The 72089-nt window shown below is 34.2% G+C and overlaps 1 protein-coding gene across 1 annotated transcript; it reads right to left on the reverse strand.

The window, feature by feature from the left end:
- Positions 1-13735: 13735 nt before the first annotated feature.
- On the reverse strand, positions 13736-38884 carry Hpgd (15-hydroxyprostaglandin dehydrogenase). Its single transcript, XM_076852370.1, has 7 exons — positions 38735-38884; positions 38323-38446; positions 35219-35325; positions 28444-28540; positions 17764-17840; positions 15420-15583; positions 13736-14284 (listed from the first exon to the last, which is right to left on the reverse strand). Exons 1-7 carry the CDS (start codon positions 38825-38827, stop codon positions 14146-14148), a joined length of 801 nt encoding a protein of 266 aa, XP_076708485.1. The 5' UTR covers positions 38828-38884; the 3' UTR covers positions 13736-14145.
- Positions 38885-72089: the final 33205 nt, after the last annotated feature.

A 72089-nucleotide genomic window follows, 5' to 3' on the forward strand; every position in this document is an offset into this window, starting at 1 on the left:
ATTACATTGTTGTCTTATTTTTAGACATTTCCACAACCACCCCAACCTTCAGCAATCACCACCATGATCTGTCAGTAACTATCAACTTTAAGACCCTCTACCACCAGCAAAAAACATTACACCTACTGAAGGCTCAGATGACTGTTGGCATTTTTTTAGACATTAAATTTTTAAAATTAAGATATGTACACTTTTTAGACATAATGCCATTGCATACTAAATAAGCTACAATATACTATAAACATAATATTTATATGCCCTGGGCAATAAAACAAAATTGAAGCGGCTTGGTTTATTGTGATATTCACTTTATTGCAGTGGTTTGGAACTGGACCCACAATATCTCTGAGGTATGCTAGAACTCTTACCACACTTGCTAACGTCATTATTCACTCTAATAATTCTTGGAAGACTTTGGACTTTCCTACTGGCATATACATGACTACATTGGCAGTCACATTCATTGTAAACAACAATAATTTTATTTTTTTCTTTCCAATTTTTACATTGATATTTCCTTCCATTGCCTGATTATACTGTATAGACCATTTAGAGCAATTTTGAATATGCAGATAAGTGGGGATACTGGACTTTTTTCACAATTACAGAATTAAAAAAAAACATTTTGCCACTAGTTATGATGATTGCCATATATTTTTGGAGGATATTCTACATGAGAACAAGAAATCTCCCTTCTATTATCAGTTCTTGAATATGTTTTTTGCTGTTATTAAGAATGAATGCCAAAACTCCTAGAAGAAACCCTAGGGTCAGCACTCCAGCATACAGCACAAGCAATAACTTTCTCAATACAATCCCTAAAGTGTAGGTTATAATACCAAAGGTTAATAAGTGGGATGGCATCAAATTGTTTCAGCACAGCAAAAGAAACAATTATGAATGAGAAAATAGAACCTATCAACGGGAGAAAAATCTTTCCTAGCCACTCTTCTGACAGAGGATTATTATCTAGAATATATAAAGAGCTCCAAAAACTTTACACCAAAACCAAATTAACCTAGTTAATAAATGGGCAAATAAACTACACAACACTTATCAAAGAAGAAATACAGATGACCAATAAATACATGAAAAAATGTTTAATATCATTAGCAATTAGGGAAATGCAAATCAAAACTACATTACATACCAATCAGAATAGCAGTCATAAATAATACAAAGAATAATAAATGCTGGAGAGGAGGTGGAGAAAAAGGAATACTTTTACACTGTCAGTGAGATTGTAAATTAGTACAAGGACTATGGAAATCAGTATGGAGTTTCCCCAGAAGACCAAGCATGGAACCACCATATCACCCAGATATACCACTCCTCAGTATCTATCCTAAAGAATTAAAGTCATCATACTATAGTGATACATGCATTCCCATGTTTATAGCAGCACAGTTCACAATAGCCAAACTGTGGAACCAGTCTAGATGTCCGTCAGTGGATGAATGGATAAAGAAAATATGATGTAAATACAAAATTGGGTTTTATTCAACCATAAAATAAAATGAAATTATGTCATTTGCAGGAAAATGAATGAAAGTTGAGACCATTATTTTAAGTGAAATAAGACAAATTCAGAAGGTCAAGGGTTGTATATTTTATATTTTATGTGCAAGCTAGAGAGGAAAAAGGAAAAGAAAGGTGAAGGCAGAGAATCTCATGAAAATCAAAGGGAGATCAGTAGAGGAAAGGATCAGGGGATGGGAAAAATTGAGGGAGGAGGTAAGTGCTGGGGAATGACGTTGGTCAAATTATATTGTATGCATGTGTGAATGTGTAACAACACATCATTAAGTACAACTATAAATGCACCAATAAAAATGCATAAAGGAAAAATATAAAAAGAAATACAAATACTGAATTTTATCAAAGATTTTCTACATATATTGAGATAATTATAAAATATTTCTTTTTTATTTTGTTAATGTATTTTTTACTGGTTAAATTTGAATATTAGATAAAATTCCATTACTATAGTAACCCAACTTGTTCATGATTTTTTTTAATTCTTTTTTTGATATGTAAGAACTTGTTTTGTTAATTTATTGAAGATTTTTAATTTCATTTCATTATGATAAAAAGTGAGATTGACTTATACTTTTTTTTCTCATTTTAACAATATCCTTGTCGGGTTTTAAAATACAGATTATAAATTGTCAACTGTCCTCTTTATCTATACTAAAGAAGAGTCAAAGTAAAGATGGAATTGGTTTTTTTTGGTAAAATTTATCTTTCAAGCCATTTGATCAAGAAATTTTCATTATGGGAAAGTATTTATAGATTAAATAATATGGCTAGTTTACAATCCCTTTAGTAGTTTTCTAACAATTCATTTTTGGTTTCTTCTTTCGTCAATTTTGGTTAGTTGCCTAATTCTAGTTATTTACCCACTTTATGTAAGCAATCAAATTGTACTCTTGTAAAATTATTAATAAAATAATTTAACTTTCTTTTCATTGTCTGTAGCATTGTTTTTTATTTCTGAAATTAGTTATTTAGTTAATTGTGATTTTTCTTTTATTTCCAATAGTGTGAGGTGTTTTATTTCAGTTTCATCTAACGTTGACCCCTTAAAGAACAAACCCACAAAAAGTTAAGGAAAAATATCTGACACCACTTGTTCCTGGTCCTCCAATCTCTTCTGAGAGGCTTCTAATGACTGAAACAAATTAAGTGTTGAAAGACAAAGGGCTTGTCAGTCTTTTTTCCTGGAACACAAAGCAATGTTAAGAGTAGATATAGAGGGCAAACTCAAGATACTCAATATATTTTGGAAACCCATTTTATTATACTTTCCAGTAGCTGAGAAACTCATAGATTAAAAGGGTAAAATAACAAATGGTTTGTTGTTACATATTCACACATGCATACAATATAACAATATAATTTGGCCAATGTCACTCCCCAGCATTTCCCTCCTCCATTTTTTTTTTATTTCTTATTTTTCAAGAAATCTGCTTTCCAATTCTTTCCAATTTTTTGCTCTCAAAAATTGGAAATAGTGCCGGGAATATAGCTCAGTTGGGAGAGTGCTTGCCTCACATGCACAAGGCCCTGGGTTCAATCCCCATGCACCACAGAAAACAAAACAAAACAAAAACAGAAATAGCAGACATCACCTCATAAATTTTAAAAACTAATTTGAAGACAGACTACTATACAGTTTTGGCATATAATCTAGAGGAAATACAAAGAAATGAGTAACACTATCACAGCAAAACTCCTTTCACGCTCAGCTACTCACATGAAAAATGCTTCTTAAAATCTATTACTGCAGTGGGAATAAGTGATATTTATCCTTGAACATATGAATAAATTTGAAAAAAGGCCCATTTATCTTAGTAAGAATGCATTTCTTATTGTATTTTAATTTCCTTTCTAAATAATCTTTATAAAAAGTTAACATAGTTATTTTATCAATTGTGTATTAATAATTTTAATTACATCAGATCCAAAAAGTTGTTCACTTGGACTTTATAAGGAAACAAAATATAACATTAAATTTACTTCTGTGTATGTATTTGCTTCATAGAACTATGATCATACAATTATTTCCAGAAAAAATATTTAGGATAAATTTGTGCTAAATTGTACATGAATGTGAATCAAATGATAAAACAATGTAAAATTTATGACCCTTAAAAGGAGCTAGTGAAATTTTACAGTGGATAATATGATCTATAAAATGTTATAGTATTTGTTTCTCATTGGTTATTTTTATATGCTAATAATGAAAATATGCAAAAGAAATATGCAGTAGTTTGGATCTGAAATCTCTCCCCAAGACCCACGTGTTAAAGTCTTGGTCACCAGCTGGGGCCCCTATTTGGAGGTGATGAAAACTTTAGGAAGAGGGTCCTCCTTGGAGGAAGTTAGGTTATTGGGATTGTGACCTTGAAAGGGATAGTGGGATCCTGACCCCTTCCCATCTCTCTTTGCTTCCTGCCCACCACGAGGTGAGCAGCTTACTCTACCACATGCTCCATGCCATAATGTTCTGCTTCATCATAGGCCCAAAGTAACAGGACCAAACAATTCTGGACTAAAAGCTGTAAAATTGTGATGCAAAATAAATGTCCTCCTTTTGTTTATCTCAGGTATTTGTCATGGCAACAATGAACTAACATAAAATACCTACTTTGTAATGATTTAAATGTGTATGTATTACATTTAAGTTTAAAACATGAGAGAAGTATGTCACACATAGATAGCTCTCCAGAAAAAGATTCATTTTCTTATTGAAAAGGGAAGAGTTGCAGCTGGAAAATGGCTTCAAGTAGGGGTTATATTTCAGAACACTACTTTCACCCTGGCAGAATGTCATGGGTTAAGAAACAGGTGTGCCTTGTTCATCTTGTTCATCCTCAAAGTTCACCTTGTTCACCTGAGACGATGTACAATGGTGAAGATATAAAATGGAGGGAACCTGAATCCCTGAATCATTATCTTGGAATGATGCCTACATTATACCCACATTGAATTTTTTTTAATTGAAAGGAAAAAGAATTTCTATTTGTTAAGCCTCTGAGATTTGGATCATGATCTCCAATAGTATAGTAGTCCCTTTTATCTGTGTTTTTGCTTCCCATGGTTTCACTTACTCATGGTCAATTATGATCTAAAGACGTTAAATGGATAATTCCAGAAAGAAACAATTCATAAATTTTAAATTGCCTGCCATTTTGAGTGGTGTGACAAAATCTTGTGAACGTCCCACTTTGTCTCACCTAGAATATAAATCATCCCTTTGTCTAGCATGTGCCAATGTATATTTTACCCACTCATTAATCATCTAGAAGCCATCTTGGCTATCAAGATGAGTTGTAGTATCTTAGGGCTTGTGTTCGAGGAATTCCTATTTTATCTGAAATGATTTTAATATGAGAAAAAATTATTTTTTTGGATATTTTGATGTCATTTTCAAGTATCTTAATCTTCTTTTTTTGAGTGTTCAAATATTTGTAGTTTTGCTGTTCTGAGAATTCTAACTCTATTTACTAAGGAAAATACATTTGAAAAAATACATATTATGTACATTAGGATTTTTCACTAAAAATACAATTGGGGAAACCAAGCTCCCCCTTATACATTCAATTTAGTGATTTTTCTCCACCAGTAAATAGAGATAACATTGTAGATTTATTTCTTTTTAAATTTTTTAGTAGAACATTATAATTATACCTAGTATTTGGGCTCATTTTGATAAAATCATACATACAAGGAATTTGATTTCAATCACCATTCCCTTCCCCTTTTTCTGCCCTCCTCTTTTCCCCATTCTTCTTCCTCTACTCTATTAAACTTCCTTTCTTCTACATACACATAAAGGTGAAATTCTCTTTGGTATCTTTATATAAGAATATAACATGATTTTGTTAAATTCCTTCTATTTATCTTCCCATTTTCCTTCCTTCCTTCCTCATTCCTGTTCTTTTTCTACTCCACTGATCTTTCCCTATATCTCTATGATACCTGATTCCCTCCCTAACCACTCTCTTTTCTTTGGTTGGCTCTAGCTTCCACTTATGAGAAAAAGCATTTGACCTTTAATTTTCTGACTCTGGCTTATTTCTCTTAGCATGATTTTCTCCATTTTTATCCATTTCCAGCAAATGCCATCATTTCATTCTTCTTTATGACTGAGTAAAATTCCATTGTGTGTATATACCACATTTTCTTAAGCCATTCACATATCGACAGACATCTAGGTTGATTCCATAATTCAGCTATTGTGAATTGTACTGCTATAAACCTTGAGGTGACTGTGGTGCTATGATATGCTGATTTTAGATCTTTAGAATAAATACTGAGGAGTGGGATAGCTGGGTCATAAGGTGGTTTTACTTCTAAGTTTTTGAGGAATCTCCATATTGTTTTCCAAATTGGTTGTACCAATTTGCAGTCCTACCAACAATTTAAGAGTATACTTTTACCCCACATTTTATTCATGTTCTTGATAATTGCCATTCTTAGCATAGTTTTGATTTGCATTTCCCTAATTTCTGGAAATCCTTAACATTTTTAAAATGTATTTCTTGGCCATTTGCGTTTCTTCCTTTGAGAAGTTTCTGTTTAGTTCTTTTGCCCATTGCACACATTAATCCCTGATCAGAGGAGTAGCTGGCAAATATTTTCTCCGATTCTATAGGCTCTCTCTTCACTCTCTCAATCATTTCCTTTCCTATGCAGTAGCTTTTTAATTTGAGGGCATACCACTCATGATTCTTGGTTTTGTTTCTTGAGCTTTAGAGGTCTTGTTTAGGAAGTTAGTGACTGCAGCTGTGTGATGGAGTGTTGACCCTATGTTTTCTTCTAGAATCTGCAAGGTTTCTGGTATAATTTCTAAACATTTGATCCATTTTTATTTTATTTTTGTGTAGGGTGAAAGATAAGGATATGAATTCATTCTTCTGTATATGGACATTCAGTTTTCCAAGCACCATTTATTAAAAATGTTGTCTTTTCTTCAACATGTTTTTTTGGCACCTTTGTTATGTATCAGGTGGCTATAAAAATAAGAGTTTGTCTCTATGTCTTCTATTACATTGATCTTCATGCCTATTTTGATGGCAATACCATGCTGCTTTTGCTATTATAGCTCTGTAGTATAATTTGAGATTGGGAATTGTGATGCCTCCTACATCACTTTTCTTGTTCAGAAATTCTTTGGTTGTTATGGGTCCCTTATTCTTCCAAATGAATTTTAGGACTGTTTTGATGGGAATTGCATTGAATGTATATATTGCTTTTGCTAGTATGGCCATTTTAATAATATTAATTCTGCCTATTTAAGAACATGGGAGGTCTTTTCATCTTTTGAGGTACTCTTCAATTTCTTTCTTCAGTGTTCTATGGTTTACATAATAGAGATCTGTTATCTCCTTGTTTAGATTAATTCAAAATATTTTATTTTATTTTGAGGTTATTGTGAAGGGGATGGTTTTTCTGATTTCTTTCTTGGTTGTATCACTGTTGGAGTATAGAAAAGCTATTAATTTATGAGTGTTGATCTTATTTCCTCCCACCCATGTCCCGAGTGGGCAGTGGAAGTGAAGGTGCCTCTTTGATGGAATTCTGGGGTGGGGAGGGGGGTAATAAAAGCTAAGAAAAAGAAGACAGTGAAAAAACTACAGTACACAGGAAATAATTTTAGAAAACAGGGTGGGATGACTCTTCTATCTTAGAAATCAAGCTTCCACACTGGAAAAAGAGTATGAGAGTCCGTGTTTCCTTTATTTATATGGGGGAAACATCAAAGATTTTCCATAGAATGTTCTTCACTAATTAAGGTAGGAGATGGGCTGTCCAGTTTCCAACGGGTTACGCCCAGCTCTAGAGCTACCAGAGTGGTCTCCCTAATGAGCAAAGACAGAGGTCACGTTCATTGTGCAATTCATTGAGTGGGAGAAGCCACAAAAGAGTTTGCAATGCCAAATCTGAATCTCCTTAGCTCAAGGCCAAGTGAAGATGTTCAAATAAGCTCAAATAACTGTGGTATCCCACAGTTTCCTGCTACTTTTCTACGTTGATTCATTTATCAGCTCAAGAATTCTTCTGGTGGAATTTTCTGGTTCTTGTAGATATAGGATCATGTCACCAGCAGTGATAATTTGACTTCTTTTCCGATTTGTAGTCCTTTAGGTTCCTTCTCTTGCCAGATTGCTCTTGGTAGAGTTTTGAGAACTCTATTGAATAGAAGTGGTGAGAGTGGACATCCTTGTCTGGTTTCTGATTTTAGAGGAAAAGCTTTCAGTTTTTCTCCATCCAATACAATGTTGTCCATGGGTTTGTCATATATAACCTTTATAATGTTGACATAAATTCCTTCTATCCCTAGTTTCTCCATGAATGGTTGCAGTATTTTACCAAAGACCTTTTGTCCATCTATTGAGGAATCATATGATTCTTGTTCTTTATTTTAAGTGATGAGTTGCATCAGGTGATTTGCATATGTTGAACCAGCCTTGCATCCCTGAGATACAGTCCACTTGTTTATGTTATCTTCTTAAAATGTTTTTGAATGCAGATTGCTAATATTTTATTAAGAATTTTTGCATCCATGTTCATCAGGGATATTGATCTTTAGCTTTCATTCCCAGATGGGTTTTTGTCTAATTTTGGTATTAGGGCTATTCTGACTTTATAGAATGTGTTCAGGAGTGTTCCTTCCCTTTCAAGTTCATGGAATAATTTGAGAAAAACTTGTGTTAGTTCTTTTTTTTTTTTAGAAAAAAAAAAAAAAGATCTGGTAGAACTCTGCTGAGAATCCATCTGGTCTTGGGCCTTTATTGGTAGACTTTTAATTGCTGTTCTAATTTTATTACTTGATATTGGTCTGTTAAGTTTTTTTTGTTTTTTTTTTTTAAATATATCTTCCTGGTTTAGTTTGGGCAAGTTGTATGTGTCTGGAAATTTTTCAATGTCTTCTAGATTTTAGAATTTATTGGAGTATAAGTTTTCAAAATTATTTTTAATAATCCTCTGGGTTTCAGACGTGTAATCGCTTCTTTTTCACCTTTAATCTTGTTGATTTATGTCTTCTCTCTCTTTTGGTTAGTTTGGGTAAGGACTCATCAATCTTCTTTATTTTTTCAAAGAACCAACTATTTGTTGTATTGATCCTGTGTATTGTTTTTTATTCTCAATATCATTAATTTTGGTTCTGATTCTTATTGTTTCTTGTTTTCTCCTTTCTTTGGTGTTATTTTGTTCTTTTTCTAAGACTTTAAGATGAGGCATAAGCTTATTTATTTGGAATCTCTCTCTCTTTTTAAATATAGGCACTAAATGTAAAGAATTTTCCTCTTACACTACTTTCACACTGTCCCAAATATTTTGATATGCTGCACCTTTGTTTTCACTTGTTTCTAAGAATTTCTTGATTTCTTCTTCCATTTCTTCTTTGAGCCATTATTCATTTAAAAGAGTATTGCATAATATCCATGTATTCATGTGGTTTCTATTATTTTTCTTGCTGTTGATTTCCAGTTTCATTCCATTATGATCTGATAGAATGCATATATTCATGTACTTAAATTTGCATATCCTGTTTTCAAGGCCTGAGATTCTGTCTTCAAGGGCTGAAGCTCTGTTTTATATGCAATCTACTCTGTTGGTGGTACTTTCAAATAGATTTTAATTTAATTCATTGTATGTTTCATTTCTAGGAGTTCCTATTGTTTTCTTTTCAACATTTGTATTTCTTTATTGAAGTGATCTTTCATCTCTGCATTTTCTCTCCCAATTTATTCCTCAGATCTTCTTTTAGTTCATTGAACATTTTAACAATCAATTTTTTATAATCCTTCTCTGGAATTTCATACTTCTTTATCTATGTGACCCTTTGTTAGAGGGCTTTGAGTTTTGGGGGGCGGAATTTGCTCACCAGTTTCCTCATGTTTTCAGAAGTTCCTGGACATGAGTATCAATTGAGGTGGATCCCCATTCTTCTTTTATACACATGTCCTTTTAAAACTAGGATTTCTTTCAGTTTTTGATAAATGTGTAGATGTCAAGGTGGTGGGGGACCTGAAGTTCCATTCTGGTTGTTTCTCCTTCTGGCTTGGTTTTTGTTTGGGGGATTTTGTATCCCCACTTCTATTAATTGAAATCATATTTAGGCTCAGGTGGGATTCTTGTATGGGGTGAGATTCACTGTTGTTTGACTAGGTTTTGATAATTTCTTGGCATCAGGGTTTCTACTCTGTAATCTTGAAGCATTCCAATCATTTTTCCAGCCCCTCTTAGAGGGAGGGGAGAGTTAGGAATAGCACTAATGTCAGTAACTGATGGATAAAAATAAATGTCCAGAGTCTACTTTGACATCTGTAACATTAATTGCCATCTATATAGGAATGATGGGGTGTAGGGATTCTGACCGTGGAAATGTACAGAGAAGTGTTCCCCTGGTAAGAAACCCGCCCCCCTGGAGAGGGGTAACAGGCTTTCCCATCCTTAGAATATCCTGTAATCTCTCTTAGGATCTAATAATATAGCTAATATATGTGCTAGTCTAGCTGGTATGACAATGCCCTGAGATGCCTCTGTGTTAGAGCCTCATCAAACTTCCACCTTGATTGCAGGCACATAGCTCCTGTGGATAGAAGAAATTGTTTGCTAGATAACTACGATGTTTCATCAAGCTCTGATGCTTCTGAAACTGCCCAACTAACAGTAACTTCAAACAATAGACTTTCTTAAGGACTGCACAATGCTCCTAACATTGCATATTGTAACTGTGAAATGTAACTACAGAATAAGCAACCTTACTGATACTCTAAGCAATAATGCGGTTATGGTACTAATGACCTAATGTAACCTGTTGGTATAAATAAATGTGGTTGCTTGGACAAAGAGCCACTCTGCCACCTTCCCTGCCTCTGCACACTGTGTCTCTCCTTGTTATTGTTCCTTTCAGTGGGGTCAATGATTAACATCAGTACCACTAACATAAAACTGTGAATAAGATCCAGCATTTGACATCAAGTGTCTACTATGTTGTACACTGTATTAAGAATCACTTCAACATGAATGGGGAATGAATTGAACAAACTATATAATCCTATTATTTAGTATGATTACAGTTTTTTTAAGTAAAGAGAAAATAGAGTGGGAAGGTGTTGGAAAGCTTGAAATATTTTAAAAGAGATCAGAGGACAAACAAGACATAGGTAGCAGATGTCAGCTAGATTAACTGAAAGTGATAAAATAAAGAAAGTAAGGAAGTGGGGGCAGGAAAATTTGGTTGTTAGTAGGGGAAGAGAGCAAAGACAGGGAGATAAGAGAGGCCAGAACCATGGTATGGGCAAACTGGCAACTGTAAGAGCTAATCACTTGAACTTGAATGTATTTGAACCCTACCTAAGACAAATCAAGGCTAAATAATAAACAAGTGCAGAATGAAGCAATTAATATGAATATAAAATTATAACAACATATATATATATATTTTCAAATTTATCTGCACAATTAAGTCACACATACATGTACAAATAATCATGCATAATAGAAAAAAGCAAAAAAGTAGTACAATATGATAAAAATGATGTTTGGAATTTTAAGAAAATAGTTAGAAAATTTTAAAAAAGAAGAAATATGGAATAAAAATGGGAGTATGATAGAAGAGAAAACAAGTGAGAAAAAAAGAAAAAAAAAGAAGTGAGATAAAAGAGAAAACTACCTTGCTGATAAATATGGAGATTGTTTCCGCTGAGGTGGTCAAAACTGTTGTCAGGGATGGAATTTCTATCTTCTTAGTTGATTTTGGTTTTGTACTTTTTGGGTTGAGGGTTGCTGCCTGTCTTTGTGGTTAGGAGGCACAACTGGTTGTAACAGGTCTCAGCTTCCAGTCTCCTACTATAAGGTGGAGTATCACAATTTGGGTGCTGACAAATTGTGTCCTTCCATGACAGGGGCAGGGAGTATTCTAAATTGGGGATTCTAGTAATTTGAGTTTTCATTTCAATTTTACTTTGGAACTCTGGGGGTGGCAGTTTGAGAATCGGTCCCTATTCTCTATTACTGGGGAGATACCAGTAGCTGCAGGATGCCATAACTTCTGGAGTCTCTATCAAACTCCACTTTTAGGGTGTAGGGATAAAACCTCCTCAGTTTTCAGCTTACTTACTATTTACCTGAAATACCAGCTGCCTGCTCCTGTGTGTCCACTACAGCACCAGCAATGAAAGTGGCTTTCTCCCTTGGAACCCAGGACCTGAACTGTCTAAATACAGTTTTCTTTGTGCCTGTTTTGATCTTTCTGTTTCAGGTGTCTTCTGGGATTTTTTTTAAGTTGGCTGCAGGTTTTCCTTATTTTCTGTCACTGCTATCAATTGTATCTGGTGGCGCTGGAGGTGTTCTTTCCTGTCTGGGACCATAGTGGCCACGGTGGTGTTGGCGGGGGTGGAGTGGAGGTGGTGGGGGTGGAGGCTGCTTTTCCCTCCAAGTGAAGGTCAGCATTGTAGGGGCTCTTTTTGTCAGGTGCATGCGCAGATTGAGGCAGCTGTGGCAGCCTGATTTCTCTGTGTGGGGTGCCCGGCTGCAGTGGGTGCCCTGTACCGGGGTAGTCTGACTACAGACTTGGTAGTCTTTGGTACTGAGTGCTCTGAATACTGCATCCTTTTCCCCTGACCAGCTGTGCATTCAGAGTGTTTCCCATTCCAGGGAAACTAATTGTGGATTTGCTTAAAGTAAGCCACTTCCCATACTGACTCTGTGTCCATTAAAATCAGCCTTCCTCTCTGTGTTAGGTTTCCTCAAGCCAATATTTCATTTCTTTTTTTAAAAAAGTATTATTTCTAATCTGCCATTCATACCTTCTCCTTTGTTTGGGATGTTCAAGTTTCTGATTTTGTGTCTTTATAATTTAAACTTTTTAACAGTTCACCATTAAATTTCATTGTTTTTTTTTTTTTTTAACTCAATTGCTGAGAAACTCTTCTTGATTTGAGTCCTATGCTGAGGTACTGATGTGAGGTGCTTCTTTCCCCTAATCCACAGTCTTCCTTCCTTAGATTTATTTAAAGCTATTCACAGAAGTTAAAGTTTAAAAAAAAAAAAATTTTTAAGTTTTTACCACATGCAACACACTCTTTTTTTAGCTTCACTCAGTATTGATTTTAAATGTCTATACAGTTTATTAATTTGAAAAAAGTTAACAAAGCATAAAGTACATTGATAACTGCTCATACAAAAGTTATTCATAAATAAGAAATGTAAGCTGTAGTTTTACATTGCAGTAGGAAATATGTCAGGTAAACAATACTGCACACACCTCTATCATTCACTGGTTGGTTTCTGCCAGAATGTGCAAGGACATTTGGGTCTAATTACAATTTATCAGATATTAATTGATGTTCATTTCTTGGTGTATGTAAATTACATCATCTGAAACTCTAGTTATTCATATTAAATAACTTCTTAAAAGTGAAGGCAAAATTTCTCTAGGGCAAAATTAAAACAGCTGGGTATGATATCATTCCCATGTCTCCTGGAAATTTTCATCAATCTCACAAAGATGGATTTTGTTCCAAGCTGGCAAATTTGGATTTAGCAGGAAGAGTGGGTCACTTGTACAATATTTCTTTGAGGAAATGACTGATTTGGAAATCTTGTACTCTCATAGTTATTAGTATTAATCACTGCTTGTAAAGAGTATTGCCCAAAGCAGGTGTATTTAATAATCTTCAAACATACCTGTGTGGTGGTGTGAATTTCATCATATATACACAAATATTTTTGGTGCAACAAAATTGGTTTCATCTCCTCATAGCTATACATAAAAGAGTGATAATTTATGGAGATAAGAGTAAAGGAGTATTATTGAAAGATAGACACTTTTAAAATTAGCACAAATCAACAAAGAACTAATCTGAAAAAAATTACATTTGCATTTTTCTTAAAGAGCATATATTACATAAAAGTTTAATTTTTTTTTTACTATAAGTGCTAAATGTTTCATTTCCTGAGATTTGTTGGAATTAATCAAAGGTCTTAAAGTATGCAAAGAGGAAAGAAATGTTTTCCCTCAATTTCAGGCTGAACTGTGAATCAACAATCTCCATCAATTTCTGTCATTTTTCCATGAATCAGATTTTTCATTTGTGATATAGTCACATTGAAATTTATTTCTTAACTACTCATCCTAAATTATGTTCAGCTTAAAGATGGCATGTAAGTAAAAATTACTAGTACTAAACCTTTGTCATTATTAAGTAGCTTTCTGCTTTTGAAGTACAAACATAGAAAATGAGTTTTTTTAACATCTGTTTTGATTTATATAACAATTCAAGTATCTCCTTTAAAAGGATTTTCTAAAAACTTTAATATTTATGAACCACAGATTTAAATAATATTTTCTGGAAGGCAGAATATTCCTTGAATATCCTTTGTTTTAATCCTGACTTACACTATACAGTTTTAAAACCTAGCTTTGGTTTGAATTGTACTTTTTAATAGTTTATCATAAATTTTTGTCCACAGACTCAGTTAATCATTTAGAAAAAACAACATCTGTTGTGTGAAGGAAAGCTTCAGACTATAACATTTCATTTAAAAAGCTATATTCAAATAAAGATGTGGTCTGAATGTAAGTCATTTGTACTTATTTTCAATTATGGCTGATAGCTAAAATGTTCATTGGGTTTTGACATGAGATGGAGTTGTATCATAGTCCTGAAAATGAATTCCTTTAGAAGTTGTGATCTTCATTATAGCACCATTGAAAGCATCGTCTTCAATGAGTGTTAGTAATCCATTGGCAATCATTGATGGGCTAAAAATAAAGGAAAGATTGGTATTATGAAACTGAAGAATGAGGTATATTGTCACTTCAAGTTATATCTTGAAAAAAAGTCTATGACCTTGAAAGTATAATAAGGAAATATGTGCCATTAAATTATTGTTACCTCCAATTTTTATTCAATTAGATACTAACTAAATTATAAGATAAATTTAGTGGTAGATCCCATGCCTAATGTTTTGTAATTTGGGCAGGAAATATTGTTGTTATTATTTATATTGAGAAGATAATTAGTTTCTCATCTTTATCATATAAGTAGATCTTAGATTTATCAGATACAACTTTTTTTTTTTTGTATCAGGGATTGAACCCTGGGGTACTTTACCACTCAGCCACATCCCCAGCCCTTTCTATTCTATTTTTTAAATATTGGGATAGGGTCCTGCTAAGTTGCTTAGGGCCTTACTAAGTTGCTAAGGCTGCCTTTGAACTTGTGTTTCCCCTGCTTCAGCCTGGTGAGTTGCTGGATTAGTCTTGAGCCACCACACCAACAATATACAAATGTTTTTAAAAGGAAAATATGATGAATTATAGGTAGCATTTATTGAACATCTTATTTTTTACCATTTTCTAGCCATTTTAAGTACCCTTCATTTATCACCTTATTGAAGTCCTTCCAAAGTCTCTAAATTTGTTTTAGCATTATCTGCATTTTACATGCCAGAATATTGAAGCATCTAGAGGTTTGATGGATATGTTGATAGTCAGTGGAGGAGTCAGGATTTGATCCCAGTTCCAAGTGAAAGCCTCAGCCACTCTTACTCAGAAACAATTCACGGTGTGTGTGTGTGTGTGTGTGTGTGTGTGTGTGTGGTCATTTGTTTCTATGAAAATGTTTAATTATGTGACCATAAAAATTTCATAAGGGTTACACTTAAATATTGCCTGAAATTTAGGTAGACAAGGTATAATTTCAAGGCAAATTTCATAGTGTATAAACACATTCTATTCAAAAATTGAGAAAATCGTTTTCTTTCAGAGTTTGTCAACCCAAACTTTGAAGCTTGCAAAAATTTCTCAAATTTAAAAGCTTACTCTTCCCTTTTATTGCTTGTCTAGATAGTATTTTGCTTCATTATTAAAAGAAGAGAAATATAGTTTTACTTACTCCAAAATTCCATAGAATTTCATCAAGTCTTTGATGTGATCTTTATATTCTATGTATTGTCCCATGTTTTCTTCTTTTTCAATGGATTCAAGGATGGGCGTGTTGACAAAGCCTGGACAAATGGCGTTCAGTCTCACACCACTGTTCATAAGGTTAGCAGCCATCTGCCAATTAGAAGCAGAAGCCAAACTGAAATTAAAGTTATTCAACATATTGATATAAAAATTGCTAATAAGATATCCTCTGACTTGTAACTACATAACAATGACTGGTAAGCAGAAAGACAGGAAAAGAACATATACCTAAGTACTGAATTAATTCCTGCAGATCTTACCTAATTGCTTTTTTTAAAGGTAATATTACTGGACAATTCCTGAAAATACTTAATTCTCTAAGATGCTCTTATCTATTGAAGTCGAAAGAACTGGAAGCTAAGAAGCTGAGTCTTAGAATTGACATCTAAAGCTTTCTTTCAAGATTGTGATTGTACAACAGAAAATATTTGCTTAGAAATACTTTTGTGGAAAACTTTAGGACCTTAACGGATTTTAAAGATACTTTACATAACTTGCACTATCTGGAAAACAAGTGGTATTTTCAGGTTAATATTTATTGGCTTAATTTTCAACCTATTGATTTTACCTGAGTCATTTGTAAAATAAAATACAATTTATTCTCATTATTTATTTGTGAATTCCATATTTGCACATTTGAACACTTGCTAAAATTGACTCATCATCCCAGTGAGCAATACTTGTGGAGATTTTGTAGTCACCTGTGGATATCTTCGAAGCAATCTGGGGTCACAAATGCATATATTACTGCTAAGATTAAGATCCACCTTGCCAGGTTTTTCTTTTATGCCTTTTGTTGGTAATTATCCTATTTAAAATGGCCCTCAAGTACAGTACAGAAATGCAGTTTAGTGTTCCTGTGTAAGAAGGCTGTGGTATGCCTTAGAGAAAACTTGTGAGTTAAATAAAGTTTGTTCAGGCATAAGTTATAAAAGGTGTTAGCAATGAGTTCAGTGATAATACAACATATAATAAGTAAAGTATATTTAAATAGAAATCATGCATAAAACAAGATTATTATTGAGTGTTTGATAAAAACGTGACCACAGGCTTTCTGGAACTTAATCCTTTTTCTCCCCTAGAAGCAATGATCCAGCAGTCACTAATTCAGTTGACAAGCAACTTCACAGAACATAACTACTGCAAATAATGAGAATTGATTGCAAATGTTTCTGGTCTAAATGTGAAGTTTCTGACCTTTTAGATTTACTTTGTTTTGTCTTACTGCATTTTAAAAACAAAGGTTGAACTGAAGATTAAATCTTTGCAAACCCAATAATAATTTCTAATTCATTTAAATTAAGAGTGTGAGAACTGTTCATTTTCCCCTTTGAGTGAACAGTTAACTTTCATAAATGTATTTTTCTAGCATTTTTAATTTTGTTAACATTTTTCTTATCTTTCTGGCTCCTCTCTCACCTAGGGGAACCACCCAGAAACCTTGTTTTTCCCTCTGTTATGCTTGTGCTTTTTAATACATTTTCTAAATAGCAGGCGGAATGATTTTCTTAAAATGGAAACATTTATCACTCTTATGCATAAAAGACCCACCAGTAGCTGCACTCAAGAGTAAAATCCAAGCTCACACTGTCGGCTTTTAAGTCCTTTTTGGTCTGCTCTACTTACATCTCTGGGACTGTCTGATCCTAACATTCTCTTTCCTTTCTAGGCTCCATTCTAGCTGCCCTTATGAAAAGGCAAGCATTTTCACATTAGGCTATCAAAGCATGTGGTCAATTAGGTCTAAAATATGTTTCTAAGCTCTGAATACCCTTCACTCTAGGCCTCCAGGGCAACACTGTCCTTGAGTACTCCATCAAGTAAATGCCTGATCCAGATTCCTCCTTCAGCCCCAAACACTGACTATTTTCATCATATCTCCAGGGGCAGGCAATGTCTTCATGTTCTACTTAAGAAGCTTGAATTTGGTAATGCTGGAATTTGGAGTTAATTTTGAAAAACAAACAGTATTTCTTCATTATTTCTCCTTAAGGTATTTTTCAATAACATACCTATGTTTAGAATCTACTTCATTTTAAAACGATGCACCTTTTATTTAGTTCTCCACATGATCTGAAAACTATTTTTTTTATATAATAAAAGCTGAAGTAAAATATTATGCGTTCATCTTTAATCTAGATGGACTGAATTCTTAATTTATTTTCCTCTACTTTATAAAGTCTGTGTTCATATAGATGTAAAAGAAAAATATCAACAACTAAACAAAATATAAAAAAGAAAAAGAGATATCGTTTTGATTGCATCCTCACCGCTGCCGAACGTGTGAATCCAATTATGCCGTGCTTTGAGGCACAGTAGACAGGCTGCTGCGCAACAGGCATGAGTCCTGAAAAAGAGGAACGAGAGGCTTAAATAATTTGATTAAAAAATGAGACTATATCCAATAATGACTGTGCAAGTGCACGTTTTATGGCCATTTGAGTTTAATTTGGAAAATACACTAAAATAAAACCTGGTGACTTTGTAAAACCCAATAGCCTTAGCCCAGCTTCTCTCTGTTGACCTCTGTGGTCCAGAATTTATGGTAGGTAAGTTACATCTTCGTGCAGCCAAGAGTGATATGTAAGTTTTTCTGCTTCCCTGGCTTTCTGGAAGTCAAGGAAAATCAATTCCATTGAAAGCAGAGAATCATCTTTAAAGACAGTTAATTACCATCTAGTTTTCAGTTTTTAAGTCCAAATTTTCAGAAAAGTATATATTCAACATTTTTTTTTTTTTTTTTTTTGTGGATGGGATTGAATCCTGTAGGGAGGTCCACCTCTGAACTACATCCCCAACCCCATTTATTTATTTATTTATAGACAGGGTCTCCCTAAATCCCCAAGGCTGGCTTTGAACTTGTGATTGTCCTGCTTCCTCTTGCCAAGTAGCTGGGATTACAGGTGTGTGTCACCACACCCAGCTATATTAAATGTTTTTAAGGCTTCCAAATAGTTGAAGGATTTTGAATTGCTTAAGAGGGACTTAGAGATTATAGTTCTTCATTATAAGTTAGTATGCACTTCCCTGTCACCAATTTGCCTCATGTGATCACATGTAATGCCTCTAAGAGTTTAGTAAAATTAAAAATAAACATCTTTTGATGTAGGTCTGTAGTATATGGGTAGGCTCTTGTTCCATGACTTAAGAGAAGAAGAAATAAAAATTTATGTTCTTACTTTATTTCTTGTCATAATTATATAGTCAATAACAGAATATAGATTGTTAATTTTCCCCAGGTATAAAATAGTAACTGATTAAATTCATCGTCTGGACAAAACCAAACAGTATTATAGTATATTCAGTGTCTTTTCTCCCTTAATTCCTGGTCTAGCCCAATCATTTAAAAGGAAACCAAAGGACAACAAACAAACAAAACAAAACAAAAAAAAAACACCCTATTTTACTGCAGTAACTATCAAGCATATTTCTTATTTATTGTCAAGACAAACTATCAAATTTAACTTTAGAGTCAATTTTATATTTTAGTTTCTAGCTAATTTCTTAGATTAACTTGGCTTAACACTTCTTTTGTAATTTGTAATTTCTCTGAGTGGTCTCTGATTACTATGGTATCAAATGTCATGTTAATAATACTAAATTATTCTGCTGAGTGTGTTCATCTCCACCCAGCTAACTAGTTTCAGAACACCACCAATCAGTTGAGAGTGTTGTGCCAAAGTTCAGCAATAAATGCAGACCTTAACCACTCCCTGGGTGCCTTCCAGGTCTCAATTTATAAAGTATGTTTGCTCAAGAGCAGTTTAAATCCCTAAGGATGGTAGATCACACATGATGCGTCTACCCAGTGACCTCAAAGTACCATAACATGTTGGTTTTCTTGCTGGTGTTTTGGTTAAACAAAATGTGTATGTTAATTAGATTCATCAGTGTCAGCAAGAATTTATAATGTCTCCACAGGATTCAGAGGTATATTAAGAATATGAGATAAAGGAAATAATAGATACAGCTAAACGTTATTGATTTTTATTCTAATATATTAGTCCTTGCTTTACCCATTCCTTAAATGTTTGTGAATCAAACGTAGTGGTTGTAGACAGTGTTCACACACTGCAGGAACAGTGTGAACCTCAATGAGAGAAAAACTAGTTGACAAAGTGGCAAAAAAAAAAAACACAAGAACATTGTTCATAAATGTTATCAAAGATGGATTATGAACAAATTTTTGTTACATATATAAAAATTATGAACTTCTGAACCCAAGCTAGTTCAAGGAGTCTCAGAGGTGAAATAAATCAAACATTGCTTTGTTGGTTCTGGAAATAAGCAAACACAAAATATATAATACCTTTACTTTAAAGTAGAATTATAAATACAACCAGAATGTGAAAGAACTTATTAGCATTTTTTAAATGGCACTTGGTTTTATGAATCTTGTAACATTCTAATGATATTTTCATTACTTTTCTACAAAATGTTTCCCCTTGCTTGTTTTCATTTTCTAATATTAGATCAAAGCTTACAGAAACCAATTTTAGACATTTAGGAACTAAGCTTTCTTTTAAAAATTTTATAGCTTTATTGAAGTATAATTGACATACAAGAAAGCTGCATATATTTAAAATGTGCAATCTGAAAAGTTTTGACATGTGCATACACCTGTGAAACCATTACAATAATCAAGATAACACATATTCACCTGAAAAGTTTCCTTGTACCTCTTGAGAATACCTTCCTTCTGCATTTCCATTTTACCCTACCCAACCACTGATCTACTATGTTACCATGGTTCATATTTTCTAGAACTTATGTAAATGTAATTTTATAGTATAAGTTCTTTTTGGTTTAATTGTTTCTCTTACAACAATTTTGAGATTCATTCATGTTGTAGTATGTATCAATAGTTTAGTATTATTCTGTTTTTCAATTATCACATTTAGTCAAGTTGTAGTTAATTTAGTTAAACAGAGTATTTTCCTTTAACATCCCAAGCATGTATATTTCATCAGGCTAAATAGGGAAAGAAAAGAGATTTTTTTCTTTTTTCTTTTTCACAACAATTTTAGTTGGAAGTAGAAATTTTCCAGATATCCAACATTTTCTATCAGATCTCAAGATCAATTTTTTCTTTCAAAGTGTATTTTTATTGTGGTTTAGCTTAAGTATTGGATAACCATACTTCCATTATTTATCTTAGACCCGCAACATCAGCATATAATATTGTTCCTATGTGCTTCAAATGAAATTGTGTTCTGATGTTGGTAATAAGTCTCAGCACATAGAATTGTGCTGGATGGGCATGGTATGACTCTGGGGACATCTTTCATATGGTAGTTAGTGTAAATCATGCACCCTAAGGTTTCTAAAGTTCACAACCTACAGGATTACACAAGGCAGCTATCTCTAATAGAGGAGGATGACTGAACAGAGAGAAGGAGGAACAAGCAGAGGTAAGAAAAAAAAAACAAGCTAAGTGCTATATCATAGAAATTAAGGATGAAAATATTTAAGAGGTTTAAAGTGATCATTAGTATCAAGTGCAGAATCAAATGAGAATCATTCTCTTTGAATAGGCTTCAGAATTACCTGCCTAAAAATAATACCTCTTCTGGTCTTGTACCTTTATCCAGCTACCACCACATTTTTCTTTAAAGGAAAAAAAATCCTCAAAAGTTATTACATTCATTGTGTCTTCTTTCCTTACCTCCCATTTATTCCACAACTCATTCTAATAAGGTTCTCTTTTGAACACTCAATAGACTATATATATATATGCGTGTGTGTGTGTGTGTGTTTGTGTGTATGTGTGTGTTTATACAACCACATATACATACATACATAGTTATTTCATCAGTTGGTGGTTTAGTGTATATATGTATATAAATGTATATACATGGACATATGGTTATATATGTATATACACATATATACACACATTTGTATATATAAAGCACTTAAAATACCTCAAAATTACTTACATAATTATAAAGTATGTATACATATAAACATGTAACCATCCTCCCTCCCACAAGCCCCTGGCAACCACAGATCTTTTTATTATCTACTTAGGTTTGCCTTGTCCAAAATGTCATACAATTAAAATCATATGGTATGCAGCCTTTTTCGGATTGGCTTCTTTTACTTATTATTATGCACTTAAAATTCTTCCATGTCTTTTCATGATTTGATAGTTCATTTCTTTTTGGTGCTGAATGATATTTCATTGTCTAAATGTACTATGGTGTCTTTATCTACTGACTTACTGAAAGATGGCTTGTTTGCTTCCAAGTTCTAATAATTATGAATAAAATTTCTTTAAACATCCATGTACAATTTTTTTTGTGGTGCTGGGGATTTAACCCAAGGCCTTGTGCATGCAAGGCAAGCACTCTACCAACTAAGATATATTCCCAGCCCAATGTACAAGTTTTTGTGTGGACATAAATTTAAAGTTCCTTTGTTTAAATGCCAAGGAACACAACTGCTGGACTGCATTGTAGAAATAGTTTTGTAAGAAATTGCCAAACTCTCTTCAAAAGTGGCTATACCATTTTGCATTCACACCAACCATGAATAAGAATCCTAATGCTTTACATCTTCATCAGCATTTGGGGTTCACAGTGTCTGAATTTGGCCATTTTAATTGTGTATAGGGTTATCTCATTGTTGTTTTAATTTCCAATTCCCTAGTGACATATGATGTTGAACACATTTTCATAGGATTGTTTGCCATCTGTATAGTATCTTTAATGAAGTGGCTATTACCCATTTTAATTGTTTTTTTTTTTTAAATTTCCTTTTGTTGAGTTTAAGGTTTTTATATATTGGACAACAGTCATTTATTGGATATGTCATGTCTTGGGTAAGCGTTTTCTCCTAGCCTGGTTTGTCTTTTTATTCTCTTGATAAAAAGAAATTTTTTAATGACCAAACAGCATAAGAAATGACATTTTGATAAAACGGCAACTTCCTTTTATATGCATTTAGTTTACTAATGTTTTCATTATACCCTGTACTCGATGGCACTAACTATAGTACTGAAATGAAATCACTCCTATTAAAGTTTTGAATTCGCACAGATATATTTTAAGGAAAGAAAACTACCAGAAGACATGACAATAAGTAGTACAAATCTCACTCTCTAGAGCTAAAGACAGAGTGAGAGGTTCACTTCTATATTAGTCTAGTCTTAAAATTCTTTCTGCCCATATTTGTCAAGAGACAACTTTAATCTCTATATCTCATAGAAGGTAAAAATCTTAAAAGATTTTATACAAAAACTGCGATCTCCTCAGAAAGACAACTACACTGAACATGCAAAAATTTGCTTCTAAATTAATAGAAACCATGTGAAATGAACTATATAGAAATACTAAAAAAAAATTCAACTTAGGAAAATAAATTGTGAATCTAAGGAAGCTGCTTATTGGAGCTCAGCAGCTGTGCTTTTTAAAAGCAGGAATAAAAATCTCCCACACTTTTTTGAAACCAAAAAAGAAGCTGCTTACCCATTTCTCTATTTTTAACCACCACTTCTCTAATATGAGGAGAAAGGGAGAACTAGTGGGAACTATTCACCTATGCGCATGAAGCTGGCCAAAGTAATTCTGGACTTCCTCATTATGTTATATTCCTCATAACAGAACATCTGTTCTGATGATACTTTTCCACTTCATTCTTAAATCATCCATAAAGTTAGGCTTTAAAGTGTGACAAAACACTAAACAGTGACATAAACTTTCATAACCAGTATATCTTTCATAATAAAAGTCTTTCCAGAATGATAAATCTAATGGTACTTTCCAGTGAACATTCTCGAAAGTTGTTCCTAGTGTTCTTCCAAATTCCTCCTTCCTAAAATTTCAGTCATTGCCTGTGCTAATATCAGAGGAAACTGAGATGTCCTTTCTTAATCACTCAAAGAATACTAGAGGCTAGCTTCTTAAAGTTTGGTTCAGGTATCCGCATTACCTGGGAGCAGAATTTCAAGGACCCACCTCAATCCTAGTGAGAATCTGCATCTAACCAAGTCTCTGGGTAATGTTCATGCGCATTAAAATTTAAAAAGCTCTGTTCTGGAAGACTATTTCCTAATAGGTCTTCATTTCTGATACCAAGAGAAGCTAAATATTTTATGCATACTTCAAAAGGCTTGTTAATAAATATTTAACCTTTATTACTAATTCTTCTAATATGTGTCTTCCTAATTATTAAAAGAGCAAAATGAACACCAGTCTCCATGGAATGGCATAGAGAACTAAGCCAGTATGTGAGTGGTGGCTCATATACTCCTGACAGTTGGCACCTGAGCAATTAAGACCCAGACAGTACTAGAGTAGTTCACCCATTTCATTTCATATGCTGAAATATAATGAAATAAAATCGCTTTTATTACCACTGTGCTCATTCTTATTATGCTTTTCAAGTTATGTGACCTATTCGGGATTAACTATAAATCAATCTATATTGTAGAAACTTAAAAAATAATTTAATGCACTATCATGTAAACAATAGTTTACCACAATGCCTGGATCTTGGCAGTTGCTAAATAAGTGTTAGGCCCCTATCATTATAAGGCGCAGCTGTGAAACCAATTTTTCTTTTTGTTTTTGGCCTGAAAATAAAGAAAAGTGATCAATGTTTTACTTTGCCTAGAATTTCTGGTTTGTTGGGACATTTCAGTGCAAATATTGTTTTTTAGCTGTTGGGATATTTCTAATATTTCCAAAGACCTTCCAAATTAAATAAGCTTCTATTTCAATAATTTATGCTATGATGACTGTTTAGTTTTGCAGTCTTGGAATTATATAATTCTTGGGATAGAAACTTGCCTAATTACCTTTATATCCTCATTTCCTTTAGGCAATTGTTAACATATATGTTAAACCTGAATTTTTAATTTTAATTAGTAACTTAGTTCTGTTTTAACATTATGTACAAGCTAATTATTTTATATAAAACTCATAATACAAGTGGACATGTCACTGGCTATTATTTAGGCATGATAAAATTTTTTTTATAATTTTCAAATCTTTTCTTGATTTGCTAATGTTTTAAATTCTGTGTAAATAATACCCTCATGGTATCTCCCACAAAATATCACAGAGTGACTTGTTTCTGAGACATAGTGAATGTTCCTAGGGAAAACTAAAGCTACTGAGGTAGCTGAGTATGTAGGCATGTTTGAAAAGGACTGATGGGTAAATTTCTTTTTCTGTGATAATTATGTTTCTTTCCTGTAGTTTGAAGCAACTAAATATGTAATAAGCATATTTGACTTTTATGGGGTGTCTTAGAGGATAGTCATTATTTATCTGCATTAAACCAGACTTCATTCTTCTCTGTTGTTCCTTCCAACTTTTTTTTTTTAATAGTTAAGGACAAATGTGACAAAAAGAGTGCATGATTGTAAGTTGTAAACAACAATTCATATGTAAGAGTCCATGTGTTCAACAACAATGAGAACAACTTCTGGACTCCAGACCTGAGCACAGTCGTCCTCAGTATGCTGAAGAATCTCTCTCCACTTTACTAGTCTGTTTGTTAAATCCATTAATTGCATTTGCAACTCTGTCTGCGTCAGTAGCCTTTACTCATTAACTTCTCTGCCCAAACCAGTATGTCAACTTAGGTTTTACTACAACAGTGAAGGACTCTGCTGAATCAATCAAAGGGATCATGAGGATAGACCCTAGTAGAGCTGAATGGCTATGTCTTCACTAGAGTGAGCAGAAAAAAAAAATCAATAAAGAAGGAAGTTTTGGAAAACAGAAAACAAACATTATAAGAACTTTGGCTTTGATAATCCCTCAAAGATTGTTTTGGTCATGTGGCCACTCCTATGTGCTGTGACTCAAGGGCATAAAATTGTTGATACCGTTTCTGAGAAAATGATAAAGACTGAGGTGTCCTTTTCTCCTTCTTCTATTAATATTATAGTCTGAATTTTTTATCAAACTAATATCACTATGGGAAGGACAGAGGTTCTTGATTAATGGACAAGATACAAGGCAATTTGTTTCATGACTCTTTGTGAGATGAAGGCACATTAGTGAAAGAGAGGTAGTAGGGATCCTATAGATTGGCCTCCAGAAACAAGGAAACAGAATATAGACAACATAGATGTGAAGTTGACACTATGAAGGGAGGATGATAAGGACAAACAAAAAAGATAACAAACCAAGCATTTTAGGGGGTTGCCTTGCATGTTGGAACACACATTAGAGGAAGAAAAAGTTTGGAACACTATAATATTAATTATCATAACAATGCCAGAAAGGTAATTTGAAACCAAAGCAATCTTATCATTGAATTTATACTAATTCATCATTTTATCTACATGAATAGAGAAAGACTCATACATGCTTCCAAATATTGAGTCTGGGACAGTTAAGAAATTTAACTCCCAGAGGTGGGTAGTATGGTAAAGTAAACTTTTAGACAAGAAAGCAAAATGAATAATAAATTGTAAGCCTTAAATTGCTCTTTTCAATCCCATGTTTGAACTTTTGACTCTGGTAAATTCCTCAAATATTTGAAGGACTTTACAATGTATACACAATGGGACCAAAGCTTAAGATTTTATGGAAGGTTTAATCATGAGAACACATACATTGTCTTTAAAATGGTACCTGGTTGCTATAGTTTGCATATTGAATGTTCCCCAAAGTTTCATATAGTAAAGGCTTGATCTCCAGGGTAGTGCTACTGGAGGCAGGGAAACCTTTAGGAGGTAGGGCCATTTGGGAAGGTCTTTTGGTCATTGGGAGCATACCTTTGAATAGGATTGTGTCACTTCCAATCCTTTCTTTTGCTTCCTCGCTCAGGATATAATTGCTTTGATCTACCACACACTCGTGTTATGATGTGGTATCCTTGTAAGAGGACCAAAGTCAAAGACTGCCTTAATTTGGACTAGATCTCTAGAACTTATCTCTTTATAAGTTACTTATTTCAGGTATTTCATGATAGTGCAAGAAAGCTAATACATAGGTAAATAGTAAGTGCTCAATAAATGTTAATTATTATCATATCTTTAAATATTTTCATTGTATAAAAGGCAGTAGTACTACATTGCGTCCTCCTATTATTCCTCTTTAAAGCAAGTAAGCCTCCTTGCATGGTGTAGAATCTTTCCCAGAGTCCTAAAATGATCCATTCCTGAGGCTTTCCAACTGTTCCCAAGAATATAATCAGTGCCTCCAGTATAGGAGCTCTCTGTATAGTGTTCATGGCTCTCTAAGCTTTGCTAGCCCTCATAGATTCATATAAGAATCCATAGAATTATCTTTGGATCCCAGTCTCCAGGTTTTTGTACATTTACATTTCCAAGAAAATATTAAATATTTCTTTTTAATTCTCCAATCATTTGTATGAATTTCTTATAATTTTAAAATAATTTTCTTTTAGAATAGTGTAAATGTAGCTTTGAAGTAGGGCTAAGCCAAGAAAGTGAAACTTCGTCTTCTCTAGAGCTCACATCTCTCAAGTATTACTCATGCTCTTACCTTTTATTTGAAATGTTATAATTTATAAGTACACGTCCTATTAGGAAAAGTAACCAGATTATCCAGAATGATTTATAGAATTATGTTTGTAATAGCTTTATGGATGTCATTTTGACTTGAAGCAACATAAAAAATGAGAAATTATTCTATTTTTTTCAGAACTTGTAAAGAAGGAGTTCTCTAAATGTCTCCTGGCAGCAGTAGCTTAAGGCCCATGTGACAGTGATTTTTAGAGACACGAGGAACAATGCTCAGAACCAGACACTGATTCAGTCACAGGTACCTCCAAACTTGAATCCCCAAATATCACTGGGGTTTTAAGAGAACAGGGTGGGAGACGGTGGATAATTCCTACTCTGAAATCTCCATACTAATTGAAACCAAGCATATATGAACTACTCGTGTCCAAAAATAGAGAGGCTTGGACATGAGTAGTTCATATTTGCTTTCTAATATTGATCAGGTTTCTTAAATTTAATAATTTCACTCAAACTCTTCAAGAATCATTAATAATTTTTTCCTAGAGTTTTAAAAGTAAAGTCACTTAGCTAAGTTGCTCCAAAGATTTCTGTCAGCAGTTTATAATTGCCCTTAAGGAATAAGATATCAGCTGATATTAAATCATACTGTTCTTGAATGAAATATTGTCTTGGATTGCTTGCAGGCATCAATCCATCAATATTCTGTGTGACAGATGATCAACAATCCACTGAAATAATTTGTTTTTTTCCTTTTGCACACAGCTAGAATATATGGCCCAAATGTGATCTGTGAGATCAAGTTCATAACTGGAACATGAGCAGAAGTAAAGTTTGTCATTTCTGGGCTACAGGTTTTGAAAGAGTAACTACGCCTCCTCCATGTTCTTTTCCTCTTTCTGCTAGAGAGAAAGGACTCCACCAATTTCAGAATAGCCTGGAAGGCTCAATGTTGAAGATGTAGACCTGTCACCCAAGTTTCACAAATGACTACATAGAGTGCCCTGCAACAAGGATCTTGTCATGGGCTTTTACACGGGAGAGAAGTAAGCACAAACAATATATAAACTCTGATATGTTTGGGTCAATTTATTAGAGAAGTTTAGCACGTCACTAAATATATAATATTTTATAATTATATGCTTTTACTAAAATAACAGAATAGAGATAGTTTAACTTCATTTCAGTACTTTCTACTTTGTCAAAGTTACTTTTACTTGCCTTATTGCTTAAGAGTATCACAATTACCTTTAAAAATAGTAAATCTGGGGAAAATATATAATTTTTAAAAAATACAGTGCTAAAATGAAATAAAAATATGCAACTTAAAATAAGCATATAGTTCAAATACTTACTATTATGCTGTAGAAATATCCGTAGAAAAATAAAAATACAAAAATTTAAAGTCTTAATTTCAAACCTGAGTTAATAAATATACTTAAGATCTATTTGTATAGTCAAATTAGCAATAAGAAAACATAACTCTTAATATTATTGTCCTTACCTGCTAAAGATGACATATTGATAATGATGCCACCTTCACCTCCATTTTGCTTACTCATGTAATCCAAACCAAGATAGGTCCCACTGATAACAGAAACCTAATCAAGAAGGATAAAAGGAAAAAGCATTATAGCCACTAGCCTTTATTGTATACAAAGTTGTTATTTTTTCATACATCCAGTGAGGTTTCTGCTAGTGCTGTCAATTAAAGAGGTTCTTTTTGTTTGTTTTAAAGGTACTTATTGATCCTGGATTCCCTCTTTTGTTTGCCTAACAGTTTTGTAGTCCGAATTGTTTCTACAGAACTTTATTTCACTTAGTTGCCCAATATGAAATTTTATTATAAAGATTGGATTCAATAGGGTTTTGTAACTTTAACTCAATTTCAGTATCTTTTGAGAATTCTATGCCTTCTTTTTCTTTTCTTAATAGTGGCTACAAAATTTATTTACCGTCTCTCTCTTTGGTTCTCATATCCAAGTATGAGATATGCCCATTCATCTGCACATTCAATTCTCTTGGACCTTGGAATATAGGATAGTGGCTACTCTTGATTTACTATAATTTTCATTTTCTCCTCTTTTCTTTTGGATAAAATCCCATTTTTCTTGTATCTACATTGTCTTCATGTACAGTAGAAGGAGTTGGTACTGGGGCACATGTCTATAACTTGATTGCAAGTTTGAGGTTGGCCTCAGCAACTTAGCAAGATCCTATCTCAAAATAAAATAAAGGTCTGGGGATGTAGCTTAGTAGTAGAGCACCCCTGGGTTCAATCCCAGTACTATCACCACTACAACAACAAAAACAACAACACCCCAAAACAGTAGAAGATGATCTCTCCAGCTTCAGTGTATAAGCTGATTAATCTAATGCAGTCACAGAAGTTCCATTCTCCCTGACAATGGCTGGTTTGAGACAGCGTATAAACCAATTCTCAACAGAGATTCCTGAGTGGCTGTCAACTGGGGGTGGGGATGGGAGAGAGTGGGTGGTGAAGGATAGGATGCTGTGGAGAAATTTTTTGTTGTTCTTAAAATTGGGAAGAAATAGTTACATTACTCCCTATGCATTGCTTGTATATGTGTGATGAATGGAACAGACAGTCATACTGCTAGCATCAGGAAAAAGAAGCTAAGATAAAAGATGGCAGGTGGGTGAGAAGAAAATACACTGGGTCCTAACAATATCACTAATTTCAGTATCAAATAATCCTGAACTCTTGGGTTGTGTGAAATCACATCATTGTTTTGTCTAGTTTGAGCAGAGAGTTTCTGTTACTTGGACACATGGTCTTCAGTAATGTTTATACTTAATTTTATTCAACACTGCTTATAGTTATCTTCTTGGTAGTTTACTAATTAGCTACTTACCTCCACATGTAGGAATTCTTCCTGCTTTTATTCTGCTATTTAATAATTCACTACTACCAGAAATGACCTCTGATTTAAGACTGATATTTGAAGCCCTATTTTATTTTATTTTTTTAGATCTAGGAATCCTTCTGTCTTCAAGCTCAGACTTTTAAAAAGTGAAAATTCTCTTTGACATCTCAATTTCTATTTTTCTGTCCTTTACAATACTTCAAAGAAAATGATTTAGTAGGTAATGAGTCTGAAACTGAGGGCACGTATTTGTGTTTACCTTCTTTTTATTTTAAAAGGTCCTTTTGGAGTTTTCTTGACAAGTATTCAGAAATGCCTCTCCTTCCTAAAAGTAGTTCTAGAACAGAAAACCCAATTGAAGATTCTATTCACTTAAGCCATGTGTCAGTTTGAGATGAAGTGGGCTTAGGGAAAACGAATAAAATCTTTCACGTGATTCCTTTGAACAGTAAATAGAAAGCAAAGTTTATATAAGAAGGAAAAAATGTAGATGGCTAAAATTACTGAAGTCAGATTCTGTTAGTTTCTGCCCAAGTCTTTAGCATGTCTGAACAGAATTTCTGTTTACATGGATTGGCACTAGGCTTTTATTACCAAGTATTCACAGCCTTACTCCATGATTTTGTGTTTTCAACATAAAAATGCAGCCAGATAAAAAAAAAATTTGGAAAGATTTAAACTTTATTTTACATTTTTTTGAAACAGAATTTATTTTTACCTCTTTGGTAAAATATTATTTTTCTCTTATCATTTGAAGAATTGAATCTACAAGACAGGTCTAAATCTTTGGTTGTAATATTTTTCACCTCTTTTTGTTTACAATAACACTCTTTTCTCCTACCCTAGATCATACACATGTACACACATGCACACAAATGCACATGTGTGCACACACACAAGGAATTGTTAGAACACCATAGAATAAAATGTTTTTGTTAAGAAATGGTTTCTTTCGTCACCTTGTGCAATGTTTATATATCATATAGATTGGGTCATTACAATATCACACATCTAGAAAAAAAATTACAGTCATTTTCAAATACAAACACACAAAGTAACTTGAATCTATGACATCATTTTAGTCCACTTTGTGAAGGTAGTTAAAATTCTGCACTTGACTCTTAAAGAAAATATTATATTAAATTTCACATAGAGAGTAAAAAATTCTTTAATTATTGGCAAAACAATTAAATCAACATGTTTACTCTATGCTTTTGGTTAATGAGATAACTTTTAGCTGTAATACTAAAATTTAATTGCTTTGAATTCTAAATCTTGTTTTTTCCCCCACTAACTATCGCATTCTATAAATTAAAATCACTCTCATAAATTCCCTTACACTGGGAATAATTTTCTAGTAGTAAAGATAAGTGGCCAAATGGTAACAGACTATTTATTGAACTCTCTTATCAAGTAGCATGTCTTCCTATGATACACAGATGTGCTCATGGGCACGTGTGTGTGCATACGCACACACACACACACACACTTTTTTTCCACTACTGATATTTTTAATCTGTCATTTCTTCATTTCCATTTCCCCTATCTCATCTCCTTCCACTGCGTAGTTCCTCTTAGTTTATTTATAATTTTGCACTGTACTGTACTTGGAAAATATTCAGAAATCTAAATCATGTGACTTTGATTTTCAGAATCCTTGTATTTTGTCCAGTCCAGTTCTCAAACAATATTAATAAAGATGAGCATTATTTCCTGAAAACCCTTTTCATCCTTTTTTTTACTGTTCAAATTTTCCCATTTCTTTCTTATTTTAGCACTAAACTTTACTCTGTTCCTTCTTGCTACTTATAATTTAGCAAACTTGTCCCAAGATAGGTCAAATGCATATTTCAATATTACAGAGTAGCAATGGCAGGAAATAAATACTAATTTAATTTGCAATCAACTGTGTCAAGAAAAGGGAGCAGCACATGTAAGAATAATGTTCCTATCCATTTCCTCAACTACTCATTAGAGGAGGGCAGAGGAAGCTCTCATAAAACTCAGATAGTGAGAAAATGTGTGTTTTGATATCTGAAGGGGAACACAATTTGCTGAATAAATATTATGCAGTAGCATGGTGCTAGATGCTTCACAAAAACTATGGTCTATTTAAGCTTAGCCGTCTTCAGAGGTAAGGAGCTTATCTTCCCCCTTTTACAAACTGGAGAATTCTATATCAGAGAAATTAATTAACAGTTTATAAATTGTAGGTTCAGGACTGAACTTTAGTTTTGACTAATTCCAAATTCATCTTTTCCACAGCAAATCTTCAAGCAAAACTAGTTTAGTTTGGGGGGCATGGGGAATCACCAGCAACAGCCATTTATTTTGTTTAATTTTTACTTGGATATGCTAAAGTACTCAATATATGTTCATTATAGGTCCAAACTAGATTATAATTTCCACCTGAATGGGGCTGAATTATTTTGTTTCATTAAAGTTTCAAAAAGTTAAAAATTACATTATAGAATTACAATATTACACAATCACCAAAACTCAAAGTAATTTTACCTCTGCCAGAGTGACTTTTAATAGCTTTGCAAAGGCTCATTTTTTTTTCCTGAACATTCCTTGAGAGTTCTGAGCAGTTATAAAGAACACCGCTGCTTCTAGCTTCAGATTGAGGAGGAAGCATAGAATAGTCTAGTGAAACAAGACTGGGAAGAGGTTTAGTGTATCTTTCTTGTGGGAAGAGTAGCAGAATGAAGAATAAGGAAGGGGTAAGTTTGGTAAGTAATGAAAGTGGAAGGACAGATGACACTGTTTGGCAGCACTGATCTATTAGGAAATCACCTAAACATTGTACTAAAACAGGGAAATGAATATCCATGCACATAAGATATATAATGGCCGTTTATCTAATAAATAGTAATTGAACTTCTACTCTGTGAGGATACAAAACAATAGTTCTTCACCTTATAAGAGTTTGTGGTTTACTAGCATAAATTAGATATGTATTAAAAGAATTTTAATAAAATTTGTAAATTTTATTAACATATATAAATGTTAAAAAAATTTGTCGCATGGGATCATAGAAATACGTTGTATAAGATTTCAGGAGAGGGAGAGATATGGAGTAGGGGGGTATAGCTCAATGTTAGTATGTTTAACATATTCAATTCCCTGGATTCCATCTTCCACTAAAAAAACAAAAACAAAAAAGCCGTGGAAAGAGATGAGGAAAACTTCATGTTATGCTCAGACATGGGAATTAACATGGAAAAACATGCAAAAGAACATACATGAACATAAGACCAGGGAGGCAAAAACATACAAGCAAAGATTACATAACTACACACAAATGTTTGCATTACTCTGAGATAATAAAGTTGAAAAAAAGAAGGATTATTTAGACTCTGATTTACGTTGACAATGGTTGTATGTAGCAGGGGAAGTAACAAATTTTGAAGCTATAAGTAGTAAAGGTTATGCCTTGTTGTAAGTAAAATTAACTAAATGCCATCAATCCCTAAAGTTAAGCAAAGAACTTGTCTATGTCAGCAGAGTCCCAAGGAAATTTGGGACTAGCTTAATTTCGATGGGGAAGAATCCAGGAGAGTTAGTTGTAGCCAAAGAGATCACAATAAAAATTCCTGGTCTGTAAGAATTTCCTATTTACAGATGATGTAGGTACTTTCCAGCTTAGAGCAGGTGCTTATTCATTTTTACAGACTTCATTAGAGCAAATATGCTCTCTTAGCTGGATGAATACAAATCATTTGAACCCAGATTTTTGTGATAACTACCTCACTATTTTCATGTTTCTCTCTTTAACTCTCATCATTGCACACTGTTTTTGACTCAGGAAAAAAAAAAACAAACCCAGGAGGTGTTCATTATGAATGCACTGTAAGTAGGATCTTTATACTCTGATAACCTCTATTTAGAATAATATATGTAGTGATTACTGATAAAACTATTAAAAGTATAAGTAGTAAGGCTGAAGGGAGAATAATATTAATATTGCATTTTTTTGTGTGATTTTTCACTGGGATAGCTAGATTTAAAAAAATTCTTGTCATTTTATGTAGTTTGGGAAAGTGACATAAGTTTATAAATCATTATTTTAAATTGCTGTGGTTCTTAACTGGCTAAATATCCAAAATTTTTGTTTTATCAGGAAGCAAAGGATGTGAAGAATTATGGTTTTTAATGAGCCAGGGGTAGCAATTAAAGATTTAAAAAGTATGATACTTTTACCAACAGAAAGTGATTAAAGCTATCCAGTGGATTTAGGAAAGAAACGAAAACATTAAAAAAGTACATATTAAAGTACAAAAGAGAAAAGTAAAAACAAATATAAATGGCTTAAATTCACAAACATAAAAATTCATTCCTAGATGCAATTTAAAAAAATAAGATCTCACAATATAATAGCAGCAAGAGACAGATGTAATATAAATGTTACTTTTATCTGCAAAATAAAGGAATATTAAAAGAGATATTTAACCAAATGTGAATCAAAAGGAAATCATGAGATACTAAATTTTACATCTGGAAATATAGAACAGATGTAAAATATTAGACAGCAAATTGAGGTATAACCTTTTAAACACAAATCAAAGATTAATAAATTATAATCACTAGCAATTAGCAATTTAGGCTCTGTATATTATGAGTTTTTATAATATATAGAGTCTAAACTGACAGAATTACTTAAAGAAGTAGGCAAACTGACATTTGTCATTTGAAATATTTGTTCAGAGACTGACAGATCCAGGAGATAAAAATTAGCCAAAGCATAGTTGAACCAGTAGAAACACTATACAAAAAGAAAATTATTAGTTACTATTATTTACAAGCAGGGACATAAATATTAAATTAAATATAAACTAAGAAAATTGTTAGTTAACAAGTTGTTTGTGTAAAGCATCAAGTCGTAAATATTTTAGTACTTGCAAATCATACGTCTCTGTCTTAATACTCAACTCTTCCATTAAAGGATGAAAGTAGCCATTGATAATACATAACCTGAATAACTGTGGCTGTGTTCCAATTAAACTTTATAGATGGTGAAATTTGAATTTCATATGCTCATGCATTTTATATTATTATTTTTAACCATTTAAAAATCATTTTTCTCTTGAAGGTCATATAAAAACAAGATGGCAGGCCATTTTGAGTTGTCGATTGGAGTATGCCAATACTCCCTGAGTTAAACCAGCAACTTTATTTTTTCCTATTTCCTGCTAATATTTTAAGACAAACTTATTTTCTTAATTATGCCTCTAATGTCTTCCTATTTGTAAAAGGAAGCTTTCTGTAACTTCCAATTTTCTATGTTGCAGGTCATTGTTTTGTTTCTCTGAATGTAACATGTTTTATTTTGTCTATAAGCATCATGTCATGAAATAGTTTCAGGCAATCAGCATGGCTAAGATAGCTTACCAAATTAATCTGCAGAGTTTTTTCCCAGTTTTTCTCATTATTCACTCCAGCATTATTGACCAAAATGTCCAATCTTCCAAAATGGTCTACGACTTTTCTGAAAGTATCTAAAAAAAGATATAGATATTTTTTACTTTCCATATACACATTTAAATCAGACCCAATGCCATGAAATGAATTTTTCATTTATCCACCCTCATAGAAAATTATACTCATAAGCTATGACTTAATTCCTTGTTGGTTGTATGATAGACAGACCAGCAGTATCAATTAGCCTTACCTGGAAATTTGTTAGAAATGCAGAATTTTGTGGACACCATATACCTACTGAGTCAGTATTTTACTTTAACACATTCTTAGATGAATTATATGCACACTAAAATTCTATAAGTGGTAACTTAATGGAGTAAGTTTTAGAGAATCAAGCATCCTAAGCTAAGAACTCTTTGAAGTCAGTTTTGACAGATAGCATTGCTGTATTCCTAAGAAGTTATTGCAGCTCCATGGCATAGACTATAATAGACATCCTTTTAAAATAAGGCATATTATATTTATAATACGTTACATTAATACCAGTTTTCTTATTTTCCAAATCCATTATGATAGTTTTAGGGAGTTTTGATATCCTAGTAAATGAAAGTGTCCTTCTCATTCAGTTGATCCCATTAGATTAATAAAACCTCCACCATGCATACTGTTTTTTCTTTCTCATTTTAATACTACTTTATATTATTAGTTTGTATAAAAGTATATGTAACCAGGGTAAATCTGCATAGATTCTAAGGCCTGAATGCTACTCATTACATCATCTAACCAAATATCCAATTCTTAGAAAAGCTCTTTACCAGTCCAAACTAGGCTTTACCACCTTAGTACTGATAAATTCATTATTTCTCAAAGCAGACTTTTATGTAGCTCTATTGATTTAAACTGCCTCTGTAGGCCTCCTACCATTCATTCTAGTTCTATTACTTGAGACTATAGATAACATTTGTGGTTGTTCTTCTCATATGTCTAGACTAACATATGAGTTCCTTTCAAAAAGTAGATCATCACAAGCTTTATTTCGATTGAAACCAATTCTTAGAACTAACAACTACCAAACATTTGGGAAGACATGGGTCAGTCAGTTCCTCTATGAATAAATTACTTTGCAAGTTAATTGCTAAAGACATTGTAGACTTTCTAATACAAGCCCTTTTATACTCACTAAACTAGAATGGAAAACAACAACAAAAATAAATTAAAACTTTTTCATAGAACTTCAACTGTTTCTTAAGACCTCAAATTAGATTCAGAAGAGGTCATCCAGAAAATATTATTTCTTTATCTTTCCCCATTCTTGCTAAGTATGTTCTATTCTTTGTTATTCTACAGACACAGCCCCACTTTATGGGAAATTAGGTTGTTAATGTGTGTGTCTATTTTTCCTTAATTTGCTTTCTTCATTCTAGTCTCCAGTGCATTCCTTATGCTCTGCTTTCCCCAATGTATAATTCATCATATTATTTCTGACATCACACTGAGTTCTGGGCTCAAGTGACTTATATTTTATATGCTATGGTACTTACTCTTTATAATTTACCTAAACTCTGTGTTGCAATCTGTTAATTTATAAAATAAGTTATGTTTATATCAATTCCCAAAATCTTCAGCTCCGCATTTAAACATTTTAATGTGTCTAAACAGTTTTAAAAGCTGTAGGCAATATTAAGTTTTGAAACTGACAGAATCAGTGCCATAATTTCCTTTGATACAAATAAATGATCATGTCCAGACAACATGTAGATTTCTTGGTACAAACATGCCTCCTCCAGTCAATTATTATGTTGTTTCCTCCTCAATCATTTATCCTGAAGGCATGTATTTACAGCCTAGGGACTAGTTTTAAATACTGAGAAACAAAACAATTGAGGTTAAACATAATGTGTGAAACCACATAACTTGAGACAGAAATGGCTTTCAGATTATCTATATTGTTTCCTATTCTACCAGCATGAATGCTGGGATTTGACATGACTCTATCCTTGAATCAAAATATAATGTGCAATCAACACAATTATCTTCTGGCAAAATATGTTCTACTAGCACTGTGTTTATAGACCTGTTCTACTCATGCTTGTAATCTATATTATAGGTCTTTATTATTATTTTCAGATTTTGATGATAAAATTTCCTTTAAAACTATTTTCCTTAACTTTAGGTACACTTTCTTTAACACACCAGTCCATTTCCATTCTTATAGAATATACCAACATTTTAAAAGGAATTCACTCTTTGGTGTTCCTTTTAATAGGAGCATGAATGAATTTTCTGGAAGCTTTCTGACCACTGGATTAAAAATATGCCTAGTAATTGCTCAGTATCTTTAAATAAAACTTTGTGAAATACAAATATTTTATCTTTCTATTTTTTTCCTCCAGGAATTTTTTTTCATGCAAATCTAGCATTCTATACAATGGAAGCTGTTTGTTAAGTGTCTATACTAATATTATCCCTGATATTTCACAAATAGATAAACAGAAAACATTGAGGAAAAGCTGATAAAGACCTTTCTTCTGCAACTCTAACATTGTGTTGTTATTAGTAAGTACCACTTCATGAGGGTGGGGGGAAAAATGCCTGGTTAAAAGCATCTAGCACATCTGTGACCATGATTCTAGAATTTGTGTTCTAATAGGTTTAAAGAAAAAAAAAAGTGACATTTGATTGTCAATGAACTTCACATCTTCCAGCTCTCTAAGAGAAGTTGTTTGCCACAGTTCCTGATTTTAACTTCGAAATTCTGTCTGCAATTTCAATTATTTAATAATTACTGTAGCAGAGCTGTGTTTGGATATACAAAGAAGTTTTGATTACATTATGCGCTGCCAAAAGACTAAACTAAAAAGATTTCTCAAGCCGTTTTGCCTTTCCTTGGTTTTTATGGCTATTGGGTTGTCAATAGGAAACATAACAGTCTAACCCACATTTTGGAGCTTGCTGCACGAGGTAGCCAGACCGGCTGGCCCTCTGCCTTGGCTGGCTCTCTTGCCCGCGTTGCCTTCAGGTTGTTGCTTGTTCAGGGAGTGTTCCCAGTTGATGGATTGATTCCCCTGACTTACCTCTCAGTTGTTCCTGGTCAGCCACATCACACTTGATGAAGAGAGTCTTCTGAGGTTCAAACTGCTCGTCTAGGGCAGCTTTACACTCCATACCTGCTTCAAGATTCCAATCCACCAGCGCTACCTATAAACAACAGGAGAGGCATCAAGGTCCTGCGCAGCTCATGAAATAGACCAAACAATAAATAAATAAGACGCTCCTCTCTTAGACCTGAAATAAGGCAGTTAAAGTTCGGATTCTCTACTAGTAGCTTTCGAGGTCTGCTCAAGGGTCTCAGCCCGAGCAGCTTTTGGAAATGGCAAGGCATGCGCGCCCGGTGCGCCTCGCGATCTTCCCTGGCGCCCCCCAGGCGGTGGGCGAACCTCGGAGTGAGTAGGCAGAGAAGTTTCAGCGGCCGGGAGCTGCGCTTACCTTGGCGCCCTTGTGCAGCAGCGCCTCTGCAAAGGCTCTGCCTATTCCCTGCGCTGCGCCGGTCACCAGCGCCACTTTGCCGTTCACATGCATGGTGGGGTCGCAGCTGCAGCGGGCGGTGGGCGAGCTCCGTGTCTCTGCGCGGCCGCAGCTTTTATGGCCCCCTGCGCGCTAGGGTGCTGCCGGGCCCCGCGGTCTCCTGCCAGTGGGCGGGGATGAAACTGTCAAGCCAGCGCCGGGGAACCCGCACTGTGTCACCTGCCTCTGAGCACTCCCGGGGCTCAGAGCTTCGTGATCTTTTCCCTCTAGACTTGCAGACTCCGCCGATCCTGGGTCAGAGCCTCCCCCCAGCCTCTGCACGAGTGGAGGAAGAGCAGAAAAGTTATTTCTCAAAGAGAGTTTCCTTCTGTGTCCTAAAGACCAACCCCAGAGAAGAGAGAGCTAGACTTGGGAGCTTAAATTACTCTCCGGCTTCCCAAAAAACTAAAACAAGCAGAAGAGCCAAATTTTGCTCTTTTGTCTCTTATGTTTTTGTGTGAGTTCCGTTTCATGACCATTAGGGTGGCGGTGAGGGAAAGAAAACATAACTAACAACGTGGTTTTTAATTTTTTTTTTTAACTTGCGTTTTTGACAATTTGTGCAGATAATGGAAAAAAGTCAATAGAACTCTGAAAACCTTGACTTCTATTATTTCAAGCCTGGAACTTTAAGAATCCTGTTAGCATTTGTGTTTTGGATCACAGTCAATTGTTCGTCATCCTAAGTGCACCACAAGAACTGTCATCATCTACTCGCACAGAGCTTCTGAGTCGCTGGCGAAGTTTTGCTTTAATGGAATGAATGCTTACTCGCTGAATCACACTGGCTTTTAAAATACAGGACAGAGGTTCTTTGCCCTCCAGGAACTTCAGTCCTAGCTTTGTGAGAGATGGATTCAACTAGCGCTAGTCTGCTGATTGGTCTCTTTCTTAGGTTAACAGTGGCAAACTTCAATTTTAATTTTGCCAGTTGTATTGATAGTTATTTTCAGAAAAAAAAAAGAAAGAAAGAAGGGAGAAGGGAGGGAGGGAAAAGAAAAGCTCTTGAGGAAAGAGATGGGAGTTAGGCAAAAGACTAACAGTGAAAGGAATCCTTTAAATATGTTCTTTGCCTGCTTGCAGGAGACCTTGGGGGAAGGCAAGTCAATTAAGGAAGGGGAAGTGTTTGGGGAAGGCTTTGTAAAATACATATTGTTGGCAAGCTACTGAAGCAGAAGTCTTCAAAGCTGATTTGAAGCTGGGTCTCCAAAAAATGTTGAGAAATTAAGACAGGAAGATATTTATATTCTAGCATAATAAGTTAAACTGTAATATAAAGGACCCTCCCTCCGAGAGAGAGAGAGAGAGAGAGAGAGAGAGAGAGAGAAACAAATGAAAATCCATCACCTCTAATAACACACATAGAGCAAAAAAGAAAAGGACCAGTTCCTTCTGGTGAAAGAGACAGAAAAGGAACTGCTGGAATGACACAGGAGTGTGGAGACCTGAGTTTTGTAGCACTGATAGGGAGAAATAGTTTTGAGAAGAAAAAGTGGCTAATAATGCAAGGTGCTTTGATGAATACAAGGGGAAAATGGCAAAATATTTTGAATTTGCCAACACAATAATTATTGTAAATTTAGTAAGCACAGAACCAAAGTCTGAAACTTAAAGAGAAAGGGCTGTTGATAATATCCTTATTGCTATGGATTCAAGACTAACATTATGGGGAAGGAAATAGATTGCATAATTGAAAAGACTAGAGGGCAAATAAATAGGTTACCTCCCTCTTTTTAAGAAAGGACTGGAGGATTCATACTAAAAAATTAAAAGACTGGAATTTAAGATCAGTGATAACTGAATGAATGAATGAGAAACAGTTTGGGGGAAGGTAGTAGAAAAAAGAATTCAGACAGAAGGGGTTTGGATATTGTCCCTGCTACTGACCAACTGTGTGACTTGGCAAGTTGCTTCAACTCTCTGTGCTCAAATTATTTATTAGTAAAGTAACAATTAGGTAATGTTTATAAAGCATTGTTACAGTGTCTGGCACAGAGTAATAACACAATAAATATTAGTCCTAACTAATTGTTTCTGGGTTATTAATAAATCATACATGTGAGATTGAGAAAAATGTGAGCAGCAGTTCCTTTAGTACACTGGAAGGACTGGGATCTAGGGCAGAGTTAGTTTATTGTGGTCCCTTTCTTTCTGAATTTCCATCACTAACTGTTCAGACTGTTATAATTTTTCCTGTGATAGCAAGAGCAGTTAGTCTCCTGAATTATTCTTTGCCTCCAAGTTTCTTAAATTCAATTCAGCTCTCATATTCATTCCGGGAAAGTCTAAAACAGATCTGAACATGTTTAGCCATTCTCATGATTACAATTCTTAAATCTCTAAACTCCAGGGCATTGCATAGGAGACATTATATGCCCCATATCTTTCTTGTAGTCCCTCTTTTATTTCCATTCTAGGAGGCAATATCAGTTACAACAAATCCCTCTCACTCTACTTTAGGCCTTTGCCACACAAAACCTGCTTACCTGAGTGTTCTTCCTCTCTTACCTTCTCCACCTGTTTCCCTATTGAGCTATCAAATTTTTACTGTGGGAACACCAATCACAGTGATGTAATTCTCTTATAATCTCTGAATGCTTTCACAGAGGGTTGTCTTTTTCTTTGGATATCTTCCAGTAGCCAGTACAGTGAGCCTGTGTTAAATGAATACATGTTAAATGAAGAAATGTTTGGATAAGCATATGTTTAAGAGAAGATAAAACATGTTAACTAGATGATGAGATTTGCCATATCCTGTAATCATCTTTTATATTAAGATTAGAAAAAATACATTGTTATGACATTTTTGAAGAATGTTTCAAAATTTATTGTATTTTATATTAAGGGTAACTTTTGAGTTAAAAGTATCTACAAAATATTATGTATTTTAAAAAACAAGAAGAATGGCACTCTTTACCTTGTAAATGTATGCCCCAGCCGTGTGACTTTTTTGAGGGGAGGGAATGGGTACAAGGGATTGAACTCAGGAGCGCTCAGCCACTGAGCTCTATCCCTACCCCTCCTTTTTTTTTGTATTTTATTTAGAGACAGAGTCTCACTTACTTGCATAGCACCTGGCTGTTGATGAGGCTGGCTTTGAACTAATGATCCTCCTGCCTCAGCCTCCTGGGGCATTGGGATTACAGGTGTGCACCACCGAGCTTGACCCTTATGATTTTTAATATGCATTTCTTAGTTTTATGGTCATATAATTATTTAATTTACATTATCTATTTATTTCTATCATCATAGTAATTCATCATTAAAATGTAATTTATAGTTAAAATTAAGTTCAAACTGAGACCATTCATCATTCAGATGATTTTTATGAAACCATTACTGTTTATAGGATATATTTGGTTTAGTTTTTTGGACAAAATTCTCTTAAATTTAAAGCAAATTAAATGATGCAAAATTAAAGGATTGATTATTCTCTGAAAATAATTACAAATACTAGGTATTGGACATTTACTAGGGACAGATTACAAGCACAACCTCAGGAATCAGGCTGCCTGAGTCTGAATATAGCTCCAAAACCTATTACTTGTATGATCTTGGGCAAGTTACTCAACATCTCTGAGTTTCAATTACTTCATTGGTAAAATCATCATCATAATAGAACCTATTTCATAAAGTTGTTGTGAGGACAATACTGAGTTAAATAAATACAATTCAAGGACTAAAACTAGTGATTGGCATATAACAAATGTTATATAAATGCTATTAATATTAAGCACTATACATATATAATTGCATTTATTATTTGTAACCAAACTATTAGGTAGTTATTATTGTGGTCATTTGACAGATGAGGAAAACAGGTTTGGGGAGTTGGAAAGTTTGGTCAAGGTCACTTATCTAGAAAATTGAAGGAGGAGACTTGACTCAAGGTGTGGTTGACTCCTAAGTATGATGGCTTTTTTTTTTAATTAAACTTTTTATTTTGATGTAATTGTTCCTGAGAAGTACTTTTAGTCATGTATGAATACTGATTTAAGAATATAAGTCATCGGATTTAAATTCAAATCAGAATTCTTTAATCTTATATATGTTCTCACACACACACAATGGGTTGCTGGGTCAATTTAGACCTGCTAACAAGCCCATTCTTGATTTGCTCTATATCCCATGTCCAATGGTGAGCCGAGGCATCCCAAAATGTCCTACTAATAAGCTCAGATTGAGAGAAGCAGATCTTTTAGCTGATATGTTTACTTAACTTTAAGTGATCACATAAGTCTGTATTATTTTTTCTTTGTTGAAATTGAAAAACAATGTTTAAAGCAGTTTTTGCTAGTGTTAGGGTCTTGTTCTTACCTTGGCTTTCCTAGATAGTTTGGGTGTACCACCTGGAATTCAAGTGTTGGAAACTTAATCCTTAAAGTCATGTATTAATGATATTTTGAGGAGGGGCCTTTAGGAGGTCATTAGGATTAGATAAAATCATGAGGGTGTGACCCCTTTATAAGAAGGCAAAGTGAGACCCTGCTTATTCTATCTCACCATAGTTGCCCTACAACATCTCAAAACTCTACAGAGCCTCCATCAGCAAAAAGTTCTTTTCTTTTATAAAGAAAAAATTCATAAACTTCTTTTCTTTATAATTTATTTGGACTCATGTATTTTGTAATAGCAACATACAATGGACCATACCACTACCACAAGCTATAGTAGAGGATCTGACTGTTTTGGGTTACCTACTATGTTCCTATTGTTTTGTATGATACATAATTTAATCCTTTTATTAACCCTGCAAGGTACATATTATTTTCTTCATTGTACAGATGAAGAAACTAAGGCTTATGGAAGACAACTGATCTGACTCATGGTCACACCTGAAATTTCACAATAAACCTGGGTTCAAATCCAAGTCATATGGCTTCAAAACCTTTGCCTTTTCTCCCATATTCAACTTCCTTAGATATAGATTCAAATGCAGTCTTTTCCTCTTTGATGGCTGTGTGATCTTGAGGTAGTCACCTAAGTTTTCTGATCCTGGTTTCTGAGCTGTGAAGTGCACAGCAAATTGGCATTTCCCAAAGAACCTGTTATAATGTCTGTCACATATTTAGTGCTGAATGAATTATTTTAAAAATTTCTTCCTTAATAATAATATTAATTCCTGGATTTAAAGATGAAAAAGATAGATTTTCAATTCTAGAATACAAGTGAGGTATTTTTAACTTTCCATAGTGTATTAGTTTGCTGGGGATGCCATAAGAAATTACTGCAAACTGGGTGACTTAAACCATGGAAACTTATTTCTCACAGTTCCAGAGGCTAGAAGTCCAAGATCAAGGGGTTGGCAGGTTCGGTTTCTCCTGAGCCTTCTCTGTTTGGCTTCCAGATGGCCACCTCTTGTTTTTTCTCAGTGTGCATGTGGCCCCTGGTGTCTCCTTTTGTATCCAGATTTCTTTTTTTAAGGACAAACCAGATTGGATTAGGGACCAACCTAATGACCTCCTTTAACTTAATCACCTCTGTCAAGTCCCTGCCTTCAAAATATAGTCACATTCTGAGATTCTGGGATTTGGTTCAACATAAGAATTTGAGGAGTGGAGAACAATTCATCCTATGACACATAGGTTTTCCAATTTTGAAATGGAAATCTCTTTATTGACTAAAATAATCTTAGGAATCTTATAGATTCATTAAAGATTGATCCAGTCTTGTTGTTTGTCATTGTTAAGGTGTCTCATGACCCTATGAATGGCAATAACTGGACGGTGAGGGAAATTAGAAAAATTGAAGGGTCAAAGTTACAGTTACCAAATGATCAAAGTGGTTATCTGCCACAGGGACTGAGAGCAAAAGAAATACACCTCTTACTGTTAGGCCTAAAGATTAAGGGAGAGAAATCATAATAGTTGCTGTGTTCCTATATTGGCTGGCATCAGTTGTCAACAACTACTATAAAGTAACATCTATACCATATTTTAGGTTAATATCATTTATATAACTTATTCAACAAATGTTTCTTAGCACCAAAGATAGGGCCTGCATTAGGACATGAGGAAATGCCACAAATAAAACAGATATTCCTGTTCCTCATGGAGCTTGCAACTTGGCTAAGGAGGCAGACAGTTGGCACATGGAAGGGAGCATGTATTAGAAGGAATTAACATAGTGAGGTGGAAAAGTTAAGTCTTCTGTAGGAAGGGCCATTTCTCCTGAAACTGAAAAGATGGTAGAAAAAGATATTAGGAGATGGGCTGAGGATATAGTTCAATTGGTAAAATGCTTGCCTGCTTGTCTTGCATGCACAAGGCCCTGGGTTCAATCCTCAGCACCAAAAAAAAAAAAAAAAAAAAAAAAAAGATATTAAGAGAAAGGGGAGAAGTATATTTTTAATAGAGAGATCTGAAGGTTCTAGACCCAGAAGAAAGAAATAGTAGTGAATTAAATTAAAAGAAAGACTAGATCTTAGTATTCTGTTGGGGGATAAAGGAAGAGCAGAAGACGAGACCAGAGAAAATGGCAAAAGCCAGGCCACTGAACGTATTTTAAAACCTGAAAGTGGACTTCAGATTTTTACTCTTAAACAACTAGCAGTCCCTGAATGGCTTGTAAAAAAACAGTACCTCTCAGATTCAGATGTTTGGAAGTTTATCTGGGTGGCACTTAGAGAATGAATTGCAGACAGGGCCATTATATTTATCTTGTTTTATTATTGAAGCCAGGGTTTGGGGAAGAAGCAAAGTAGTGGAACAATTCCAGTGAGAACAGCAGCAGGGCTGTGAAAGACTCCATCCTGATACCCACCACGAGAATGGACTTGAGAGGGCAGAATCAAGGGGAAAACCATGAATGAAACTTCTGGTGACAATCATTCATTCACATTTGCATTTTCTGTTTTTGAATTTGTCATCCTTTTTTCTATTGATGAAAAATATGTTGTGTGTAATACTAAATGTTGGCTTTTAAATTTGGGGAATGAAACTTCTTTATACTTGGATGAGCTGTTTCATCTTTGGGTTTATTGATTCCTTCTGAATTTTGGGTAGTGTCCTAGAAAATCTTTTAGGACTGGCCCCTTTTTTCCCATTTGGCAACTTAACCATCTTGGTCAGAGAAGAGTAATCAGATTAGTCTTCTCAAATTTCACAACATGTTGAAGAGAAAAAAATGTAAGTTTCTTGTACTTAAGGGAGTGTGTGTGTGTGTGTGTGTGTGTGTTAGAACAATTTCATTTTGTGTGTGTGTGTTAGAACAATTTCATTTGTTCTTTAATTATCTAGTCATAACTCTTGTCAGAAGGACCACTGGAAAGCCCTAGTAAAACTGATCTAAATCTAAGTACACCCAAGCAAACAACCCAAATACTCTGTGGAGGGAAAGATTTAGAGTCTAAGATATTGCTAAAGATCATTTGGTGATTTGAATTTTTTTTGGCAAATATCAAAGATACCTTGTATTTGAGTACCTGGTAACAATAGATAACAACTTTCAGAAGTTCATTACCTAGATTTGAAGAGATTTTTTATTATTATTATTAGTTGTTCAAGTCATTACATAGCTCTTGACATATCATATTTCATGCATTTGATTCAAGTGGGTTATGAACTCCCATTTTTACCCCAAATACAGATTGCAGAATCACATTGGTTACACATCCACGTTTTTACATACTGCCATACTAGTGTCTGTTGTATTCTGCTGCCCTTCCTATCCTCTACTATCCCCCCTCCTCCCCTCCCCTCCCTTCTCTCTCTACCCCATCTACTGTAATTCATTTCTCTCCCTTGTTTTTTTTCCCCTTTCCCCTCACTTCCTCTTATATATAATTTTGTATAACGATGAGGGTCTCCTTCCATTTCCATGCAACTTCCCTTCTCTCTCCCTTTCCCTCCCACCTCTAGTCCTGGTTTAATGTTAATCTTCTTCTCATGCTCTTCCTCCCTGCTCTGTTCTTGAAGAAATTTTATTATGTTATTTTCCAAGTATGTTCCATTAAGTTCTTTGGATTTGTATGGCAGTAATCAAATAGTCTATTAAATTAAGGTCAAAAATCAGTGAATAATATTTTTGGTTCTAAAAGAACATACAACAGAAAACTAGGTACAGAAAAAATTTCAGAGCCAACTTTGAAGTCAGGAGAGTTTCCTCTAGTATAAGCTGGCATAAATGAGTCACATGTTCACAAAGTCAAACCCTTAGGTTTCTCATCTGCAATATTAGGGCCTGAGTACATGAGTGAGCTCCTTTAAGGGAGTTGTCTTCCATTCCACTAGGCCTAAACTTCCTTCTTCTTCTTTGCTTTCTTCCCTGCTTTCTCCTATCCTATATGTTTGAGGATATAGAACCTGACTATTAGAGCTACTTAAATCATGGCTAAGGTAGAAAATGAGAAGAGCCAACTAGGACAGTGAGAGAGCTATGAACACAGGTTGTTGTAATTCACACCTATACATCCCACATACTATATGCTTTCTGATCTTGAAATATTGATGAAGATCATTGTAACCTTATAATAACATAGTTAAAATCATTAGAAAACTATGAAGGTTGGTTGTAACATTTTAATACTATGAAATTTGTAACTATGTCTCTTGTTATGTTGTATCAAATAACATGAACTATAACAAATAATATATATTAGTATATGGAAATCAAACTGGTTTTCTTTTTGTCAGAAACTTATGAATAGATATATTTATTTAATATGGAGATAACTAGGTTAATTTTTAGAATACCAAAGAACTCATATAAATTGTCTTTATCTTGGAGCTATCTTAAATATAAGACCTAAATGATTAAATGTCCTGAAGATTAATAAGTAACATTAGTAAAGTGTGATTTACAGTTGAACACATGTCATGAGCATTCTCTCACTGATTTGGGAACATGCTAGAACTTCTGGAGCCATATCAAAATAGCCTTACACCCTTTGATTTGCTCTATGGCTCACAAAAGGCCACAGATTATTAGAGAAGTCAGTTTGTGTTAGTGTGCTTTTCATTGCTGTGACCAAAATACTTGACAAGAACAAGTTAGAGGAGGGAAAGTTTATTTGGAGCTCACACTTTCAGAGGTCAGTCCATGGTTGACTGACTCTATTGCTCTGGACCTGAGGTGAGGCAGAATATCATGGCAGAAGGGTGATGATGGAGGAAATCTGCTCAGCTCATGGTGAACAAGAAGCAGAGAGAAAAGCATGTGGACAAGATATATAATCCCCAAGGATACCCCCCCCAGTGACCTACTTTCTCCAGTTACATCATACTTGCCCATAATTATAACCCAGTATAGTAGTCTTTTCAAGTTATTAGTCCATCAAATGGATTAATTCTCTGATCAGATCACAGACCTCATAATTTATTAATTCAGTTAGAAACATTCCTCCATTAACACATGAAATTTTAGGGGTTCACTTTATAACCCAAATCATAACACAGAGCAAATATGTTTTTCTATACTCTCCTTTTAAAACAAACAAACAAAAAAGTGTTTGAAATTATGTGTGTGTGTGTATGTGTGTGTGTGTCTTATTTTTCCAAATGAATTTCATGCTTGCTTTTTCTAGTTCTATGAAGAATGTCATTGGGATTTTAATTGGAATTGCATTTAATCTGTAAAATCTGTAAAATCTGCTTTAGGTAGTATGGCCATTTTGACAACATTAATTCTGTCTATCCAGGATAATGGGAGGTCTTTCCGTCTTATAAGTCTTCTTCAATTTCTTTCTTTAGTGTTCTGTAGTTTTTATTGTAGAGGTCTTTTATCTATTTTGTTAGATTGAGTCCCATTTTTTTTTTGTGAAGCTATTGTGAATGGAGTTCTCTTTCAGTAGATTCTCTTTTCAGTAGATTTCTCTTTCTCTTTCAATAGATTCATCAGTGTTTGATTCATGGGTGTTGAGTTTCATAGCCTGTTAGTTTGCTGAATTCATCTACGAGTTTTAGAATTTTTCTGGTGGAATTTTTTGGCTCTTTTAAATATAGAATAACGTCATCTGCAAATAGTGATACTTTGAGTACTTCTTTTCTAATTTATAAGCCTTTAATTTCTTTCTATGGTCTAATTGTTCTGGCTAGAGTTTCAAGGATGATATCAAATGGAAGTGGTAAAAGAGAATAGCGCTAGTACCAAAAAAAAAAAAAAAAAAAAATTGAGACTAATTGGTGGGTTGTTGTTGTTGTTGTTGTTGTTGTTTTTTGTATTGGGGATCTTACCAAGGGGTACTTTACCACTGAACCACATCCCCAGCTCTTTTAATTTTTTGAGACAGGGCTTTGCTGAGGCTAGCCTGGAACTTGCAATCATCCTGTCTCAGCCTCCTGAGTCACTGAGATTACAGGCATGCACCACCATACTTCGCTAATTGGTGTTTTGAAGGCAGTTCAGACCTAAATAAAGGAAGGAAAATGGTACCTCCTGCCGCAGTCTGGCTGGGCACAATTCAGGAGCCACTTGTCAAAAGAAACTAACTTTATTTTTAGAACCACACACGCCAAACAAACCAGCTCCTCAGGAAAAACCCTCAGAGCCCAACTGCCACCACCGGCTTCCCACAAGCCACTTCCCCCACCACCAGCCTCTCCACCTCCCACAATTCTCCTCCTCTTGAGGCCGATTGGCTGGGTCGTGTGGGCAGAGCCAAAAAAAGTCCCCCAATGAGCAGCTCCGTGGCCTGAAAGGACAGGGAAACAGCCCAATGAGCATCACCACAGAGGAGCCAATCAGCTAGATGTTGCTGGGTCCGCTGTGAGCCAATCATCAGCTGGCAGTCTGAAAGTTTGCTGGGACCCTTCGGCTGTGGCTCTCAACATCTCCCCCTCTCTGTTTAAACAACAAGCATGTGGCTTAGGGACTGTGCCTGCCTTAGGTTGTCCAATAGTACATATGGTCCTTACCCGTTATTGGATGAGCTGACCTCAAGGCGTCAGCCTCCTGTCTTAGGTTGGTACCATTGCAATTGGATCTTACCCGCCACTGACTACGGGTCCAGTATACAGTCACACCTGTGGAGAGGTCTTTGTACCAGGGGGGTGAGGTTCTTTGCCTCACCTCTGTTGGCCCCCAAATTTTAGCTGAATGATCATGACAAGCAGAAGGGAGGAAGATACACCAAGCCAATTAACGGCTCCTTTTGGAAAAATTGTACCACCGATGACACCATCAGCATAAATACCCCAACACTACCACAAGTCGCTGCACCAACAGATAGTTCACAATGCATACAAGTGACACATAGTCCAGGCAAGTTCTGCAAGCAGTTCAGTGATGGCTATTGCAGAAGCTGTAGATTGGTTTTATCTTTGTCTTCAACAGCACTGGGATGAAGATAGGAATTCTGGCAATAATGGCTAAAAAAAAAATTATGTAACATTCCAGAAGGCACTGAAAGAAAACAATTTTCTTAACAATTTACATTATCTTGAAGAGAATTATTAAATATAATGAAAAGAAAAGGTGAAAGTAAACAAACAGATCTGTTAACCTCCTTTTTTGTTCACATTTTAAAACAATCCTCAACAGCTGTTTACCCAATTTAAATTAAACCACTTAAAACACGTGAATAAAAAAAATTATTTGGATCCATTTTTTCATGAGCACTCATGATATATGGATATACATACATACAAACATACAACATAAAACACAAGTGTGCACACATAATATAATATGTACAACACATAACATAATAGTAAAGGCCTTATAACTTTTTACAGGTGAAATCTCCATTGCAATGTTTAAAAACTCTATAGTCAAAAAATAGAACTGATCAGCAAAACATTAACCTAGGTCTGTATGAGCTCAAAAAACAAAATAGAACTTCATGATATGGGAAAGAGCAATAATAAAATAGATATTGAAAAAAGCATCCTGGATCTGTCGCAGATGTAAGAATAGCCAAACTGGAGTTCTGGATATCAGCTGTTATGGATTTGAGCCAAATCATCTTCTTTTTGGTCTGTAGAAATCGCTTTAGTTAATCTCTCTGGAATCCAAGTCGGCTGCTGTTCTCCCTGTGGAAACACACAAACAGACCCCCGACTCCAGACAATTACTGGGTCAGGACCTTTCCATTGTCCTGTTAGAATATCCTTCCAAAGTACCTTGGGCTTATGTACATTTTTTGGACACATATGCCTTTCCGCAGCACTAAGCCCTGATGAATCCAAATTTAAAAAGTTTAGAGTAAAAAGAATTATTTTTAAGTTTATCTTTGGGGAATATATACCCCTTCCCAATTCCTTCTTTTTGCTTTAATAAGTACATTTTAATAGTTTGATGAGCTCTTTCAACTATGCCTTGTCCCTGTGGATTGTATGGGATTCCTGTTATATGAGTAATGCCAAATGTTGAGCAAAATTGTTTAAAAGAGGTAGTAGTATAACCAGGGGCATTATCTGTTTTTAACTGTTTTGGAACACCCACAGTGGCAAAATTTTGTAAGCAATGAGCTATAACATCTTTAGTTTTTTCTCCGGCATGAAGGGAGCCCATCAAAAATCCAGAAGTATCAACTGTAACATGCAAATATTTTAATTTTCCAAATTCTGGCAAGTGTGTGACGTCCATCTGCCAAATATGGTTAGGTATCAATCAATAGTGGGTGCATTTTGGTTGATGTTATTTGTTAATGTCAAACCAATGAGCAGCTCCGTGGCCTGAAAGGGCAGGGAAACAGCCCAATGAGCATCACTGCAGAGGAGCCAATCAACTAGATGTTGCTGGGGCCACTGTGAGTTAATCATTAGCTGGCAGTCTGAAAGTTTGCTGGGGCCCCTTCGGCTGTGGCTCTCAACAACCTCCTGCCTGATTCCTCACCTGTTTCTTATTTTCCTTAGATATACAGTAATTGAAGCTCACAAATCCAATTTCTTCTTTTAGAGCTCTCCTATTATTGGTAATTAAAGGCAAAATATGCAAATTCCTTGTTTTATATAGGTTTTAAAATTTCCTTCTAGTAAAACAAGGATTTTTCTGCTACATAATTCTTAAATACTTTACAGGGATTTTGTAGGATTGATGAGGTAAAAGATAGTGGCAGGCGACTATACATTTATTTCATGGAATGCACCAGTATGTTTATTTGGCTTTACATTGATTTTTTTTTAGGTTATTAGTTTCTAACAGAGATGAGGACCACTGTCTTTGTGACTTCTGATTTTTGAAGTTAAAATGAGGTGATAATTATCTCAGCTAGATATGAGTTTAGTAAACTAAAACAGGAAAGTAATTTGTTCTTTGTCATTATAAATGTTAATTACTTCCCATAAGAGAGCTGGCCAAGAAGAAATTTTAAAACTTCAGTTTGGATGGAAACTTTTCTATTTATGATCTGTTCCAATTCCTTTATTTTATAGATAAGTAGATTAAAGCAATTAAAAGTTAAGTGTCTCTCCTTACGTCAGTTATTATTAATTGGGTCATACCTGGAAGCTAGATCAACTGTTCTAAAGGAGTACATTTTGTACTACATAGCTATCTTTGTGAAGAGAATAACAATGGTATTTACAGGTACTAAAAGTTACCCAGAAATCTTACATAGGACTAAGAAGAAGAATGTATTATACTGCTCAGGGTTACGGTTGCTTGACCGGTTGAAAATATGTATATTACTTTCCTAGAGTCTCCAAAATGATGATGATGATGATGATTCTAAGTAACATTTATTAAGTGCTTACTTACTCTTTAATAGGCATTTTATTTAGATGTGTACATATTATATAATTTATTTCTTAAAATGATGCTCCAAGGTTGTATTTATTATTTCTTCCAATTAGAGAATCAGAAAATGAAACTTAGAGGTATTTAGTAAACTGACTTCAACACAATCGAAGAACAGACCCATTATGACACCACTCTCACCTTATGCCTCATCACTATATTATACTGCTATATATTTGAGAGTTTGCTAAAGATCCTGATGATCATTATCTATTACCACTTTTTTGCTAATTTATGTTGGAACAAATAACATTTCTCGAAGAAAATATTTGATATATTGAAACAAATTTAAGAATTTCATAATAGAAATAAGGTCCTAGGAATTAAGTTACTGTATGTTTAGGTGGTGCTAAACAACAATATTTTTTTTGCTCCAAGTTTTACAAAGAACTAGAAGGGACTAGATCAACAGGCATAGATACTAGCTAGTATAACCAGAGGCAAGTTCTTACTCTCTTAGGTTGGTTGCATAACATTTTTGGAATAGTTTTATGACAACATAAGCATGAAGGCTAAATGATAAGATGTATGTGAAAGTATCTAGCATAGTATTAACAAGATCACTAAATGTTAGTTTATCTCAATGAGCTCCAGGCAAAGAGAGGACTCATTTTATGAGCATTTATGAATTTATTTATCAAAATATTAGTGGAAGAGGAAAATAGCTAGATAAAATTTAAAATCAATACTTTGGAAGGGTTTCCTGGTGATTCTTAAATGAAAGCAAGAGAAAAGGCTTGTTAAATGTGTGAATGATGAATAAAATTTAAATTTAATCATCAATAGATAAACATAATCTCAATTATTACTGTGAATTAGTGAGATGGCAGTTAGAATTGGAAAATGGCAGGGCAAGGCTATCCCTTGTATTAAATAAAATAAATCTGAAAGCAGGAAAATGGAAAGCAGATATGCAAATGAAATCTAAGACTAGAGAGAAGAGTGTTTGGGCCCATAGAAAGGACAAGGAGAAATGTGAAATTATTAATTATCAATAGTAAGTGTTGGAATCTAACTTGGATAAATCATATGGTATATTCAATTCAATTTACCTTAAATATAATTATCCTACTTATAGGGAAGGACTGGAGCAGTGTGCAGAGCAGGAGATTGACAGTTGGGACACAGTGAAAGGTTTTAAGTGTTGGGGGTAGCACATTTTGTCTATTGGAAAGAACAAAGCATCTGACAATTCTTACTTTTTTTTTTTTTTTATCAGTTTGAGTCTCTGAAGAGAGATGAAGCCAAGAAAGGAAAAGTCTGACTCTGTTAAATTCTAATCGAAAGGAATAATTGATTTATATCATTTTTGTTTTTTAATATCTAACAAATTTCATATTTGACTTTGAAAATGTAAAATTGGATAAATCAATTCATAAGGAATACATGGCAATATTCACATCGTTAAGGCTATGTGATTCTATGAAACACTGAATTTACTAGTTATTTGAAGGTAGAAAAATACTCACAAGATGTAGATTAAAAATATATGGCAGGCTATTAAAAATAAAATTGTGTATAGAGTTATGATCTAATTGTGCTAATGGGCTATAATGTTACAGATGTGAATTGTGAGTTTACTTGATTAAACTTTTAAAATTAATTTTGAAATAAGCTCAAACTTAGAGAATTTTAAAAAATATTATATAGACCTTTTTTATTTCGAAGTATTTGAGAGTAAATTGTTGATCTGATGCCCCACCATCCCAGAATATTTTGGGCCCACAAAAAAGGGTATTTTCCTATTTAGCACAGTATGACCATTGTAATTCAAATTTAACAGTTAAGGTGTAATGAAGTAGACGCATAATAATACTAGAAAATGTATTTTCTTGTTACTCCAGTTAATAAGTACTCTATTATCAACATTATTATAAGTATAGAAAATAATGTTTTAGATGCTTAGAAGAATGGATAAATAGTGATATAGCCATATGACAGAGTTTAGGTACACAAAATTTATAATTTCTTTTTGTGATTATCTCTTAATAAATGCATAATATTTCAATTTTTCTGTTCTATTAAATTCATTCAGTCTAAAATGATAACATGGTTGACTGATACTGATTGAGTTATAGTGCAATTGACAAAATATCACCAAAATAGACAAGATTTTGCTAATAACATGAAGTAAAATGTTCACATTTGAATATATGGATGACTGTATCTTAATTGTATTGATGTAATAATTAATGTGATTCATAATAAAACATATGAATTTTATCATTTATGTTCATGGTAAATAAAATTATTAATATTTTTTTCAAAATTGGCATATGAATTGAAATGTACTAACATCCTATTTTTTGACATTTACAGTATTTGTATCTTTAAAATTCTTCTTTTACTTTTCTATTTATTTCTTTAGGCTAAGCTCTTAAAAAATTCTACATTAAAAAGATATGCCAGATTACTTTTTAAAAATGTGATTTTAATACACACTCTTACCAACTACTTTAAGAATGACTATTTTGGGGGCTGGGGATGTGGCTCAAGCGGTAGCATGCTCGCCTGGCATGCGTGCGGCCTGGGTTTGATCCTCAGCACCACATACAAACAAAGATGTTGTGTCCACCGAAAACTAAAAAATAAATATTAAAATTCTCTCTCTCCTCTCTCCCTCTCTCTCTCTCTCTCTCAAAAAAAGATGACTATTTCCCTTCTAGTACTGTCATTTTTGAATTCTGCCAAATGTGAGTAAAAAAATGAAGAGCTATTTTATATGAATTTGTGTATTTTATTGCTAGCAAGGGCAAATATTTGTCATACACTGATGGTTAATTTTTTGCTTTTTTAAAATCAACAAATTGTCAGCTCACTAACCTTACCTATTTTAAAATCTAAAAATTATTTTTGCTTGATAGTATGAGTATGAAAGAGCACATGCATTTTAGAAATGCATTAAGAGAACCTTACATATTAAATGACATGATGTCTAGAATTGTAAGTAACCTAGTAATGTGGGGCCAGATGCAACAAGAATAGCCATGCATTGACAAATAATGAAAAAAAGATTGAGGAAGAATTCCTAGAGCTTCAAATATATGCCTCTCCACTTGTGTATTCCTATGAAAATATTCCTTACAAAATATTTACTGTTTATCTGTGAACAAGTAAAGCATCAGGGAGCTATGAATCCCAAAGGCAAGCCACCATGACCTACCTCCTTCAGCCATGCCCACCTCCCTATAGTTGTACATTCAAACTGGGATGAACCAATTCAGGTTACAGCTCCTGAATCCGATTATTTAACTTCTCAATATCTTGTGTATTAACACAGGAGCTTTTGGGAGACACCTCATCTTATATTCATAATTTTATGTATTATAATTGGCAAGAACAACCTTTTGTTTTCAAGCATGTATGCATATATCAAAATATCATAGTGTATACTTTATGAAATTTGCCTTTTATAATAGCCCAAATCCAACAAAAGTTCATATGTCCTTTAACAGAAGAATGGATAAACAGTGATATATCCATATGGCAGAGTACTAGTCAGTAACAGAAAGAACTATTTACTTAAGCACACTTATGAATCTTAAATATGTAATATAAAGGAAACCAGAATAATAAAAAAGAAGTCTTTTTTGATTCCAAATATATTCTAGGAAATATAAACTAATTTATTTAGAAAATAAGTAAATTAATATTTGTGTGAAGAACTGATGAGGCCAGGAAAAGATTATAAAAGGGCATAAGATGAATAATAATAAATATGTTCATTAGCATAATTGTGATGGTTTCATGTATTTTATGTGAAAAGTAATCCAATTACACATTTTAAGTAGTTTATAGTATATCAATTATACTTCAATAAAACTTTAAAAATAGTTTCGGTCAAAGTCCAGATCTACTTTTATAGGAAACCAGAATGGTGACCTATGTTCACTTCCCTATGTCTGGTGAAGGGCAACTTTCCATTAGTGGCATGCAATATTTGCAAACAATAAAGATAATTTCTATTGGAGCCAACAGAAATGTTACCTGGGTGACAAAAGTCAGATTCCCCACTCTATAAGACTTCCTGTTTCTCTATTTTTATTTTCTTTACTGTGGAACAATGCCTTGAGGTCATTATAAGAGTAAACAAAACCTAATTTGTTCTGACAAAGAAGTTCACTCCAGAAATAGACTATACCTACTGTCTCACATAGCCATACTCAGTGAAATACCTGTTTTGATGCTGTCTCCTCTAAATACTGTTAATCACATCCAGTATTTTTTATACTAATTATGGTTTCAGCCTGGATCCTGTAGTCTTACCACAATGACACAAGCAAACAGTTCTGGACATCAGGGCACATTTTCCTGTGCAGTGCCTGAATAGTGCTGGACATTATGGGACATTCCGTAAGAAAAAGGGAATCACTCTATGAGTTTCCTCAAAGTACTGTATGTTGTCACAATTGTTTCTCCTTCTTTGGGGTGATCCTTGGGACCACAAAGTAATCTAGGCATCCAAGTTACAAGTTACGACTACAAAATTCAAAATTAGGACTACTCTTTTCCAGGTAGCCATTGGCAGCAAAGAAAATTAGAGAAAAAAACTGGAAAAATGATAAATTTCTTTGCAAGTTGCTAGTTACATTACAGATTGGGTCTTCTTGGCTGAAATTGGGTCAGGACCATGCTTTAACTAATCAGAGAGGAAGAAAGGACAGCTCCCTAAAGGCTTAGATTTTCTTCACAGATGGGAGAGAAAGAAACAATATCTGCTTTCTCTTATTACACTGGGGTGATTATTAATTAATAAAATTACACTGTAGGAACTTGTCAAGTGGTAGAGGTGAAATGGTTTATGCCACAGAAACTGGCACTGACCTAAATCTGGCAAAGGCTCTGCATTGCACAGGTTAGAAAGTACAGTGCAGCTCCTTAAGGTTTCCCACACAACTATAACTTAGTGGGAATGCCTGTCTCCATTGTGGATGTTCATATACTTGGGGTTCAATTCAGGTTGACAGCTTCCTCACAAGGTGTCCTACAGTTGTTTTACCTAACAAAAATGTATTTCTGCAGTGTGAACTCACCAGCATTGAATAAGGCCAAGGATTTGTAAAGAAGATTTTCCATATTTACCACACTTTTAGGGCTTGTTTCATTATGAACCCTCTGATGATTATTAAGAATGGAGCCCTCACATGATGAAGGGCCTTCCTGATGCCTGGAATCAGTAACCCTTCACAAAGAAGACACTTTCCACATCTTTTTGCCATTGTCCTCCTTCTGATGCCTATGCAGGATTGCAACTGAATCAGAATTGTTTCCCACATGCCTTCAGATTGTACCATTTCTGCTCATTGTTCCTTGGTGGTCTGCCAGGTACAAAAAGTTTTTTTTTTTTTTGACTAGGATACAAAGGGATGAGCTTTCTGGATCAATGGGCCTGGCTGTGACACTTTCTACTAAAACATGGCACAGGTGTGAAATTATCCTTTGTTCCACATCAATAACAGAGAGGTTATGGGAGCCACGTCCTCCGGCATCGCAGAGTTGAGAACTATTTGAGCTTCACCCGGAAGCTCATTCCTCTCAGGAGAAGTCATTCAAGGTTAGTTACACCCAGAAATCTTTCACTGGGAGAGGGGGGCGGGAATTTCAAGTGCCCGGGGAAAGAGATACCAGAACCGGAACCGGAACCATTTGCCATTGAAACCGGAACCGGAACCACCTTGCACTGCTGCCTCAGAAGGGACGACGTCGCAGGTCCTGAACCCTTGCCTGTTGCCACACCCAAAGCCGCAATGCTGCAAGATGGGACCAACCCCTAGACCAGCTTCTATGCACTAGGAATGACGCCTCAACGCTCTGCTTCTCTGCTCCTCACCATGAGCCAGACTTAGTGTCCTGTGAGTATGAATAACTTTTGCCATTTTCTAAATAGCGGTGTTTTATGATTTGGAAGAATATAGTGGATAAATCTGTGTTCTTTGAAGTTAATCAGCTTGGTTCAGAATCACATTGCTACTTAAGTAGATGCAGGTAACTATTTGAGAATCAATTTTCTTGTGTATAAAAGGAAGAGAAAAGTAATGTGAACCCATGCGGTCGTGGAATTAATAAATGAAGGAATGCATGTAGAACATTTGGCATGATGCTTGAGCATGTAATAAATATTAATTGCTTGCATTATTGTTAGTAAAAGTCAGATATGTTACAATGAAATTCCTCCTGAATTCTATTCCAGTTTTTAAATTTCATACTCCATTTGAGGTCATCCTGAAGAATGTAAAGTGTGTACAGTTTGTCCACATTTTTGAAGTTATTTTCCCAGTTAAAAATTTAGAGGAATCCTAGCAGAAACTACAAGTCTTGTTGAAGGTAATAAAATGAAAGAGCAACATTTTCCCCTTCCTTCCTCCTTCCCTCCCTCCCAAGATCCTCTCTCTACCATTGACCTATATCCCCCACCTGTTGCAGTAATTCACTTGCAGTCAGCATGGGAAAAGAAAGAAGAAGCAGAGCAAGCGAAGGAAGCAGCAGCAGAAAAAAACTCCTTTATTGTGTACAAGCAATCTTTTTATAGTATTGTGAACAAAGAAGGCAGCCTTCCAACATTAATAAATCAGGTCTTTCAGCTAATTAAACATAGCATACAGAAGTTTTACTTTCTAATCAGAAGTCACGCTTCTCATGGCTAATCTATTCTCGGCCTGGAGTATGTTGAGCTCTGCTCTTTGTTAAGAACAGATAATAAAATTTTTCTCAGCGCCCTCCTAGCCCACTTGGCAGAACATCCCGTTTGCAGGCAAGTCCTCCCAAGGACAGCAGACACCTCGTTTTCAAGCATGTCCGCTGTTACCTATCTATACCTTGACAGAATATCCCGTTTTCAGGCAGACTCCATCAAGGACAGTAATAGTAACGCAGTTACATCTGATTCTCTACACCCACTCCATTTTATTTTATTTTATTTTGAGGCAGGATCTTAGGAAGTGTGGAGTCTGACCTCAAACTTGCAATCCTCCTGCCTCAGTCCCCAGAGTAAACTGGGATTATAGGTGTGTTCCACTCTGTCTGTCTATAAGAGCAACATATTTCAAATAGCTTCTTTACATACCTATTATGCTTATCTTTAAACAAGATGATAAATTACAAAGATGATAAAGACAAAGACACCAATTAAAAGGTTATCATCTTGCTTAGCAAAAAATGTACTAGATGGTAATAGCATTGATGATAGAAAGAAGGGCATACATGTGAGCAGTATTTCCAGTTATATAGAGCACTTAAAAGTAGTTTTAAAAGTATGTATGAGGGCTGGGGTTGTGGCCTATTGGTAGAGCACTTGCCTAGCATGTGTGAGGCACTGGGTTAAATTCTCAGCACTGCATATGAATGAATGAATAAAATAAAGCTCCATCAACAATTAACATAAAATTTAAAAAATGTATGAAATTGATGGCAGTGGGGCTTGTGATCAGATGGAGATATTGTGAATGAATCCCAGGTTATTAAAAATGGGAAATACATACATGCCTGCACACTACCCTACACATATGTATGTGGTATTCCTTGGATGTCTATATCTATCAAAAGATCTTCAGATATTTCTGATCCTGTTAATAAAAAAACTGGGAAGTACTGATCTAAGTCCTAGCACGGCATATGGTGCCTGGCGCCTATTGCTCTATGAATGTTAGCTCGTATGGTGTGGTTAAGGCTCTTAGGACTGTGAGGGACTACTTGGCAGATAACCAAAGAACTATAAGAAGTGAACTAAAAGGTTTCTGGTCTAACATGTAAGGAACTGGAAGTCACTACTCTGTTCTAACAAACAAAAGGCTGAATAAGCTGAAAAATCAGTGTAACTCTTCATAGACCAAAAGGAAAGAGAAATCACAGGGGAAAATAATGCCTCCCCCCCCCAAATTGGAGAGACAGGTGAATTCAGAGAATCACAGTTTACAGGAACAGAAGCAGATGAGTAGAAATCTCCATTGGAACCAGTGCCAGGGTGGGAAAACCTTAATAGTAAGTTATGAATGTCTAAATGCTAATGGATGAGACTGAGAAACAAAAAAGTCCAGGGGGACCCAATCATAGAAGAGATCCCCACACTTTCATGAGATTCAGCTCCATGAACTCTACCAGATTCTCACAGTGAACATAAAAAGAAGAAGATTCCCTCATGCTTCCAGTAGGGGGAGGGGAAAGTAGCCATTTTGAAATATACCAAAATATTCTGTTCTTAACAAGGCAAGTACTCTGGAGAAGCTATTTAACCTGCTGGGTTTTTTTTTTTTTTTTTAGAGTATAACTGGCCTAGGGGAGGGGAAATGTCCAACTCTAGCCCACTCTCACCATTCTGTACCACCTAGAGGGGTGTAAAAAATATTTAAACCAAGAAGCATTTGTGAAATTCACAGTCCAAAGGCAAAGACTCCTTAAAAGATTGAGACTTAACTATAAAATACTTTCCCTCTCTCTGTGCCTTATGACTGTATTAGTAAAGGCCTATTTACAGCAATTTCCTTTACTTAGTACAGCATATCCAGCTATCAAGAAACAATTACAGGAGCTGGGGACATAGGTCAGTTGGTAGAATGCTTGTCTCACGTGCACAAGTTCCTGGGTTCAATCCTCCTCCACTAAAAAAAAAAAAAAAAAAAAAAAAAAAAAAAAACCCGACCAATTACAAGGCATATTCTAAAGTAAATAAACATGGTTTGAAGAAAGAAAGCAAGCATTGGAACCAGTTTCAAATATAGTAGGAATATTGGAATTGTGAAACAACTCTAAGTGGCCATTTTTAAAAAGTAACAAAAGAAGTTTCAGATATGCTAAGAAAGAAGAGATAATGGAATTACACAAATGCTCAATTAAACTAACAAAATGCAAAAAAGTAGGAGACAAAAATAGGAAAGAGCAACAAAACAATAACAAAACAGTAATAAATTTGTAAGATATAATCCAGATAATATCAAAAATCACTTCAAATGTCAATGATCTTAATAAACCCATTAAAAGATAAGTGATTGTCAGAATGGACCAAAGAAGACGACCCAATGATATCTTCAAGCAATATAATTTAAACATAAGAGCATGGATAAAGGAAAAGTAAATGAATGGAGAAAATTTTACTATGTTGACATTAATCGAAAGAAGTCATTAGTTGTATTAGTTGACTCAGAACAGACTGCATAACAAGGAAGGTTATGAAGGGGTTAAATATGATATTGCATAATCATAAAAGGATCTTTTTTTTTCCCTCAAGACCAGGTCATGTTGAAGGATAACAAGGGTATTACATAATGATAAAAAGGCCTTTTTTCCAGGACCATGTTATAGTTGTTAATGTGTTTGCATTTGACAAAACAGCATCAAAGTACTTGTGGGAAACAACTGACAGACACACAGGAAAAACAGATGAATTTACTATTATAATTGAAAACTTCAATACTATCCAAAATGGACAGATCTAACAGGCAGAAAATCAATAAATACATAGTTGAACTCAACAGCATCAATCAACTCCATGTACTTGAAATAATACAGTGTCTTTTACCTAGCATAGTATAATAAACATGTTATGCAGATTCTCATGGAACACTGACCAAGATAGACCACATTCTGGGCCATAAAACACTCCCAAATTTAAAAGACTAGAAATCATGAAATAAGATAACTGAGAATATCCAAAGCCTGTACATTAATCAATACCCTCTGGCACATAAGTCAAAGAGGAAATATTGAGAAATTTAAAAATTATTAATTTATTATATTTTTGATCTAAATTAAAATGAAAATACAACTTATTAATATTTGTGGGATGTACAAAAAGACCTTTTAATCAGTGCTTAAAAAGAGTTCAGTGGCATTGGATGCTATTCCTGACTTTCATTGGTTAGACTTATCATATTCCACTATACTATGGGTGTGAAAGAAATACACGTTCTGTGGCTTCTGTACTTCAGATTTAGAATTGTGATTGCTTCCTAAGCTGCCTGATGAATTATGAAACTTTCTCTTGATGCTGTGCATCAGCAACAGTAAGCCCTCTTAGTCAACCACTTAATCATGATGGCAAGTAAGTGATAGTTTATAGTGTATTCTGTTGCTAAGCTATGATGATCTCATTTTAAATCATTTCATTATCTCAAATTAATTATGTCTCATTCATTCAATAAAATATTAAAATTTCCCTTTACTTATATTTTATTGTTTTCTCTTACTCTCTTTCAGAACAGGTACTTCACAAGGGCAGGGGTTTTATGTCTTTTATTTTTGATATATCCCAAGCATCTGAAAGAGTCCTCATTGTTTTTCTAAAGAACTATATTTCTTGGAATATAAAAGATTCTTTAGATTTTTTTGAAAAAAATGAATAAATGAATAAATGGTGGAGGTCATTGGATGATAATTGCTAGCCTCTGAAGGAGAGGAGAGGAAAAAATACCACCTTTTGTTTTAAGATAACAATATTATCCATGTAACAGTATCCAAGTATATACAAACACATTGTGGTCTTTTTCATCTGATCCTCTTTATCTCTTATTTTTTAACACATTTTCTTGTCTTGAATTTTATGATCCTACACTCTGTTCTTTGCCTTCAGTTTTTCAAGTCATTCAGTGTTCTTAACAAATTTCTCTTTTGTTAACTTGTTGGCGTCATTTTCTAAATGTTGATACATTTTGGAGATATGACCCAGGTCCTCCTGTCTTCCTACATTGTGGGGAATTCGTCAGTATGCATGTTCATTCCCATTGTATGACTTTTATTCCAAATTTGTAGCTAAAGCCCTATTCTTGTTCCTGATAATATATCCAAATTTACTTTTTACTTCTAACTGCCCATGGAATCATGTCCTTATTTTGTATTTCTTATCTCTGTGAATTGTGGCACTATTTACTCACTTTTGCAACTCACATATGTTATTATATCTTATTATTCATAGTTTTCCTTTACCTTTTCTTATTTTTTTTCTTAAAGTTTTGGTCTATTCTAACTGTGGTATCTTTAGACCAACAATAAAAGCAGTAGATTTTTGGACAATTTCTACTCACAAAAAACCTTAAACTTTCTCATTTTTTATGGCAATAACTATATTATATTATTGTGTTCAAGAAAGTGTGAACAGTAGGAAATATGTTATATTGTTTGTTATGTTCCAAGCTCCTAGCATAGGTCTTGGCAGTTAGTGTATAAATGAAACATTTATTACAGGGAATGATATTAAGATAAATTATACATTTAAGTGATTTAACTATTTCAGTTAATTTGAGTTAAATATTATTGAGTACACAATAGCTAAAAGTGTATATTGGGACAATATTTTAAAGCTTTGTTTAGATAGAAAATAGATGAGATATTATAGAATTGAGTCAAAAATACATGATTTGAGTACAGTGTATTAGTAAAGAAATTTATGTGATTAAAAACTCTATATACAAACATCAAATAAATATAATAAATAAACTAATAAATATGAAACCCTTTCTTTGTATGCACATATACTTTAAACATTAGTAGAGAAAAGGGGTATGGCTGCTGATGATCTGAATGGATGTTTAAAAGTAGGGAAGATCTTCTGAAGAACTTGCCTTGCCAAGTAAAATTATTGGCAGTGTGTCAGAAATGTAAAGAATCTAAGAAATTCAAACTACAGCTTGGCCAAATTAATCTTAATATGCTGCTCTTTGATTTTTTTAATACTCTAATGACAGTTAAAAAGTTTGAGAAAGAACTTCACAGTACTCAGTTACTGGACAGCAAATAAAACATTTTTTATCAACATACTGTTTACAAAGAAATAATAAGTTTACTTTTTAAAATAGCAGTTTTAGGTTTATAGAAAATTTGGGGAGAAAAAAGAGAGCTCTCAGATTTCTTCCCCTTTTCCATCTCCTCTTCCATTCCCTTTCTCTTATTAGTATCTTGCATTGGTGTGGTACCTTTGTTACAGTTGATAATCCAATATGGAAGCATAATTATTAACTAAAGGTTATAACTTACATTAGAGTTCACTAATTATGTTACATAGTTCTATAATTTTGGATAAAGGCATAATATCATATATTCACTATTATAATATCATACAGAATACTCCCCTGTGGTAAAGATATCTTGTGCTTCACCTATTTATCCATCCATCTCTTTCCCCAAACCCCTGAAAACCATTTTTTTTACTATTTCTAGTTTTGCCTTTTCCAACATTTCATTTTACATATAGCTTTTTCAGATTGTCTTCTTTACTTTAGCAATATGTATCAGCACTTTTAATGAATGCTTACATGTACAAAACATCTAGTTAGAAGCTGAAGCAACATGTATTCATCCCCATAATAAGCTCATCATCTAGTAGGATTTATAGAAATGTAAATAAGTGAATAAATTATAGTGGATGGAGATAAGTACAAGAGTCATATTAAATGTGTGTGTGTGTGTGTGTGTGTGTGTGTGTGTGTGTATGTGTATGTAGCACAATAGAAAAAAGAGAATTATCTAATGTGGAGGTAAATGGAGGTTTGTTTGGTTACGCTTTCTAGAGAAAAATCATTTCTGTCTATGTTCTAAGATTTTGCCAGAACAAAGGAGACATCCATCTCAAGTTTCTATATTTTGACAGTCCCAGGAGCCATTACACTACATATAGCCATTTGAAAACCATTTCCCTCCTCTTTCTCTCTCCTTCCTTCCTTTTCTTCTCCTCCCTCCTTCCTTCCCTCTACCCATTCCTTCCCTCTAGCCCTCTTATCTATATTGTCACTGGGCACATGACAAATAGAAAAGTGAACACAATTTAAGAGACTTGCTCTGTATATGCAAATAACACTGTTATTGGCCAAGTTGCTTGTACTCTTGACATATTTTTCTTCCAGTGATGATCAGTTTGTGACCAATATAACTGGAATTAAGGGTTTTATCAGAGTCTGTAAAAGAAAGTCGTCTGTCATATAATGAGAAACTATATGACCTGGAGTTCTATGCAAGAATAAACTGCCAAAATGGTTTTAGATTATTTATTCAAACATAATATTTGTACATAAACACATAGTATATTTTAAAAAGTGTTACTGGCTTTTTAAGTTAATTTCTATTTAATTTGGTAAAATGATTATAGATAACATGAAGGCATTTTTAAAAATATTTCTGGCAGGGTTCTGTGGTGCAAGCCTGTAATCCCAGTGGTTTGGGAGGCTGAGGCAGGAGGATTGCCAGTTCAGAGCTAGCCTCAGCAACTTAGTGAGGCCCTAGGAAACTTAGTAAGACCCTATCTCTAAACATAACACAAAGGGTTGGGTATTGGCTCAGTGGATAAGCGCCTTCTGGGTTCAATCCCTGATACTAATAAAAAGAAATTCTGTGTTCCCAAGTATATTTTGGATATCTGTAATATGAATATAAGTTGAATAAAAACATTTAAAAATATTTGTAGGATGAAAGCATGAATGTAGTCTTGTAATCCAGAGAATGAAAAACATAAAACTCTATGTCACATTGAAATATTTTTTAGGAAGTCATTTCAATATTTCATCTCTTTATTTGTCTAATTCCTTATTAATATCCTAATTTAGACCAAGAAATGTATTGCTTTAAATAGATTAGGAAACATAAGGATGTCTTATTGTCAACCTCTTTCTTTAGATAATTGAAGTAATAACTTTTTGGGTTATTGTATATAATAATTTTTCAGAGAAATTTGTAGATGCTGGGCATAGCTTTAATTAACTGTTTGCTTCAGATCTTCTGAAAGATCCAATCTTTACTCATGCTTTAATAGTAATAAAAAGATAGAGAGTAGCTCAAGTCATTTCCTGTACTTAGAACATTTGGCAAAAGTGAGTTCCAAGATTATTAAAAGTGATGTGTTCAATTTTGGCAGCCTCTTTTGTCCTCAGGGTACATGTAGTAACTGCTATTCCACAGTGTACATGCTAACCATCAGAGGCTGTGTTTATTATTTTTGTTATTGTTGTTGTTTTAATTCTTGAATCAGTATGATAAAACTCACAGTAGCCTTTAAGGATAAATTATATTGTAAAACTATTTTTGTGACCTACTTTGTGGAAAACACCTTTTTCTCTTTAGTTAAATCTAAAACATATGAATCGAATATCCATAAAAGTAAAATTTCTTTCTTTTTTTCTGTGCAAAGAGCCCAATAAAATAAAAAATAAATTTTCTAAACTACGTCATTGAAGAAGACTGTGATGACGGTAACTCCCACTGATGTGTCTAGAATAACAGTTCTTATTAAATTTGTTCCCAGATCAGGGCATTTCTTGGTATCTCTAGCTGGGAAAAATCAGCTTCATTATGCACAGATAAACTGACTACAAAACAAACAGCTATTCTGTAAGACATAACTATAAGAAACCATATTTGTAGTTGTGTGCATTTTAAAAAATATATATTAATGCAGATGTCCTTGAAAACTGGTAAGGATCTAAATGGATGTAAAGACAATTCTGGGCCTTTATTTGATAACATTCAGTTATTATTATGTGCTCTCTAGGTAAAAAGCATGGTTATTCTGGAGTTCACTCACTGATGAAAATCCTGCTTTATAACCAGTAGTTATAGTAGAAAGAAGAAAAACAGAGAGAGAGAGAGAGAGAGAGAGAGAGAGAGAGAGAATATGAATATGTATATGTATGTGTATGTATGTGTTCTAGCAGAAAATTTTTATTCAGTTAAAAAAATATTCATTCAGTCTCCATTATGTTAGGCACTGGTCAGATGACAGTTTAGTTCATTAGTTATTTTCAGATATCTGTTCTGATTCTTCTACAATCTTCCTATACTCTCTTCCCTGATAGAGTCTCCCAGGAAACCCTTGTAGATCATATCTTAAACCAAATTTAAATTACCTCACATTATAAACAAGTTAGATCAGAAGTAAAAGTTTTTAAACTGAAAATTTAAAAAGTAAATTACTCTATGAAGCTGGCTCTGTGCTGTAATTATGGCCTAAATTGTGTAAATGTAGTACCTTAGCAGATGTAAATTATTAAATTGGTAATAGAGACTAAACATGAAATTATTATTTTTTTATTAATTCCAAGTAATTTGTTTTTCAAATATTTTATAAATGAAGATTTTATTGTTTTGTCAATCAACATTTTTAGTTCCTTAGTTTTGGCAATTAGTTTGTACCTGTATTGCACCTGATTTCACCCTTATGTAATCAATAAACACTATCTATGCATAAAAATGACAAAATAGAAGGGCTTTATATCTTAGCATACAAATTTAAAAAATTTTTAATTTTGCCATCCCATTTAGTTCTATTTTGTAAATGCCAATAATTAATTTTTATATTGCCATCTGACAGTTATAGAATATCAGTTATTTGGTCTAGCATTATAAACAGATTTTACAAAATATTTTGTATCCTGAATGCATGGAAAGCAAGGAGGAAAACTAACTTTTATGTTTTTCAAACCTTTAAAAGATGTAATGTATTCCAAGCCTAATTAATTGCAGTACTTTGGAAATAATGTCACTTAAATATTCAACATCAACATAAAATCAAGAAAATATTAGCTCTTGGTATTTAAAATATACATATTATATATATATATATATATATATATATATATATATATATATATATATAATATTTATTTATTTTTAGGTGTATATGGACACAACACAATGCCTTTATTTTTATGTGGTGCTGAGGATTGAACCCGGGTCCCACCCATGTGAGGTGAGTGCTCTACCGCTGAGCCACAATCCTAGCTCCTAAAATGTACATATTTTAAAAAAGTAATTTCTATGGAAAAGCAGCAGTTATGGGTTTTTTTATTTTTAATAGTTGGAAATGCTGTGGCATTTCACGTGTAAATCTTAAATCCTGCTTAGTTTAGAGTGTGTTTTTAAAGATATAAAATAACCATTAATAGGTCAGGAACTGAAATAGAAGGCCACAAATGAAGTGTTCTGTGGAATTAGGTGTGTGGAGAGGAGAGTTCAAGCCCTGTATTTACCATCCATGTAGTAGTTTTTCCTTCTTTTTGGGAGAGGGAATATTGATTTATTTATATGCTTAGCTCTTAAGTTTATTAAAGAGTCATAATTTTTTTATTGTAAGATATCTGCTTATAGGCAGTAAGGAAGGATACAGGTTATTTATAGATTTTCTTAATTGAATTTCTTTTTTTAGGGACTGTATTATTCAGCTTCATGTTACTATAACAAAATATCTAAGAGAATTAACTTATAAAACGGAAAGGTTTATTTTGGCTCACAGTTTTGTAGGTTCCAGCCTATAACTGAGTGGCTCTATCCTTTAGGCCTCTTGTGAGGTAGCACATTGTGGTGGGAAATGTGTAGTGGAGCAAAGAGCTCACCTCATGAACTAGGAAGCAAAGGCAAAGAGGAGGACTGGTATCTCACAGTTTTTACCAGGAAGCAAAGGCAAAGAGGAGGACTGGTATCTCACAGTTGTCTTCAAGGACATGCCATCAGTTACCCAAGGACTTCCCACTATCCCTTGTGCCCAAAGATTGCATTGCTTCTCAAGTAGAACCAACCTTGTGACATAGCCCTTTGGGGAACATTTAAACCATAGCAGGGACCATTGTAGGTCATTCAAAGTCTTCATAAAGTTGTTAAGAAGAGATTTGTCCCTTTCTTTTTAAAGATTCACTAAAGGCTTTGCTCTATATTCAGGCTAATTGAGTTAAGGCCTAATGACGCTGCGAGCAACTTTGTTTACATCAGTTAAACATTTGACCCTGTCTCCTAAGAAAGTAGTGTTGAAACTTAGAAAACCATACCTGAAGGGGCTTTACATTTTAACTTGCTGAGTTGAAGAAATAATTTTAGTCTTGTTTTGTCAGACACAGTGGTGCATGCCTGTAATCCCTGTGGCTTAGGAGGCTGAGGCAGGAGGATTGCAAACTCAAAGCCAGTCTTGGCAACTTAGAAAGGCCCTAAGCAACTTAACAAAGAGGCCCTGTCTCAAAATAAGAAATTAAACAACAACAACAAAAAGAGGGCTGGCATGTGACTCATGAAAGTACCTCTGGGTTCAATCACTGGTGTCCCCCAACATAGAAGAAAAGAATCAAAGTCTCTCTGGCCTTCTTCTGGTACCTCTGTCTCTCAATCCTCTTGTCCTGCAGATGCAGGGAAGGGTTTTCTCTGAGGTTTACCTTATTGACTAAGGAAAGAATGCAATTGTCTTAAATACTGCTTCCTAGAAATCTTATTAAGAACCAGGAAAGGTGAACCACCACTGGAGAAAATAAATTTACAATTCTCACCAAGACATAGACAGACTTTTCATATATTCTTCAGCAAGTGGGTCTAAAGATTACTTGGGAGACTTTATTTACATAATTTATTTGTAGCATATTTCTCCCCACTCACCTTCCTGTCACCTAGGGGCCTCAAGCCCCTCTTTCTTCCAGCAACTCAAAATGTTATTTAAGCTTCAAGTGTCAGGAATTTTATTTGTGTTTTTCTAATACTTTGTATGTAACTCTTATGTTTATAGATTTTTTGTGTGTGGGGAGGATACCAGGGATTAAACCCAAGGGCATGCAACCACTGAGCCACATACTCATCTCTTTTTAAAATATTTTTTATTTAGAGACAGGGTCTCTTGAATTGCTTAGGGCCTTGCTAAGTTGATGAGGCTGGTTTTGAACTTGCAATGCTCCTGGTTGAGTCTCCTGAGCCTCTGGGATTACAGGTTTGTGCCACTATTTCCAGCCCTGTGCTTATACAGATTAATGATTTTGTATGCCTTTTTCTTGTTAATCTATTCTCTGTTCATTCCAGCAAACTTTCTGAGGGTGAAGGAAAGCTCTGCCTTTGCTCTTACTATAGTAAAAGTTCAGAACACTTATTTTTTATGGAGTAGAGACCTGGAAGTTCTTCAGAGCGGTTTCATTACAGGACGTTCTACCAAAACCTTCCAAATCACCCAGCCTTTCTCCAGTGAGGCAAGAAATGCCAGTTTAGGGTGTAATATTCTTCAGACATTTAGTTTTTCCACCTTAAGATAGAAACAGTGTGGATAAAATATAAATTTTCATAGAGCATTAGATTTGTAGATATATAATATGAAATGAATAAGTATAGGAAACCATTGAGCAGTTTCCTTCTCTCATTCTCATGAAAGTACCATTTCATTAAGAATAAAAGTATTGTCTAATTCATAGATGAGATCTTCTAATAATATTGTGTAGCTCCCAGTTAGTGATATTGTGTTTCCAGAGTTCCACTAACCACAGAAGGAAGAAGAAAGGAAGAAAAAAAGCTAATTATTTTTCTTTCACTTATTCTTTTGCCTGTTAACTGATAAGATGAAGAAAATACTGACCTTGGCCCAATCTGTATGGAAGAGTGTCTAATGATAATAACTTGTTTCCTACAGGTATAGTCATAAAGTACCATAACCTGGCTTAGTTTAAGACAAGCCCATTTTATTGCCTCATAGTTCTGGCAATTAGAAATCCAAAATCAACTTGTCAGTGGGGCCACATTTTCTCTGAAACCTGTAGTGAGTCTTTCCTTGCCTCTACCTAACTTTTAGTGGTTTTCTAGCAATCTTTGGCATTCCTTGGTCTACAACTGCATTAATTCAATCTCTCCCTTGATGGCCATGTGGCATTCTCCTGTGTTATCTTCACCTGGTCTATTCTCATAAAGACAACAGTTGTGATAGATTAAGAGCCCTTTATACTCTAGTATGAATTCATTTGAACTTAACTGATTAGTCTATAATGATTCTGTTTCTAAATAAGGTCACATTCTGAGATGCCACAAGTCAAAAACCTCAACATACTTGGGAGAGAATGGACACAATTTAACCCCTAACAATTTTTTTTTTTTTTTTTGTCTATTGTACATTACATGATCACAACTTTCCTGAGAAGTGGCTTTTCATTTACCTTGGTAATACTCATTCAGCTATTTGAACTGGCAGTCTTGGAGATACTAGGAAGAGAGCTTTTCTGTCCTTAAGAAGTTTTGAGTCTAGTTGAGAAAACAGACTATTTATAGTTATTATATAGAGAGCAAAATTTCCTGTGAGAGGAAGGGGAACAAAGTGCTATGGAAACAGTTGATAGAATGATAGTTTTTTTTTTTCAGCATGAAGTGATTTTTTTTCTGTATGCTTTGATGTTTTATAACTTTTCTACAATGGAAATTTATTAGTTCAGTGAGACATTCTAATGAAGAGGAGAAAAAAATTATAATGTGAGACATTCAAGATATGTGCCATAACCCTAACTACATTATAAAGGGAAGTATTGTATACAAACTGTTCTCTGTCCTGGAGACCTCACTTTTGTTTGTTTTGTCCGAATATTCCTACCTATCATATACCTACCTATCAGTACCTGCTAAGCATTGTTCCAGGTACTGGGGATACAATGTTCAAAAAGGCTATGCTTTTAAGAAATGCCAATCCTTGATTTTAAGGAGTTTGTATACTGAAGGAGCAGTAGACAAAAAAAAAAAAAAAAAAAATAGTGAAACAAAGGAAGCAAACTGGTGGCCAAATGCAGGAAAAGTCTGTGTGTGTGTGTCTTTACATGGCTATGATATGTTAGAAGGAAATATTTAAGGTCTGAATCCAGAAGGATGAGAAGGGGCTGACTATGCAAATGGCAGGAGAGTTTTGAGTGGA

Source organism: Callospermophilus lateralis, chromosome 4 (genome assembly GCF_048772815.1).
Source record: "Callospermophilus lateralis isolate mCalLat2 chromosome 4, mCalLat2.hap1, whole genome shotgun sequence".
In the NCBI taxonomy this organism is placed as follows: Eukaryota; Metazoa; Chordata; class Mammalia; order Rodentia; family Sciuridae; genus Callospermophilus; species Callospermophilus lateralis.

Coding starts and splice junctions, on each gene's coding strand:
- Hpgd (XM_076852370.1), bottom strand. CDS start 38,827: ATGCATGTGAACGGCAAAGTGGCGCTGGTGACCGGCGCAGCGCAGGGA. Junction 38,447..38,734: donor TGCTGCACAAGGGCGCCAAG/GTAAGCGCAGCT, acceptor TGTTGTTTATAG/GTAGCGCTGGTGGATTGGAA. Junction 14,285..15,419: donor AAATTCTATGGAATTTTGGA/GTAAGTAAAACT, acceptor CTTTATTTTTAG/CCCATCAATGATTGCCAATG.